Source organism: Dermacentor andersoni, chromosome 9, assembly GCF_023375885.2.
Source record: "Dermacentor andersoni chromosome 9, qqDerAnde1_hic_scaffold, whole genome shotgun sequence".
NCBI lineage: Eukaryota > Metazoa > Arthropoda > Arachnida > Ixodida > Ixodidae > Dermacentor > Dermacentor andersoni.
In genome coordinates, this window is record NC_092822.1 from 75,426,954 (window position 1) to 75,499,042 (window position 72,089).

General features: G+C 46.8%; 2 protein-coding genes across 2 annotated transcripts; both read left to right on the plus strand.

Moving 5' to 3' along the window:
• Positions 1-20,509: 20,509 nt before the first annotated feature.
• On the plus strand, positions 20,510-39,834 carry LOC129380177 (uncharacterized). The gene is made up of 6 exons (XM_055068935.2): positions 20,510-20,550; positions 25,814-26,005; positions 30,854-31,081; positions 36,034-36,171; positions 39,061-39,234; positions 39,811-39,834. The coding sequence occupies exons 2-6, from the start codon at positions 25,847-25,849 to the stop codon at positions 39,832-39,834; spliced, it is 723 nt and encodes a 240-aa protein (XP_054924910.1). The 5' UTR covers positions 20,510-20,550; positions 25,814-25,846.
• A 10,911-nt stretch (positions 39,835-50,745) lies between these two features.
• On the plus strand, positions 50,746-59,041 carry LOC126528269 (neprilysin-11-like). The gene is made up of 3 exons (XM_050176159.3): positions 50,746-51,024; positions 55,224-55,421; positions 58,704-59,041. The coding sequence occupies exons 1-3, from the start codon at positions 50,754-50,756 to the stop codon at positions 59,039-59,041; spliced, it is 807 nt and encodes a 268-aa protein (XP_050032116.3). The 5' UTR covers positions 50,746-50,753.
• The last annotated feature ends 13,048 nt before the right edge of the window (positions 59,042-72,089 follow it).

The window sequence follows — 72,089 nt, forward strand, 5'->3', positions numbered from 1 at the left end:
ATTATGACCGTTTTTTTTTTTTGTGTATAGTGTATGCATAATGAGAGCCTGTAGGCTTCTATGCACCGCTTGGAGACACTACTGAAGACGCGCAGCTGTGATCTTTACTATGTAGTCGTTAAAAAGTAAAGAATCGCAATACTGCGTAGTGATATCCGATGAGTTTGGGCACTGGGCACGGTCTTAATTTATCTCTCGTTTATTATCGCTTTCCTGGTTCATCCATAAATCGCACCTCGTCCAAGGTGAGTGTTTTTCTATTTCGAGAGCTTCGCTTGGAGCCACTAATCAGGGAACAGAGCAGGGATCGTTAATGAATTTTCATGTCCTTTACGAAATTATACTTAAATGCTTTAGAGCTGCATACCTGCACGTCAGTGACTAGTAGAGCATTACGTATTTCGTCGTATTAAGAACGCCTGGAGACATTCATAAAGCTATAGAGATTAATAGATAAGAAAAAAACTGAAAAAAACTGAAAAGAAAACTGAGAAAGAAAACTAAATGCGTTACAATTGCCTTCGCAGACATTCGTAACTGTATACGCCACTATTTCCTCGTTACGATGTTTTGCAAGCTTGTCTATTTATCACGCGATATGAGTAGAAATTTCCTAGTAAAACGAATTACGAATATGAGTAGAAACAAGTAGACAGTAGAATCTTGCGACACGTCCAGAACTAATACCATGCTTACCTGCCTAGGATAATGATCACGAGAAATTCGGCCTATCTATAGCAAATTATTAGGAGCTTAAATCTATAAGGCATGCGTTACATTGCATTGCCGTTGTAAAAGCAAGTTAACACGCGGTAGGACAACGTCATATTGTAGCATACCGCAAACGATTATAAGGCTATTGTGCTTACGTGATTATGTGCTTTTTGTTTATTGTACACAGATCTGATTTTGCTTTCTCTCGCTTTCTTCTTGCTTTGCAGACGCTTGTCACTCTGTAAACGATATTTCGTGAAATTCACCTTAATTGCAAACGCTTCCCGGCAGTGTCAGATTCTTCTAAACGGATCCGAATATACGATATGTTTTTCGTGCGGTGCACCTAACGTAACTGTCTGCTGCTTTCTGCTTTGCCGAATTTAGTGCTTTTTCATATCGCACACATGACGATTCCTGACAGAAAAGAGGGTTCATAGAATCTGACAAAAAATATGCAAATCCAGCGCAGACTTTTGGAACCGATGGGAATCGAAGCTTTCGGGAATGGGTAATTAACTGCTATAAATTTTCCCATTTTATTCCTGCGTCCTGGGCGTCAAGGAAGCTGGTGCCTGGTCATATTCTCCCGCTCACCTGTGCGACGCAATGTGACAACTCTTATTGTCTTGTATTTCTTTACAGTTAAACGCCGCTAGAACGAAGTTACCTCTATAACGAAGGATTGATTATGTCCCTGTAGAACTCCTGTCTTTCATACGTATTTTGAACGCTTCTACGAGGAACATTATTAAAAGGAATTAATTCGCTTTGTACAACTCAGAAATTTACGCGGCTGCAACAGCTGATTTGTCGCTTCACAACGAACGTCACGTAGCGGAGCCGCGGCCAACATTCGCAGCATCCAACGAGCTGCGCTACGCGCTATGTTGCTAACGGCAGCGCTAGCGACGAACTTTACGAGCACGCCGACGTCTCTGAGTGTTGCTGTCCTGCTGCACTGCTCCACAGATTCAGCTATCGCAAAACTCGTGCGCTTCTTGCTGCGAGATAGCAGCGGGGTGCGACGGCTCACGGATACGTCTCTGTTGAAGACAACGTGACGACGGGATGGTAATGGACCACCAACGACGCCTTCAAAGCCATCTAGGGCGGAAAGGATGCGAATGTCAACAACGGCAGCAGTGATGAGGAGCCTGTGAACGGACCGATAATTTTGACAGCAAGGGAGGCGATAGCGGTATTGGATCACCTGCAGCTTTACCTTGCACCGCCCTCGCGTTTCATCTCTGAGTTTGTCGTCAACCTCGGTACAATAATATCAGCTGCAATCACACCTTCAGTTGGAGGTGTGCAAATGATAGAACAAACAATGACATATTGCCCCGTGTCTCTCCTTAATTTATGCAAAACAAATGTTTTTTTGTTGAACCTGCTTGGCCTGCTTTATTGCGAGTGGTACGGTACGAGATTTTTGGAACAAAGTGATGTGTATAAGGAATAATTGTTACGTCCCAGTAAATTCGCTATAAAGGCGTTCGATTGCATTTTTCAATGCGCTGGCCGCTTCTCGGTCGATCCTCCGTGGTGAGTATGTGCCGTAGTATGGAAATCATCATCGTAATCAACACGGGGCGATCATCTGAAAGAGCTAGCTGGCAAGGTGGCAGCGCACCTGTGATTCTGGTCGGGCTGTTGTGCTAGGTGGCTAAAGTTCAAGTCCCGCCAGCGGCCGCTCTTCCTTCCTTCTTTTTTTTTTTTTAGGAGTGAGGAGAGAACTCAGCGAGAACTTTACCAGTGACCGGCCGACCGTCCCGTGCGATACCAACTGATGGTAGGCAAAGGAAACTTCGCTTTAATATACAGTATAATTGAACAAAGCATGTAATACGCGGGGAAACGCGAGAGAGCAATTGACAATTTCTATAGGGTGTCCTAACTATTGTGCACCGAGATGTAAAAAATATACATATGCCACGTAGCAGGACAGAACCACGGTAATGCTGTTTGGTGTCGCTTGGATATGCTCAGATTATTTTGCATTCCGCTTAAATACATAATTAGCCTTAATTAACTAATGAACTTTCAAATATAATAGTTAGATGAAAAGTGTAAATGAGAAAATTGTAGGGTGACGTGAAAAACTCTCGACACAGCTTTCTGCTGCTCCATGCGTGCTACATAAAAGTTGTATTTTTTTTAGCGTAAAAGAAGCCCGCGAATACACGCAGGTGGCCAGTCAGATCACATATGTGATCCACATGACGTTAGAACACAAGACGCATCCTACATTAATACAATTGGAATCACGCGGCGTTGAAGCATATACTATTGAGGCACACGTTTTGCGACATATTGTGCTGCAAACTCCGGACGAACACGATGCTTACCATAGAATTTGCACACTGGTGCAACAAGTCATTTATTATGCTTTAGCGAGTCTGAAAGTTGTGCGTGTTCATTATAATAATATTGAGAGCAACAAAATGACAAAGTGTCCCTGTTTTATACCACGCCATAGAAAACAACACAGGCATTCTTTTTTGTCCACGCGGACATGCACGTCAGAGACGTGACAGGGCTGCACGTGCGACAAATCGATTATTAACCGCTACAGGTCATGATTATTCCCAATAGCGGTTGTAATAATTGCGACACTGCAGGAGTCTGCGCTACAGCGTGATGCCTTTCGCTGATGCTGCGTAGCTGTCACTAGAAGAAAACGGGTCTTATACGTAGCATGAAAAACGCTGCCAAAGTATTTTAAACGTCCCGACCCCTTAGTCAGGCATCTAGTTTTACGTTGCACACAAACACGCACAGTTCCTGCAGGAGTGATCCACGTCGGACACACGTGAGTACTTTGCGCGCATTGAGTTCCAGATCTGCGTCGCTAGATTAGAATGCGGCATAGCCACCCACGGCCGCTGCTAGGCCGTCGACGACCGCAGACGGCATAGAAGAGTGAGCGTCACACTGTGGTCTTGCAGAGACCTTTACATTGATCCTTGCTGCTCAACGAGTTCTTGCTGTCGTGGCACCGGTGGTTGTTGTACGTTATATCGAGGATCTCGATGCAATTTTCCCTTTGCTGCAACTCACTGGTGTAGATGTTGGGGTGCGGCATCTCAGTGGCGTTGCAGGCCCTTTCTTCGGTTTGCCGCCTGCAGTCAGGTCCCTGCCCAGTACCGGAGGCGTGGCACCCTGCCTCGCACTCGTTCTACGTATAGACGACATAGAGTGGCCTTTTCATTTCCAGCTAAGCTTGAATGCGCGCATATCAGACGGGCATCCTAGGGTGACTAATGGAATTGGTCAGTAACTTCTCAACACAAATAAAATAGAGGTTTCACACGAAGATGGAGACTTGCAGCCTTCGACAATGTGGACTAAGGAGAGAAGTCAACAAGGACTCTTCAATGAGAACCCTTGCTGAAACCTCGGCTCCAGCCACACACCTCTCTCGTTAGCCCGCTGTCACAACAAGCGTTAAATGTTGCAAGTTTAAACAGCACGGGGAGGGCGATGACAGAGGCACGTGTAAACATGTGATCTGCGTCCGTCCCTCCGTCCGTCTCTCCGTCCGTCCGTCCTGGCACGCTATTTAAGCTTGCGTTATGTCGCGCGCCAACTTGCCGATCAGAATTCTACTCAGCCAAAAGGGTTATGTGAAATAGATCAACTTGCTAAACCATTTATGAAACGGTGTCATTGTGCATTTTTCTATGTGCTGAAGAAAGAGCACAAGTGTACCCGCGTACAACTTTCTGGGGCAAGGAAGTGAAATTTACAGGGGCGGAGTTTCTGAACATACATTACTGCGCAAAGTACACCGGCAGTGCAGTCATCGTTTTCATTTGGCGGGAACAGATACTGAATCATCGTAGCTTCCTCCTGCGACGGTTTCCCTTTTGCCCCAACGCTGAGGAGAGAAGCGATCGTCTAACTCCAATTAAGCCTTGAGTGGTATATCTTGTGTATTATCAAAATGAAATTAAACGGTTTCTGTTCGTCAGCCTAAATTATCGCGAATGAAACTTTGGAACTGTTCTCAGAACTGCTGTTAGTTGCGCGCCATTTGATTCCGTAGCTCTCCCTTCACTGCCATAGCAAGCTGGACGCGATTATAGTCTATCTTTCACCGTGGATGAGTTCATGCGCTATTCATTTGTGTACACATGTCCTTAATCTCGCTCTTGGATATACCATTACTTGCACACTCTGGTAAAGCAGTTAAGCAGTATGTTAATGAATAATGGAGAAAAATTAAGTAACTCATAACAAATAGCTAACACATATTGTTCTACAATTTAATGATAATATTAACGATGGCAGAGTGGACTGCAGTATCAATTGTGTGGATGCGTATAAGTTCACCTCAGAGAAACTAATGTGGTCAGAATTAATTAGGAGACATCTATACAAAAGGGCTCTCCTATAGCCCAAATGTTTTTTGCAAGCGATTAAGCCAAATTGAGCACTCGAAATCGCTTTGCTAGCATGGTATAAACTGAAAAGCGTCATCTGTAAATCTTGTTATTCCATGGTCCACCACTAACGGCCTCTGTCACAGTTAGCCTGTTGCATTGAGAAGTTACACCCAACCGTCCCGGAAGATTCTGGTTCCCTCTTCACAGCGAAATGAAATGAACATACAGTTGGGGAAAGATCCCCTACAAAGCAACAGCAGGGATCAAAACCAATTTAAGATAAATGAAAAAGGAAAGATAGATGGAGGAGACATACTGCTTGAAAAAGTGGCGGACCTCTATACGAACTGTCTATCGATTTCAAGGGTCCTAGAGAACTGGAAGACTGCCAACATTATACTAATCGACAAAAGGAGAGATGTTAAAGAATTGAAAAAATTAGGCGTCCTTCCAGTATTATATAAAATATTCACCAAGATAATCTCTAATAGAATAAGAGCAACACTTGACTTCAGTCAACCAAGGAAACAGGCTGGTTTCACGAAGGGGTACTCTACAATTGACCACATCCATGTCATCCATCAGGTAATCTAGAAATCTGCAGAGTACAATCCACCTTTCTATATGGTTTTCATAGATAGACAAAGAAGTTTAAGTACCATCCAAGACGCAGATATAGGAGTATATGGGGGCAACGGTAAGTGGGGCATCCTAAGACCTTGAGCTCAGGTGGAAGGTCTTCGCATTGAACGTTTATTGAATTTAACAGTCTTTGAGAACTCCGCTGAGTGCAATCAGCCTCTCTATATGGCTGTCACAGATTACGAAAAGGCATCTGATTCACTAGAGATACCAGCAGTAATAGAGGCATTGCGTAATCACGGAGTATAGGAAGCTTACGTAAATATCTTCGAAAATATCTACAGAGATTCCACAGCTACCTTAATTCTCCGCAAGAAAAGTAGGAAGATACCCGTAAGAAAAAGGATCAGACAATGGAGACACAATCTATCCAATGCTATTCACTGCGTGCTTTGAAGAAGTATTCATACTGGGAAGGCTCAGGAGTGAGGATCAACAGCGAATATCTGAGCAACCTGCGATTTGCAGATGTAATTGTCCTCTTGAGCAACACTGGGGACGAGTTACAACAAATGATTGAGGGCCTTAACAGAGAGAGTGTAAAAGTGGGGTTGGGAGATTAATATGTAGAAGACAAAGATAATGATCAATAGCCGGGCAAGGGAACAAGAGTTCAGGATCGCCAGTAAGCCTCCATAGTCGGGTACAACTTTAGAAAAAAGTGGCATTTGCTCTTCAAAGGCGGATGCACACGAGCATCCACCAATGGGAACGCACTCTCGGCTGACGTCATGGGCGGGACGGCCGGTGACTTCGCCGATGGAGAAGGTGGCCGCCCGAGCTTCGAACAGGGCCAAGTGGCGTGAGCCGTGTACGTCAACCCCTCGTCACAGTGAATTCCCAATCCGTTTGTGATTGTCTGTCATGACGGAAGTATTACTGCGAGGTTACGACGCACCATTTGTGCCGCGTGCGTTTATTCTGAGCCGTGATACGGTGAACAAACATTGCAGCGAGCATTGCTGACGCTGCGCTACGGTTAATTCGCCTGAAAACGGGATCCCACGGCAACACACCGCTACAAACAAACATTCTGCGCGTTTGTTCTATGTTGTTTTGTTTCGCTTCAGAGTCAAGCTACGACGAGGAAAGTTTGCCAAAGTCTGGTGCCTACTGTTAGCGGCAAGTGTGTTCGTGTACTCTGTCGCTATGTTTCCCGTCGGACGGAGTGAATTGAGAGAGCAAAGCCATTCTCAGTAGAAATGAGAAAAGCGTGCACGCATGAAACAAACCTCCGAGTGCCTCAACAGAGAATATTTGCGAAAGCAGCCTCCAACGCAAACATTTGTTGCCGCTAGCTCAGCGTGAACGATCGTTGTCAGCAATGAGATAGCAGAGCGTCTAGCGGGGCTGTTCGAGCGTCGTGTAGCAACGTCGATTGATTGCTGTCCACCTGTGCTCACTGCACGCGCAAGCTGTACAATCACGCATAAGGTGTGCTGCCAGCGCTCGATATGCTTTCCCACAACGCAGCTCCGCGCTGCTTTTCAATTCTCGTGATATGTTGCTATTAAAAATTCCTAAGACAGTGTTAAGAGAACGGTAAAAAAACGAAAAAAAAAAACACGACAAGGTAGGTACAGCAGCTTGTGAATCCGCTCCTAATAATCCGTTCCTACCCGCGTCTGTTTGTAAATGGGTACGCGTGTTTTCTTGCGTTCATCCAATTTTTTGTTTCCCCCATTTCTTTATATTTAAAATTTTCTTAGTTTTCGCGTTTGTGTCTGAATTATGCCTGCTTCCATGCGTATTTGTGCTTACTCTTATTTCTGTCCTTTTATTTTATATTAGCATTTGTTTTTGCAAGTTTTCTTTCAGCTAAGTCGTTTTACTCATTTTCATTAACTCATCTCATTCAAAGCACCAACTCCCGTGAACAGCAGGGCGTGCTTCTTCCATATCATGAAAGCCTTCCTCACTGGTCTACCTCGTCGCCTCAATCTGCCTACTTGCTGTGTTTTCTGTCCTTGCTTCTTGTGTTCTTGCCGCAGTGTGATTAACCAATATGCACAAAACAAAGTTCTCTCAGCTATGACAACAGAAAGATTTACAGGCACATTTTCTTAAAAGCGTCACGTAAGTTGCACAGTAACTTTGCTTCTTATCCCTGTTCCCGTTTATGTATCAGTGCGTGCGGCAGCTTGCTAGAAGTGCACACAAAAGGGTACCATATTGCGAAGCAGCACCTTGCTATGTTGTTGCATTTTTCACGCTTCCAGTCTTATAAACAGACGGTTTCGCTGCCCATCACATATGGTAGTACAAGTTTTCAACACGAATAAAATTTTGCAGTGGGGCGTCATTTCCTATCTGACGCTTTCATCGTTACATTTTTCGGTGAATGGGGCCCAGAAAAGCAGTGCACTTAGAGCTTTTGCAACTTTCACCGTTTATCACTTCACCAATTTCATTGTCTGAATCTGGTCGTCTCTATGCCTACGGCTTGTGAATTAAAAAAAAAATGCCTCAATAAAACACATTCAAGATTACTCAGCATTTTTTTAGTACAAACAATGCTAGCAGAGTTATTAAGCGTAAGTAATTGTGCTTGCATTCGCGTTACTTGCCCGGTCAGTTAAAGAAATTAAGCAATGGCTACGACATGACTGCGATTTGAAGTGCAAAACGCTAGCGGAGCCTATCAAGCGTGCCCCCGACTACTGCTGTTTTACCAAGGTGTCCATCAAGCTCGAGGTTGGCTGCCCAAATGAGTTTTCTGGGCCTCATTAAGCTAATGATGTTTGATAATTGTTCGCTTATTCGCATTACTTGCCTGAGCCAGACTACCAAAATAAGCAATGCGACCACATGAATGTGCTTTTGCATGCAAGCTTCTAACAGTGGCTGTCAATTTCGCGTTGACTACTGCTCTTTAACCTACAATGGCTACGACATGACTACGCTTTGAAGTGCAGACTGCTAAAGGTGCCTTTCAAGCGTGCCCCGACTACTTTTATTTCATCACAGAGCTCGTCAAGCTCGATGATGGCTGCCCAATAGAGTATTTTGGGACTTCTCATATTGCCATTGTTCTTCTCAACAGGCTGGAAAGAACATTAGGGGGAGCACAACTACCTGGAAGCAGGCCGCCTAACAGGGGCATGTCACTTTGCTTGCATTGTTCTTATTAGTTCAAGTGGCTCAATGAAATTAACAGTGAGTATGCGGTGGAGAAAACCGAGCCGACGGTGTGTTTTTGTTATTGCTTGGCTGCATGTATTGGCCTTTAAGGGCATGTAAACCTCCACGATGACTACAATATGGCTGTTTTTGCTTTCCTTTCGACATGCAGGCTGCCAACGTTGGCGGTCAATTTCGCCTCGGCTGCTGCTACTTCACCATAGGGCCCGTCAACTCGAGAATGGCAGCTCTAATGAGCCTGTTGGGCCTCACTAAGCTAATGAGGCTTTATAATTGTTTTCTTATTTGTATTACTTGCCTGAGCCAGATAACCAAAATAAGCAATGCACCCACATGAATGTGCTTTGGCGAGCAGGCTGCTTACAATGGCGCTCAATTTAACGTTGACTACTAATTTTTCACGATAGGGAGTGTCAACCTGGACAGTGGCTGCCCGAATGAGGATTTTGGGCCCCATTGCTAGCATTTAGGCATGTTTCCATGCCAGTACCTAAATTGAGCACGATCTGTGCAGGGCGTTGTTTGTTCAAAATTGAGCTTCCATTAAAAAAAAAAAGATATGCCACCAAATGAACTGCTTATTTATTTGAGAGGTCACTGCAGGATGGTTGGCTGCTGCGAACCCACCGGCAAAATTTCGGTAGCCCTAATAAACGCTGTTCTTTCGTTAATATGAAGCTGTTACGTTTCGTCGAGTGACTCAATGCCGGACAGCTTGCAGTCGGAGCCGCTTTCTTCAGTGTCATCTTGACCCACTTGGATGACGATGGGTTGGATGTGGCACTCCCAGACGTGTCAAGTCTGAACTTTGCCTCCAGGTCCATCACGTGGTGAATGTTCTTCCTCCAGTCTTCCGCCGTTACGTACTTGATTTTTTCCCCTCAAAACGTCTTCGACCGTGGACAGCTTGAAGCCTCTGTTGTCCGCAGTAATGCAATCTTCATCTTTGCTCACACGAGCTCGATAGGATTAAATTCGCAGTGGTACGGCGGTAGCCTGAGTACAATGCAACCGGCCCTTTCAGCTGCGTTGTCTACGATATAGCACAGAAAGCGGTACTTCACACATGCCACCAATTCAAGCAGCTGCTTTTTCACCATCCCTTCGCTGTAGGCGATGTTCTTGCTTTTGAGCCACTCCTGTATTTCTTCTTTCTTCCAATCCGTCGTAGGCAATTTCTCTTCTCGCCGGGTATGGCAAGGTGCATTGTCCAAAACAATGACGCTATTAGCTGGCAACTTCTGCAGACCGCCCTTAAACCATCCCTCGAAGCGATTGCCGTCCATTTATTCCTGGTAGTCGCCTGTTTTTAGGCCTCAGAATACACCCAAGCAGCCGTCGACGAAGTCATCCTCGTTGCCGATGTGCGTCCCAATAAGGTGCTGGCTTTTTCCAGAAGGTTGTTTCAGACCCGCCGACAGGCCATTTGCTCGACCATACAGGCGTTCGCACTTCTGCACCACGGTGTCTGTCCACACGATCGACCTAGTGTGTCCCGCCGTCACCCATGTCTCGTCCAGGAAAAAGTTTTTTCGGCCTTCCGCCCGATAGCGCTCCACGTCACGAAGGTAGCGATTCCGCCATTCAGCGATGTCATCCCGGTCGATAAGCAGCGAATTGCGGCTCCTCTTCTCGTGCTTGAATCCAATCTGGACCCGCTTCAGTGATGGGAGATGCATGCGCTTCGAGAACTCGTTAGTTATCTTCTCGACCGTCGGTATCTGGTTGCGGTGAAAGAAATCGTGCACACATGACCTCAGCGGTCACACAACGTTAATTTGTCGTACTTCGTGCTGTGTTTTCATTTCTCCGCATTTCATGGGCGCTTTCGCGAAGGCGTTGACAGTTTGCCACCCGAAACATCCGACGCCTTGACCTCCTCCTGACCTTGAACACTGCACTTTCGCTTACACCGAGCATCTCGGCGACAAACTTGGTCGTGTCCTCCACGCTGCGTTCAGGCTCTCTGCTGCGTCAATACATGTAGCAGCGAATGACTATGTTGCGTAAATCGGTATTCAGGATGTGATCACTCTTACTCTCGTCGCGGCTCCTTGGGAGTGTGGACATCGAGGCGACACAAGGCTCGTTCCGAAGAAAAGGATTGCATTACGATGTCACCGCGCTGGGCTCCATGGCTGAAAACTCGCAGTAATGCTTTGCGCGAACTGGCGAGATTGCAGGCTTGCAAAAAATAATAATAATAACGTGAAAAGAAAAAAAGCCTATCACATTCTTGAAAATAAGTTTGTGAAAACACAAAACAAAAAAATATACATTTTGTGCTATTTAAAACCAAGAGTATTTATTTAAAACGATAAATGAAGCATTTTTGTACCATTCCTGCCTCAACCGTCTTCTTGCCAAAGGTTTGTAGCGGTTTCGATAAATGCATTGTTTTTTCAAGTACTTGCTAAATAACAACTAATTCATTGTATGCTCGGCAAACGAGTAGTAAATGAGCTGTGTACATGTAAACCAGCGCAAAAGCCATGCCGAGCAGCTCTTTCAACTTTTGTCCCTTGCAATGAATCTAAAAAGCAGACGTGGCGAAGCGTTGTAGAGGGCACGGGGTTATTTTTCCCTCGTGATCCTGCATGTGCTGTAGCATTACAATGAAGATAGCTCTACCAAACCAGTCACCAAAATACAAAAGTCTTTATTTATACCGAGAATTACGCGTTTTAGAAGCCCGATTTTTTGACCGGGACTATTTTAGTCGCGGAAGCAAAACGGCTGTGGCGCTTCGGTCATTTGGGCGGGCCCTCCCCCTTTTTCTAAATTTGTACGCAGCTATAGAGTCAGAGAAGTTTACCTAGGCCAATTACTCACAGCAGACCCTGAATGAGGAGGAAATTTACAGAAGAATAAAAATGGATTGGAGCGCATACGGCAGACATTGTCAGATGCCGGCTGGAAGCTGACCATTATCATTAAAAAGAAAGGTGTAAAATCATTGCATTCTAGCGGTGCTAACATATCAGGCGGAAACTTGGAGACTGACAAAGAAGCTCGAAAACAAGTTAAGGACCGCGCGAAGGGAGGTGGAACGAAGAATGGTAGACGTAAAGTTAAGAGACCGGAAGAGAGCGCTGTGGATCAGAGAAGAAACGGGGATAGCCGATATTCTAATTGACGTTAAGAGAAAAAAATGGAGCTGAGCAGATCATTTACTGCGCAGGTTATATAACCGGTGGACCATCAGGGTAACAAAATCGGTGCCAAGAGAAGGCACGCGCAGTCTAGCACGGCAGAAGACTAAGTGGGATGATGAAATTAAGAAATACGGAGGCGCTAGTTGGAATCGGTTGGTGCAGGACAGGGATAATTGGAGATCGCAGGGAGAGGCCTTCGTCCTGCAGTGTACATATAATAGGCTGATGGTGATGATGCACACTTTGTCTAAAAAAATTTTTTTGCTATGTTCTATTGTCACTATAGCTTTAATGACGTTTCATGTACGGTATAAGCACCATTTCATTTATAATCTGGTGTGTTACGTGCCAAAACCACGATACGATTGCGAGGCACGCCGTAGTGGGGACCGGATTAACCTCAACCACCTGGAATTCTTTAACGTGCACATAAATCAAAGTGCACGGATGTTTTTGCCCCGATCGCGTCACGGATCCTGTGGCCGGGAGTCGAACCCGCGTCCCAGAGCTTAGCAGCTCAACAACTTAACGGCTAAGCTGCCGCCGTGGGTGACGCAAAGTTTCAATGCACGTACACACCGGAATTTCTCCAGCGTGCTTGGGCCGGGCTTGGTCACGCATGCGCGGGCCCTGGCTAACCTTAGTTAGCCAGGGCCCTATTACAAAGTGATACCGCACTTGGTATCATGGGCCCGGGCCGAAAAATGAGGCCCGTGCAGTCTTCTAGGCTGGGATATACGCGTCCCGTAACATTCATTCCCTATAACTTACGCAATCTATACGTCTCTGCAACAGGAACGTGTAAGCGATTTCCCATGTAAATTCTTAAATTTTACAAAACGGATGCAATAATAATTTTTACTATTTTTTTCTCAACGTAGATAGCTTATAATATCATTGGCTAACACAGCACCGCCTTAAGTACCCGTCCATATGATACATTCCTTTCCTCGTAGCAGGTAGCGCCACGTCGAGGCTGTGTGACATTGTAAAACCTTCGAAATGCTCTGAGGTGTTAAAAGAACGGGTTGTAATATTCACCCGCCGGTGCAAGAAAATCAGTCATCGTGCCATCACCTTCCTGATATCGGTGCTCTTGCCACCAGCACTGTCTCGCATGCCGTCTTCATGTATACGTTCACCTCACACACAGAACCGGGCCGCTATACCTTGTACGCGTTCGAAAAGCCGACGTTCGGTTTCGCCTTACGCGATTTGCCTAAACTGGGCCGGGCCAATTGGATTTCGGGGTATGTTCTACTGGGTACATGCAGCCGTTCAACAAACCTCTTTGACGCCAACCGGGGTCCCTGCTTATGTGCTGCAGGGTATGCGTCCCTCTTCAACGAACCTCTTCGACGCAAGCATAGGTCAATGGGCATGTGCGGCTCTTCAATGGAACTCTCTGATGCCAACTCTGATCGATGAGTCAGTGCCTTTGGAAATGTGGGGCTCTCCAATCGCAAAAAACAATCCTTTAAAACTTTTCTGCTGCTAGGCGGAATTGAAGCCGTGACATTTAGGATGAGACAATCTAGTCCGAACATAAATATTTACACAGGCGCCACGCGCGCGAATTTCGCGATGCCGTTAGACAGCACACCATGTTCAGTAGGAAATGCAAGACATGAATACGGTTGCATACACACCTCGTACACTGCAGGATGCATTTCGGTGGTGGCAATGTGGCGCATAGCTAGCTACGATGTTTAAGCTCTAACCGCAATAGCACTGATTCTTTCGTAATTTTGTTTCTTACAAAAATACTTCGTCTTGCAAGCAATTAACTATTTCTGCTTGTGTAATACTAGTGCGCTCAGTTCCATCGGATCTGGCGTCAAGTACGCGATGCAGCGAGTACAGGTCACTAAAACACCATGTCCTATACAGCGACCACGTGCGAGAACGTTAATATGGGTCCGATTAACCCCTGAACTGAGCGAGGTATGTCCTGTTTAATGTTTGCGCGGAATACGCAGGGCAGGGGAAAAGTCGCAGTTTCGCTCGAAAGGCGAATCATCTATTGCGATTGCATATCAGTGGACAGCTATACGAAGTAGGGTTAGTAGCTTTATCGGCCGTACAAACTTGTAAACAGAAGCACACTAAGCAAATTAACAAGCATGGTGTCACGCGCGGACAAGTAAACATGAACACATCTGACTCGATGACTGCGGAAACTCGCTGTCGGAACGCTGGCGTGAGGAAACGAGGCAGCAGCAGCGAGCGAAGTGACATTCGTGCTGTCTGTCACTTCAACGAAATTTGAGTGCCGAGAACACACAGCACGCACAAAGCTACGAGCCGCCGACGCACCTAGACTCTGCCTCCAACGTAGATCGCTCTCAAGATACGGTCTGGCTACGGCGCGCAGCCTCCACATGCGCATTTGCAGCCAGAGTACAACGTCGCCCACTCTCTCTCTCCCCTCCCCCGGTGCCTCGCAACGTTGGTTCCCTCGCGCACGACGGGCGGCGGCGTGTGTCCTGCCCGCTTTCGTCTGTCGCACGGGCGAGGTTGAGCCGCGATCGTCGGCTGCCTTCGTACGCCTTCGATCGCACATACATAAAGCGTAGGGCGCGCGCCGACGGTGTTCTCGCCCTTGAATTTATACGGAAGCTCACGGCGACGGCGACGCCGGAAATGCGGTTGGAGTGTCCATATAATCACTATCGCAATAATAAACGCAACGACACCCGCGTATTGTGTGACAGCTCATTCGTACGAATACAACCTCGGTAATATACTTGGACGACGATTTCATTGCAATTTACATTACACCGCTGACGCATTATGCACAAATCAGACTAAGTGTAATATGGAAAATTCTGACCAAAAGATAGAACAAGTGTGACGACTATCAGTCACTCCATCGCCGTTCGCGGTGACCAGAGTGTTCTGCAGACGTGTTCTGCGGCAGCACCAATTGCTTTACGCTCGGGCGGCTGCGACGTCACTTGAGAGGCTATCTTAGGAACAGGCGGTAGACTAGGAACAAACCGGTGATCACCACGATGCAGACAGCGCAAGGGTCTGCATTGCACTGCATTGTCTGCATTGAGTCGTCGACTTCCCGCTGGTCAGCTAGGCGCATGGCGACGGCAGCGGCCGCTGCAGCTGCCGTGGCGGCAGTCCCAGCTTTACTCATGTCTTCCGCTGTCATGGCGCTCACGTAGTCCGTCGCCGGAGGACGCGTGGCGGTGTGCCCGGCTGCCCTCACGTCGTGTGCTGTAACGACGTCCGTATCGCTTCTCGCTTGGCGACGCCCATTGGTCTTCGCGTCGTCTACGTTAGCGTCGTCCGAATCGCTGTTCGATCGCCGACGCGCAGCTGTCTTCACGTCGTCTGCCACAGCGCCGTCCTCGTCGCTCGTATTTGAAGGACTCGTGGTAGAGCCACCGGCTGCCTTCGCGTCCTGTGCCGTGACGACGTTCGTATCGCTTCCGGTCTGGCGACGCGCAGCTCTCTTGTTGTCGTCTACCGTATCGTTGTCCGAATCGCTTGATGATTGCCGACGCCTCTGTGCGTTCACGTTGTCTGCCAGAGCGTTGTCCGAATCGTTGGCTTTTCGACGACGCCTAACGCCGTCCTGATGGCTTGTAGGCGGAGCACTCGTGGTACAGCCATCGTCTGTCATCACGTTGCGTGTTTGAACGTCGTCCTTGTCTAAGTCGCCAGAGGGGGGAGGGGGAGGCTTGGAGTGCTTCAGATAGTTGATGTCCTTGATGGGCCCTTGATGATCGGGCCAGATGCTCTAGATCTCGTCCCTTGCGGCTGAATTTTGTTGCTTCTGTTCTTCGTCTTCTTTCTTCCTTACCTTGCCACGTTTTCTATCATACATTGAGGTGCCGAATGTAGCATTTGAGAACGAGAATGCGCTAAATAAAAGAGGTTCACGTTTTAAAGCGAAGCTTTCTTTTTTGGCCGCATGTTCAGAATATACGAGTACTACAATTAAGATGCAATTAGGCGCATAAATATTTTTATTGCGATAGCTATTATACGGACACCCGAGGCGCTTTCTCACCGTTGGCGTCCCCAACGTCGCACCTAAGGTCGCTAGATTTTCAAAAGGACATTTTCAGCTTTCCCAGTCATTTTTTGCTTTTTTTTTTAAAGTAGCGAAAAGCTTTGAAGTGCCGCCGATGAATCTCATTGGACGGTGCTCATTTCCGGTATAGAAAGGTGCTTCCGGCAGCCATGTTCTTCCGAACGCTGTTCCTTATGCATACCGCACCGTGGTGCATACACTGGTTTGAGTAAAACGAATAGCGTACAAACGTAAAGCTAAATTTAGCCACACTAGATAGCGCGGCGCTCGCGTTCCAGAGCAACCGCATCCATACCTATTTCCTCTATCGGGCGCCGACGAAATGCGAACGGTATTCGGTTGGTCTCATCCCGTGCAGCACCGAGGTGAGAGATGAGACGATGCTGCTGCTAGCCCTCCTCACTCAGCGACGCCCTGACCGAATTATCGCTGGTACCTAGCGGGTTGTGAATGGTGGACGATGAGTGGCATGGAATCGATCGGAAGGCATCGCTACAAAGTCGCGGCTCAGGTATGTGCGTACGACACACACAAACACATACACACACGGTGTGTATGTGTGGATAGCTTCAACGTTCCAGCACGAGCATCAGTTGGCCTTTGGTCTTGTTTTTTTTCTTTAGAACGCCGTCCGAGGAATCCAAGCCCAACCGGGGCGAAGAAGAAGAAGCAACTTTATTAAAGAGTGGTCCGGCAATTTGGAATAATTCATCCATATCTTGGCCAATCCCCCGTCGTGGGTAGGAGTCACACGTGTGCCAGGCTACAACAACAGTTTTTGTTGTGGTGGCGTCAGGTGGCGGCTCGAAGTCCTTGGACTAGGACGGCATCTTCAGCTTGCCGGATGGCCCAGAGCTGGTCTGCCAACTCTGAACTTTTGAAAGTGCCAAATTTTGTTTTCGCACGTTCTACGAGCTCATGCACCTGACAGTTTTTCGCATTAGGCAGCGTCAACGTTTCGGATGTGTCACCCTGTCGCGTCCGCGCTTTCGTACCTACCTTGACGCCCCCCCCCCCCCCCCCCCCCCCCCCCCCCCCCCGCACGGCCCGCCTCGGTTCGCGCTTTATTGGGTGCGAGTTTGCCCGGTAGAGACCAATCGTGCAATACAGCAACCCGCCCCCACTGGGTGGTGATACAAGGCAAAAGAAAGTTTCGCTCTAAAAACGCCCCAGATATACGCACGCCGCCCTGCGTGATTCAAGTATAGTGTTTAGAAAAAAGTTTATTTTCACTGTGTGTACCAGAAATAACGACAGTGAACGCATATGCAAGACTGCATGTGCCCAGATAATAGGGAACTATTAAACATGCACTATGCAGGTGGGCACGAATATCAAGAACATGACATATAATACAGCAACAGGACATTGAAAAAAAGACCAGAAAGATTACCCGAAATTAGCCTTTATCGAAACGCTTGGCGAAAGGATAGATGAACTTGCCCGTTTCGCACCCAAAGAAAACGGCACCACCTGGGCCAGGGAAACTCATGCTCTCCTCGCAAAAGAGCACGTCCGAGAGGAAGATGAGCATCTCTCGCCTCAGGCGGCCCAGCACAGGCCACATCGCACGACGGTGACAGTTGCCTGCCACAGCTATGCAACGGTTGTGCCAAAGGCTAAACTGGGCCGCCACCGTCAGTAAGCCTGCAACACGCCCACGCGGAAGCTTTCCGCTCGATACAAAGTCGCTTGCGCCCTGGTCCCGAAACCCTGCATGGGGGGCACGAAAAACGCACGCGCGACGGCACTCCTCGATTGTCGCGTTTGTGTTTGTCTCCACCGACATGCAGTTGGAACATGTGAGAACAGGCACCACGCCCCAGTGTTCCAGCCTGTCCCGAGTTGGCAGCAGTTCCCCAGCCGAGTCTCCAAATAATATCACGGACGTGGCCAGGTATAGCCGTGGCGATTCCGCTTCCGTTGAAATGCGTGTGTTATGAGACGCCGGTCAAGGCTCACCAAGGGTAACAGGAGAGCACCCCCCCCCATTATTTCGACGACGTTATCAGAGGTGATGTCGACGTCCGGGCACGTAGCTGAGAGATAACTATGAAATGCTACGCTCACCCTGTGTACACTGCAGGTGTACATCCGTCTGGTGAGGTCCCCGATTCGCGAGGCTCATCGGAAGCAAGACCCGTAAAGACGTTCTCGGGAAATACATTGCGAGGTTAATAGACACTGATGGGCTAGACGGTAAGCCATGTTATGTGAAGAGGCACACTTAAAACTGACACATGAAAACGTACGTACACAGGCGCTGTGTATGGCTCAGCAGCGCCTGTGTGTGTCCTTTTTCATGTGTGCGCGAACGTGTCAATTTTAGGTGTGCTGCTTCATTAACATAGCAAGGGTCAGTGCGGAAGTTTCATTATTTAGCACGGTCCACGTAAGAGTGCTCAGTAACAGTGCGTAAGCTGCGACCGAGACATTAGGCAAAGAGAAGCCGCCGCGGTCGCGGGGCTGCCTCAAAGCCGGTCGAGCCAACAGTTCAGTGCTACTCACCCAGAAAAAAATGAATTAGCACTGCTTCGCACAAACCTCAAGACACAATAGGAGTGGCTTAGCTACACGGCACACGTAGAACAGTGGACCGAGTTAAATAAGATTGTTCGAGAAGGGGAAATTCAAAATCACGAGCTGACTGAACGTCGCTCTTTAGTGAATCTCTAATAATTCAAACGACAACATAACACAATCAATACATCATCTGGCACTCTAAACCACATGCACTCCCGAACTTTGCGTCATGTGCTGAACGCTATTTAAGAACCTCGTGCTTAGCCGGCATTCCATTGTGAACAAGGGATCCGTACGGATCTCGAAACGTGATTTTATTTTTATTTCGACCTTGGTCAGCCACCTGCTTCATTTTCTAACAAATATTTTACCTGACCAGACGGTATTCCGTCGAACTCTTGACTATAAGTAAGGCTTACAGTAGACGCTGATAGGCTCCGTAATAGAAAGGGAAGCTGGGAAATCGGTCTGGTTTCATAGTACGGAATCAACGCATGGATTACACAAAGAAAAGAAGACACGGGGAAGTATTCTGTCTTCTTCGTCTGTGATCTTCCAAAAGTAGGCACAGCTGGGCAACTCGGTGTGGTGACATGATGAAGCAGCACCAAAGACGAACACGTAGAAAAGAAACAACAAGACGGTGCACTGACTTGCAACTGAAGTTTGTCAGAAAAGAAAAACACATATGCAAAACCTTTCATACAAATCACCTTGCAGCATGACAGAAGAAAACTAAAACTGTAAGCAAAACATACGTAAAGCCAAAGAAAAGTGTTCGTATAGTAACATGCCTTGAAGATGGGAGGCCGAATAAATGCAAAAGGCAGTCTACATCTTAATTTGTTAGTGCAATGGATGGTTGGCTTACACAGTAATATTTAGGCGATAAATGTGAAATGCTTCAATAATCTCCCGGTTATTCAATAATCTTACGACGCGGCTGAGTGGATTATAATTCAGGGTCGGACAATGTTAGAATGCTAGAAAAGAGGAGCACGAGAGCGCATTTCACAATGCTCCGCTAAGCGGAAGTATGGTGAGCTGGACAGAGCATACTTATGTTCTCTTAATGTCACATTAACACATCCACCACTCCAACCGACATACATTTTGCCACAAGATAACGGCAGCTGGTACACAACATGGAACTTAGCGTGCGATAAATAAGTGTGCATGCTTTACCCCACATCCGCCAACGCCGCAATTATCACCCTTTAGATTACATGTATCAAGATTTCAAACTCTAGACAGCTTAATCGGTACAAAACGCTGTGTCATCGTTCTATCTGTTTGCAAATATTCTTTAAGCTGTGTGACAACTTGTGCATGAACGGAATCGACAGAATTACAATCGGCTCACTGTCATTGCATTTTTAATGCGTTAGCATTCTTAGGGTACCTCACGCACTTTCCGGGAGCTTAATATGCTTGTATACCTTACCGTTTTCCCGCCTTGCTTGGTCACGTGGTAGTCCGTGGTCCAATGGGTAGCTCATCGGGCTGCTGCGCTGAGGGAACAGGGTTCGGAAATAACCGTAGGTCCAGCTAGGGTGGCTGAGTATGCGGCAATGTGTACATATGTGCCTATTTCCCGCCCATGTGCACTTGGGTCACTGTAGGTTGCCGGACTGCGTATGCACCGCTCTTCAGTGAAACTCTTTGACAGCGACTTGGAGGACTGGGTATGCGCGCCATCCGGTCTGTGCTAGTCTTTAATGGATAGGATAGGAATAAAGTTTATTTGTCCAACGGGGATTGCTGTCGGTGCCCAGGGCTAGGCTTCCAGGGGTCCATCGCCCAAGGAAAATCTTCCGAGATCCTCGGCAATGACCCTGGCCCGCTGGACGGCCCACTCCTGGTCTTCGGATGCCTCGCTGAGGAGGGCGGCTTGAATGAATTTCTTTGATGGCAACACGACACGCATTACTGGGTATGTGCTAGTAGGTGTGTGCCGCTCTACAATGGCAGGAAAATGTTATTTTCTTTCATTGAAATACAAATGCACCCTCTATGTGCCGCATTTCAATGAACCCCTCCCCAACGTGTGTCACTGAGTATGTGTCACAGGATGTGCGGTAAGCGAGGGAGCAATTCTCAGTGTTCGCACACACCAGCGCACCACGCTTCTCGTCTCGGGGACCACGTGCGGACTTCTCGGCCGCGCCGCTAGGTGACGCAGCGTGTCCAGAATGTTGCGCAAGAGCGGAGCCCGGCTGCCGCACGACGCGTTTCTCAGCTTTCGCACGCACCGGCGCGAAATGCATTTTGGACGTATGCGCAGACTACACGATGGCACCGCTGGATGGCGCCTAGTGTTCTTAAGGATTAAGCAAATATTAAAGGTGAAAGTGAACGTTGGTTGCAATAAATACATGAGAAGAAGAAGGCCGCACCTAGAATATTATGGAACCACGTTAACTTATTAGGTAGGAATTCGGGAACAATACAATAACGTATCCTAGACGAAGATGGAAACAAACTGGAAGCGGACGCGACATTAAAGTACACTAAAAAAATAATAGCCGAATCATTTCAAGGCAATGACGAGGCAGTTTCTGAGGAACAAAAGAGCATGAACGAGAACCAGACGATAAAGGAAATGGTGTTGAGAAATTTTAAATTGAAGAAAGCTGAAGAGAAAAAGTCTAAACGCGCAGCCACAGGTTTAGGCGAGGTTCCCGTTAGGCTTATCAATGAACCATGACCAAAAGGTCAGGAGGCAATGTTGAAAGCAGTATAAAAAGGCTTACAAGATGGGCAAATACCAGACAATTGGCGACGAAGTAGAATGAATTTAATTTGTAAAGAAAAGGGGAAGAAAGATAGGATTCATTCATATAGACCATTGACCATTACATGGGTAATATGGAGGTTAGCAATGCAGGCGATTAAATTAAAACTGCAAGCATTGGCAGTACAAAATGGCATATTGGGAGAACTTCAGAACAGCTTTAGAATAGGTAGGCGTCTGCTTGATAACTTATTTGTTCTCACTCAGGCTTTAGACATATACAGAGATGAAAGGAGACCATTACATGTGGCTTTTTTAGACATTACCGGAGCGTATGACAACGTAGACCGCAACATTTTGCGGGATATTCTGCAACGCGAAAGTGTAGGCAACGACTGTGTACAGTTTATGAAGGAGATTTACGGGGAAAATACGGTTTGCGTTAAGTGGGAAGGGATGAGGAGCGAGGAAAAAGTTTATATTACCACAAAACCGAGACAGGGGTGCCCTCTATCTCCACTGCTATTTATGATTTACATGGTGAGGATGGAAAGGGCGCTAGATGAAAGTAATATCTGGTTTAATCTCTCATACAAACAGGCGGGTACAGAAGTAGAAAAGCAGCTTCCAGGCTTGTTTTATGCGGACGACATTCTGTTGCTTGCTAACATGCAACGTGATATGCAATGTCTGGCTGATATCGGTGGGCAAGGCGACAGACATTTGGAGATACAGTAAAAAAACAGTAATATGAAAATGGAAGAGGTATGCGACCGTAATGAAACACAGTGCGCTATGGGGATACAATAGATACGAGGTGCTAAGGGGTATGTGGGAATGTACAATGCTTCCAGAACTTACATTTGGAAATGCGGTTGTTTGCTTGAAGTCAGGGGTACAATCAGGACACGATGGCAAGCAAAGGTCAGTGGGACGCCTCGCATTGGGCGCTCACGGGGAGACTACAAATGAAGCTGTGCAAAGTTTTAAAGTGAGGGCCGGAACCTCAGAGTAACATTGATTTTGAAGAACGTCTGAGGAATATGAAAGTAAATGGGTTTCGACAGTGTTCAGATATTTGTACACGAAAAACATTGAATCACAGCGGAGGAAAAGAACTAGGAAGCTTACAAGCAAGCATGCGACCGGTAAGGTCAGTAACTTGGCAACAGAGAACGTCAAACGCAAAGTGAGAGAGGCTTAGACAATCTTATGGGTGGCGGCAATGGAAAACAAAACTGCTATGAGTAACTACCTCATAGGGAAAGAAAGGAAATCGCGAAAGACAATTTATGAGCGACAATTTGTTCTATAAAAGTGGAAGAAGCTGCGCGAGCTCCAAGAGCTCCAATATAGCACGATGGCTCCGATGCGAGAACTTCACTGCTGCTGGGAAGGAGGTGCAAGAGTAGTGGCGCACCGAGCAAGAGTCATACCATCGGGGTCGCAGTGGTCGTCATGCCATCGCTGCCATCGTTGCCGTCGTTATCGTGCCGTCGTTTTTTTTATCTTGACAACCTATTGTTTCAATTGCACGCACGATTGCTTGGACAGTTGCTCGCGTGACGCAGACACGTTGTGTCATCTGACAACATTTTGAGCAAATTGAGTGACATCACCTCACGAACTTCGGGGCCGAATTCCCGATGATATTTTATTCGTAAGCGCTCTTTGCCAACCACCGGCCGCTTTCACTAATATTGTGTACAGTGATTGATTGACGGACATTTGCTCTTACAAACACTTCTAGCGTCAAAGAATTTTGTAAACACAGACCGAAATCATCTTCCTTCCTTGAATGAACGCATGAATGACGAACGAGGTGTCTTGATTCGATAAAACATAACCAGTCCTAATATTACCTCACAGCTTCAATTCGAACGCTCTTTTTTTTAAAGTAAACATTTGTTCATCATCGTCCCTGATTTTGGGCTTTAAAGTGTGTTCAGGCACGCGCAATACCGCTGGCCTCTTATTTGGACGATTGCTCGCAATTGTGCATTTGCACTTGGCACGAGGATTCTGAGAAGTGAAGAAGAAAATAATTGGTAATGACGCCTGCTGTTCAGTTGCCGTATTTCGTCCCTTATAATGTGGTGAGTCCGAAGCAACAGATTTATCCTTCAATATATGTGCCACAGATACCACGCATGCTTGCATAAGGATAGAGGGAGAGAACGAAAAGCGAAAGTCACTGTCGTCAATATCCAAAAGCAGGACGTTTGAGTTGCGAGATACTGGTGCGTGGTATCTGACCGCTCGTCTCCGCTGTCACAATGCGAATTCATGTGCTGTGACTGTCATGTGTTTGAAGGGCAGTTGAAAACTTGTTCTTGGCCTAGTTGCTGATCACGAAGAGGCATGTTTACCGCTGAAAAGGCGACACTTAGACCGGAGCGAAAACACCCACGTAGTCATTTTCTCTCCGGTGTTTTTGCCTCATACGTGTTGGTTTGTCCATTGTACGAGTTGCTTTTCAATATTAGCTGAGACACCTTCTTTGTTGTTCGTGTGCTGCGTCGAACGTTAAGCAATCTTTATCAAAGTGAGTATGGGCAAGCTTTAAATAGAATTCCTTGCTACCTACCTCCCCCTTCCTTCCCTATATGTCTTGTGAGTGGGATATTACGATCTTTAAAGCCCGCAGGTTGGCGGATATGCTTTACACCATATGTTTGCAGGGTAGCCGTCGCATGGCTAATTAATACAGTCCGTTTCTTTCGCGATCTAACTTGTATATAAGCTGCACAGCATTCTGAACAAAATATGCTTTAGAAAGTAAAACTTAGAATCTACATGTATTTTGTTAGACTATGTTTTAGGCACATCTAAACGCTTTTCTCTTGCCGGCAAAGTAGCAGAGAATCGCGGCTAGGATGGGGTTACGAAGTTCAGCCACTCAAACCGCCGACGATGTGTTACGTCATTTACGTGGCTATCTTAATCTACAGCGGCTTGCACCAAATGTTGTAAATTAGTAGAAGTGTTTGTTGAATGAGTCGTTAGCTTTGGTTACTGAAAAGAGAAGCGATACTGATACACATATCATTCACGTGCATTTCACACGTCGTTGATAAAGATTCCTGGAGTCACTAAAGTCTACAGGTCTTTCTCTTTCAGGGTCAAAAAAGCATGCAACACAAAACCTTTTGAAGCGAGGTGAACATACAGCAACATATTCATTCTCTAGGCATAATCTACCCATACCTTTAGAAATAATTGTTAATTGGCTACCTCCTCCTCTTAAAAATATATAGTAAGCTTTCTCCTGTGTGTATGTCTTAATATATTGCGTATGTGCATGGTGTTTACAGTGGAAATTTCTAGCGATGTTGAAGTGAGAAAATACGGATGAGAAAGCCGCCACTGGTACTTCTAATGCGCTCGTTGTGCTGTTGTAAAGATTTGCAGAAATAAAGCATGAATCAAAATCCGCGTGCGTCTGCGCTGACAATGATGCATTAAGCTATTAGCCACAATAAAATTTTAAGTGAAAAGATCTAGGCAAGTCAAAAGAAACCTCAAATGATGCGTGTGACAAAACTGAAAATGACACGTTAGGTGAGAGGGGGGGCTCAGCCCCCCCTCCCCGGAAAACACTGGATGGGGCTCGGGCCCCGCAACCCTCCTCCCCCACACACCCCCCGTAGTCGGTGCCTATGCACGCCAGCTTCTGGCGTCACTGAGCTTCACAGAGTTACGTCATGGCCTCTCCTTAGTTTTTCGTCCTCCATACATGTTTGCCATGCCCAAACACAAAGTTGAAAATTTCAAATAACAACTTACTAAATTTAACCGTTAGAGATTAGACAAAATAATTTATGGACGCCCGCAATGTCTCTATAAACGTCTTTGTACTTCAATACGAAAATTAACGCCGTTAGACCTATTTGCCATTATTTCCGACTATAGAAGTACTTCGCCCCATAGAGTTTCCTACAATACTAGATTTAATAACGCTTACTTTGTTATTTGTTGCACAATACTTTGTTGAGAGTGACAAGTTCACGAAGTCATTTGAAACCATAAGGACGAAGTTTAAGCAAATCCACGCGCTACGCATAATTCCCATGCTGGCTGAACCACCCAGATTGCAGCTCCCGTAGACAGCTAGCGCCAGAATTATCTCTAGCAATCATTGCATGAAACTCTATGGCTCAATCGGGCCTATCAGCGAAGATGTGGCGCCCTCTGTGTGCAAGCTACTGACTTAAAACAGGCAGCACGCAGCACCCGACAAAGCATTGTCCTTATTGTCACACCTGTGTTGACAGCGAGAAGGGATTCTTTGTTGCCGGAGATTTGATGTATCGCATAAATTTGGGGCCGCGACTTTCGCTTCAGCAAGTTTTATTTTAGCTGGCACAGGAACCAGTGCTGAGAATGTTCTGAAGTGTACAGTGTAGCGATCTCGTCGGACCTAACGTTCCGTCCTAATCGAGTGACATTGCACGGCGAACAGTCGCAGGGTCAGTTGCTCCTGGAACCCACTCACATGGGAGTCGAAGACACCGCGTCTAGCCACAGATGGCGAGAGTTGGACAAGACCGAAAGATATTCCACTGGGCTGGTCATTTTCTGCTTGCTCGGAATGCTGCCACTGCTCTTCACCATCGCCGTATTGGGTTTCTTCTTGTTCACCCAAGAACCGGCGGTAAGTGGCATCGGTGTTAGACGCAAACAGTCCTGATCGCAGTGTACGGCTGTACGGTGAAAGTTATAAAACTCCGTCTCTTTTTTGCAAGTGTATTGTAGGAAACTATCTGGGTGCAGAAGAGAGATGAAAAGTAGCACGAAGGAAAAGAAATGAGATAGATTGAGAGAGATGAACATTTTATTTTAAAAAATCAGTGAAGCTGGTGGATGCCACGAGTCCAAGGCTTCGCTGGTGCAATCCTGCGATGCAATCCTCGGAGATGAGAGAAATAATTGGGATATTGTTAAAGAAAGTGTGTGAAAAGGACGCGAGTTTGGTTGCAATAATGCAAAGGAGAGAGGTTAATTCGTCTACCGCCAAAGCTTCCTGGGAGACGACCAGTCACCCAGCGTTTATTTTCTCTTCGGTAAACGGCCTATGGTCCTTTATTGGAAACTAAATCTAGCTTCGACGGCAGAGGGTCTGGAGAACAAATTGATCTATGTAGTGGTCATTCTGAAATTTCAGCTCACGTGTAATGCTATGTGGAATTGCAAACAGATAAATGTCATTCTACCCAGTGGGCAAGCAATTTGTCGTACAAAGCATTCGGCATAGTATATCGGTGTGAAGCCGGTTTCTCCACACTGATATCAGTGCACTGCGTACTGATGCCGAACCAGTATAGGAGCACTGCCGAAGGAAAGATATACAGAACCGAACTTGTTACTTGACAAAACGTGTGCCTAAAAAGGAAAGCAACACTTCAGTGACAATGATATCGGCGACCGCAGTCGGCAGTCACGTCGAATCTGATCTAACGGTTCGGCACTGATTACCCGTTGCTCTTCATTCCGGAGATGATGCTCACGTAGATTCGACGAAATACAACACTGTTCCCGTCACGTCAGTAATCTGATTAGGCATTGCTGTCCCGCTGTCGACGTGGTGCGACGTTCGCGAAGAAATTTTGAATACACCAAGCATGTATTGCGCAATAGCGACAACCTGACAACAGTGTCAAGCTGATTCAAAGATATCAACGGTAACAAGTAAAACAATGCTAAGAATGCCGCTACACATTGAAAAGTATCGTCGTCGTTGTTATTCTGCAGTTCTCACGTTTTCAATTGTTTCATGGGGCGCCCAAAAAGTCGTCTGCTCTTCAAATCAAATCAATGTTTACGTTGCAGCGAAACTGTATCTGGCTAGGATCCCGGAACTTTTTCGCGTCCGTCGACAGAAAACTATCATCGGCAATGGCTCATACCCCCGTAAGCAAGCAAAAAATGCAATGGCTCATAGCCCCGTAAGGCAGAGGCTACAAGCACTCAGCTAAGTGAAGCGAACAGCGCTTACATTCTTTGGAATCATGCGCAGAACCTACAGAACAGCACACGTTTCACTAAAGATCAAACTCAAAACATGCATCCGAACCAGATAATTGGTGATAAGGCGCTCGCGATGGCAAAAGAAGCACGTAACGCTCACCGCATATGTTTCCCGGTAAAGATTACTGTTGCGCAAGCTGCCATGGCGACGCCAGCTTGCGACGTGACGTCCCTAGCCTGTCGTATATAAAATAACCAGCCTAACAACCAATTTCAATGTTGTTGCAACAATGCTATGGGTGCCGGCGTGCTGTCAAAATTACTCCCATTACTCTAACATAGCACTACTATCATTACCCTAATAAAGGGAAAATTAGACATCCACCTGCTCGTAGCAATTGAGACAAAGGAAACCTATACGGCTTCCTCGAAAGAAAAGCCTCAGAGTTGCAGGAAAATTCGTCCTGATCTGGGGCTCGAACCCGGGACCACCGCCTTTCCGGGGCAGCCGTTCTACCATCTGAGCTAACCAGGCGGCTAGCAGATGGTAGGGCGAAGTCAAATTTGTCAACAAGACGAAACAAAGGCAAGCGTTTTGACGTAGTACTTCTGCGGAAACACGCAAGGTGGAGAGAAGTAATTAATAAAGGGAAAATTTGACATCCACCTGTTCGTAGCAATTGCTACAAAAGAAACCCATACGGGTTCCTCGAAAGAAAAGCCTGCCCCGGTAAGGCGGTGGTCCCGGGTTCGAGTCCCGGATCAGGACGAATTTTTCTGCAACTCTGAGGCTTTTCTTTCGAGGAACCCGTATGGGTTTGCTTTGTAGCAATTGCTACGAAGAGGTGAATATCTAATTTTCCCTTAATTAATTACTTCTATCCACCTTGCGGGTTTCCACAGAAGTACTATATCATTATCCTAAAGCCATAAAGCATTGCATACCTCCCTCAGCAGTTGTAGTGGTGGTTTTCAACAGCTTCGCTGGACATACACATTCGCAAGGCCAGGATGGCGAGTTTTCTTTTGAGTAAAAAGAAACTGGATCTTTATTTATAGCTGTTCTTGAGCTTCATTGCTGAGGTTTCGAAGTTCTTGCCAAGTCACTTCATCGTGGCCGGGAGCTGACTCCGTTTTGCCTTGTGCAAGAGCCGCTACGAGTTCACTCAGCGTAAAGGGCGTGTCTAGCTCCTCTTTCGCGTTGTATATCGTGGCAGAAGGCAGCGGTTCCAGGCGCCTCGGCAGCATTTGGGAAGAAAGTGTGGATGACGCGGTCCTCAAGCACGGCAGGCTCTTCTCGCAAAAGGAGCTCCGCGAGAGGAGGCGCGCCTTTTTTGCTCCCAAGCAGGCTCCTTAAAATCTGCTATAGCCTTTTTAGGCCGGGTTCCCAGCCAAGCTTCGCTCACGTATTGTGCCACGTGTCTGCTTTCAGTTGTTGTTGGTATTCCTTGATGAGTCGGCATTGATGTTTCAGGAGCATTAGAACTTTGTGACGCTTTCCTTTATACCGGCATTGCTGTGTGAGGTGGTTAACCTTCCGCCATAGATTTGCAAGGTGCATATCCATGTGAGTTGTAGCGTCATCGCATGAGATAGCTTCTCTGGCCTCCGGCCGTGCCTCCGCTATCATAGAGCTGGATTGTTCAAAGTCCACAAAAAAGTCCCTGGTGGCCATTCGAAATTCTTTCCAGTCAGAAAACACCGTTTCTCTCCTCTCTCTGATCTTTTTGCGATTGAGCTTGATAATTGTTGGTAAATGGTCGCTTCCCCATGTCGTTGATTCTACGTTCCATTGCCTTATCAGCCCTGTAGTGGCTAGTGTCAGATCGGGCGTTGTGTCCTGTTGTCGCGCGTGTAGCCCTATGTGGGTTGGTGTTTCTAGTGTGTTGCATATTTCCAGAGTTGACATTTCTATTGCATCGTGCAGTATGCGTCCTCTCGGGTCAGCTTTGGCGTAGCCCCATGTTTCATGAGTGGCGTTAAAGTCTCCCCCCACTAGAAAGGGAAGGCCTCCGGCTTGTGTATACACCTTGCCGAGCCATTGGTAGGAATCATTCCGGTGCTTGCTCGTTAGGGATCTGTAGTACGCGGAGACTGCAACCCTTGTTACCTAGTACGTGGAGACTGCAACCATTGGCTGGTGGCTACGCGGACATAGCTTTACTGTCACACTTTCTCTGAAATCATTATACAAATCTGGTATTTGCATTTCGGTTGCGGTGCAATCATGTCTAACTAAAACAGCAGCTTGGCCTTGCGCTTGTTGGTATCCTTTGCCCTGGTGTAGTATCATAGCCTGCTGAAAGGTTCGGTAACCTAGAATAGTGCACGGTCCCCTTGTCTCCTGTAGAAGCACGACAAGGGGTTTGAATTTTTAATTTGCTGTCTTAGTGTGGATACATTCTGCGTAAACCTTCGACAGTTTCATTGGATGCATATGGGCCGTGCCGTCATCTTTCATCTGCTGGCTTACAACTTTTAGGTTCATCATGTTGCCTCTAAATATTTCTCAGAATTTCCGTGAATATCGCCTGCATCTGAGCTTGTATTGCATTCGTTACTGTCTAAAATTCCTCCCGTAGGTTCTTTTCGAGGTGCTGGGTCTCAGTGTGTCTTTCCTGCCTTTCTAGTCTCTCCATTCGGGCTCCTCCACATCCACTTTCGGCTATCCCGTTTGCGGAAGAAGGTACTCATTATCCGCATATTATTCCGTTCTGCAAACTCTACTAATAACTCTCCCCTGCTATTCCTAGAGCCTATGCCATATTTCCCCACTGACTTGTCTCCGGCCTGCTTCTTGCCTACCCTGGCATTGAAGTCGCCCATCAGTATACTGTATTTTGTTTTGACTTTACCCATCGCCGATTGCACGTCTTCATAGAAGCTTTCGACTTCCTGGTCATCATGACTAGATGTAGGGGCGTAGACCTGTACAACCTTCATTTTGTAGCTCTTATTAAGTTTCACAACAAGACATGCCACCCTCTCGTTAATTCTATAGAATTCCTGTATGTTACCAGCTATGTTCTTATTAATCAGGAATCAGACTCCTAGTTCTCGTCTCTCTGCTAAGCCCCGGTAGCACAGAACGTGCCCGCTTTTTAGCACTGCATATAACGGCGTGTCCGGCCTGTCCATATATATATATATATATATATATATATATATATATATATATGTATATGTATGTATGAGAAAGGGGGTTTTCACCTATTTATCATTTCTTTAATTCAATTAGTAACTGAAAGTAATTTCCCCTATGTTTTGCTTAGTGTCATTGTTTGTTGGCTTCATATGATATGATTCTATATATATACATTTATATATATATATATATATATATATATATATATATATATATATATATATATATATATATATATATATATATATAGAGAGAGAGAGAGAGAGAGAGAGAGAGAGAGCTGTCACTTAAAACGGTAAAAGTCGTCTCCATCTTTCTTGCTCTGGCCTCTAACTTAAGTTGAGCTGCTCAGTCTATCGCCCTTTCAATTTTCTTTGTTGTTCCCGACAGCCCAACATACCACCGCCCGCCACTGCGTCGAAGGTGCCGTCGATCACCGCCGGACCCTTGCTTTGGGAGCAAGCGGCGAGAAACGAGTTCCCGTGCGGCACGAACGAGTGCCGTTCGTTGAGCGAGCGGCTCAGACTGCAGGTGAAATTCACCGCCGACCCGTGCGACGACTTCTACGACTACGTGTGCGGCAGATACTGGGGCGACGTGAACGGCGCCCTCTCGGAGGTGAGCGTTCTCGGAGGTCTACTGAGCTCTGCGTCGCAAAAAAGGGCACCTCTAGAAGTTTGAGCATCGCAAGCAAGCTGGGCCCCGGAGCGTGCATAGATCGCGCGGTGACCATCCTGTCGGCAAAATATCGCGTCTTTGCAAAGAACAGAATACTTTGCATCGGAAGGTTTCTCTCTCTTTCTTTCTTTCTTTCCTTCTTTCTTTCTTTTTTTAGTCAATCAATCATTCAATCAACTTTATTTCCTTTGGATAGGAGGAGTACGGGACTAAAAGCTTGAGCAGCTTGACGAGGTCCCGACCCCGGTACAGTTGGCAAAACAGCAGGATGATGGTCAGTCATGCACAAAGAGTTCAAATAAATCGACGAATATTACATAACATCGAGTAACACAAAATTTTGTAACAAGGCGCGAAACAATAGAAGCAATTTGAATAGGCTTGAAATGACATTAACATGAAAAGCAGCGATCGACAAGAGGGACAAAAAAAATTCGATAGGATGTACTATTCCTGAAAATAAATGGACTGGACGAAGCGTTTAATAAGGCAATTTTGATTACACGAAGGATCAAAATCTTCATGGTTTAATAAGTTTAGAAGGGAAGGTAGCTTGTAGGACAAAGATTGTTCATTATAAGTAGTTCTAGGGGTGGGTACAGTCCACATTTCTTTGTGCCTGGTTGGATGAACACTTGTGTTTGCTTTTAACTTAGCAAGATAAATTATGCTATCGGTACCATACTTAACAAAAGCTTTATAACACAACATCAGCTTATAGTTATATAAACAGAACACGAAGAATTTTGTACTTTGCAAAAAGAAGTTTTGTAGAAGAAGCATAATGTACAGCAGCAATATGTCGTATGGCTCTTTTCTGCAGCAAATACAGCTTGTGCAAATTTGTTACGCCAGTAGTACACCACACTATGCTGCAGTACTGCAACATAGGGGACACTAACGCATTGTAGATCATAATCTTCACTTTTGTAGGAAGAATAGATCTCATACGTGCAAGGACACCAATGGCAGATGACATCTTAGAATGGAGGTTTTCAACATGTACATTCCATGCAAGGTGCTTGGAAAAATATACTCCGGGGGTTTTAACAGAATCCACCAAGTCTAACTGCTCAGAGCCCAGAAATAAATTCAACTTTTTTGTCAGCGTTTTTCCTTTATGCGTGTACAAAATAACTTGTGTTTTTGAAGGGTTTATTTTTAAAGAATTCACCGAGGCCCAGGCATCTAGGTCAGACAGCGTTTTGTTAGCCATCACTTCTATCTCTATTCCCAAATTCCCTGTAATAAAAAAATATCGTGTGATCAGCATACGAGACAAATGTTGCGTTGTCTGTGCAGTGTACGATGTCATTTATATAAATAAAAAATAATAGTGGCCCTAGAATTCTTCCCTGTGGCACACCAACAACGACCGGCTTCTTTGCAGATGTTTCACTGTTTGTATCTACAAATTGTGTCCTGTTTGAAAGATAGGATTCTAAGAGCGCATGCGCTGCTCCACGCACACCATAGTTTTATAATTTACTAAGAAGGATGGTATGATCAATTAAGTCAAATGCCTTAGAAAATTCGACGTATATGCCTAATGCCATTTGATTACGACTGAATGCACCTATAATTGTTTCTTTTTGAGTCGAGAGGGCTGTTTCGGTAGAGCGATGCTTCCTAAACCCGTGTTGAAAATCTTGAAACAGATTGTGATGTTTAAAAAATGATAGCAATCTGATATGCAATAATTTCACAATACCTTTCGAAAACACTGTAAATATTGAAATAGGTCGATAGTTGTTTAGTGCCCCCTTATCGCCGTGCTTGAAGACTGGAACAACGCGTGAAGTCTGCATTTGTTTAGGGAATACGCCTGTAGATAATATGAAGTTATAAATATGGGTAAGAACAGGGCATATGATATCAAGCACATACTTTACGGGGCGAATCTGGATACCATCAGCGTCCAGGGACCGGCTGTTACCTATATCGCTGAAGCAAGAAAAGACTTCTAAGGGGCTAGTTGAGGGAAGAAATAGAGTGTTACTAAACGCACTTACAGGCAGGAACTAAGTATAGCTCTTGAGGCCATCAACGTCATTTAACTGAAGCTTTAATCAGAAGATTTCATTAAACGTGTTTGGTATAGCATTTCCGGAAAGTTTCTGCCCGTTATGACACAAAACCTCTGGAATAGCTGAAATTGAATTAGGCTTTAACAAAGCATTCAATTTGCGCCAGATTACTTTTCTGATTGGCTGGGTCACTAAAAATTCCCACGATATAAGCATCCTTAGCAGCTCTAAGCTGATTTGTAAGATTATCTCCATATTTCTTAAACTCCCTGAGCAGGGCCGGATCTCTAGATATCACAAATCGAGCGTACAGGTGCAGAGCATATAGTGTAGCACTCTCAATACACGGACGAGTCGACTAGGAACAAGACACAGAAACACCTGCGCTAACTTCCAAAAACCGCTTTAGTTCCGGGAAAGAACGACGCTTTCTTTATGCCCCGTGCTTTACGTCACACGCACGTGTCCACTCGCAGGGCTAACAAAATTAACGCTTATAGTTATGCATGCCAAACAAAGCAGTCGTTATTAGAGTTGACGCGCGCGTAGAAATTCATTTCTTTCCCTGAAAGACGATTTGATCACGTATGCTTCACGAGATGCCTCAATGTGAGCGTATTCAGTGATTAGGCGGATCAGTTCACATTTATTGTTTCCAATGACGTGTGTCCCTTTGAACGCGGGTAACGCAAACCACACTCGCGCCAATGAAGGGCAAGAAAGTCATCTGGCGAGGATTTGTTTCCACTACTAGCGTGCTCTCTTATACGCTCATTCGCTCAACTGCCGGTTTTGGCCAATTTAGGCATTCCCGGAAAATAACAGTGTTAGATATATGGCACATATGCTACAATCAGCATACTTATTCCGACGGCGTTCTTTAAAAAAACAAAAAAGACATTGTCTTTATTTACCGGAAGTAAACTCGTCGTTGGTAGTTAGCGTTGTCTGTGCTGTTCCTTCTCGGTGTCCCTGTACTGCTTGGGTAACACTTTAAAAAAATACCATCAAGGTGTCTTGCCAGCAGACCCAAATTTCAACACTGTTGTTTTTTACCAGAGCCAATTCGCTCTTACTTTAGGACCACCCTGGGTCACGGGTATACTGCCAACCACGTCACGCGAACCATTTGTAGCCCGCGAATAGCCACCGGCAACTGGTCGAGGTGTAGGGAAAAAAAGTGTGTGCTGCGCGCTGTCATTGTAATCTAAGTGGCGTTAACAAAGTCTAGCTTACCTCGTAGCATTATGGAATCGGAACATTTATTTTTCTTCTATACGTCAGCTAATTGCGAGACCTTTCTGAAAATTTCTTGCCCTAAAACACTCCCTTAATGTCGATTTGCAGTGCTTGCTAAGCTTATAAAAAAAGTCCGGTGTGCCTTAAGGTGTCGTTCAGATATATAGACCGATCAAAAGGAAACGACTAATCAGTTCATCTATACTGGTCAATAACTCTCCTGGAAGTTGGTTCAGCGGACGTAACAAAAATAAAAATAAACAGGGTAGCGACGCCCATCTTGAAGTTCTTGCCCTAGGTTACCAATGTGCCAGAGGATTGTGACAGAGTCAAGGTGTGGTTAGTTAAGGGATAATATATGTCGCTTAATCTTACATCGCACGATTTCAGCCGACCGAATCAAGGATTTATATATCTAGCATTCGTGTGTATGTTCTTCTTTACGGTTGTACTCCATTCGATATTTGGCTGAGATTCGCTCGCCTCAACCGCCGGTTACGGAGAAATGCGAGAAATTTCGCTTCCGCACGATAACGATTATCGGCGTGTGCTTAGTTCTGAATGCTACTCCGTTGTCAGAGACAAGAAACACTAGAGAAATACTCGAAGCAGCTGAAAATCTCTCGCGTGAAGTATTGCATCGTATTGTTGGCCTGTCTGGATAAGCAATTAGAAATGGATTTTGTTAACTTGACATGTGACTGTTCGGGACCTGTAGCCAGGGGCTTCACGCCTATGTTTGACTGTTTCATATGTCATTGGTTTTGTAGAGTTTATATGAGCGGTGCTTTTCGTTACCTGCATTCCACTTTTCAGGCGTCCCACATTCTGATTCTATTTCGAGAAGCAACCTGTTGAAAGACGGTGCGATTTTCGTCCTTTCCGAAGTCTAGCCTTCGCGCTTCTAATTTATTATGCCACCGACTTACACAGATCTCGATGATCCTCACATTATCTGCAGTTCAACGACCGACGCGAATTTGAAAGCGTTGTCATTTGACAGGCTTGATGTGGAAGTAGGCTTTTGCGCTGACACAGTAACGCTTGCCACAAGCATTGTGTCAACTCTGCCGACGCAAATCGTGAGAAATGCGACACCACAAAACGCAGCTCTTGTCACCGCCTTCGTCGGCAAGCTTCTCCCGTTTGAATTGTAGACTCCAGCATCATTTAACCCTGCTTAATCCAAATATGAGAATGGCTAATTATGTTGCCCGATAGTCACTACTGACTCAGCCACCTGTCAAGTGAACATGTGCAGATATTGACACCGAATGAATTCATAACTGGCATAATAGAGCAACTAGAATTATAATTCCACTGTTTAATTGTCGCATATAATGTTCAAATGCTGCAGTTCATTGCTTAAACACATGAATAGTAAGAGAGCAGGTGTAACACTAAGAATATTGTACCAATGAAATATGTAGTTTTAACAAATAATGCTGCTGATTCCTCTTTTACCGGGCCACTTCTAAGCTCGCCGCAAGTAATATATATATATATATATATATATATATATATATATATATATATATATATATATATATATATATATATATATATATGCCGCATGCTCTTAGAGTAGTCCGCGTGGACATGCAGGAGTTTCATGTTCATTCGCAGGTGAATGCAGTCATGCGAAGTTACACCATTGCGTCCATTGGCGAGACGACGGTGCCGGCTACGGGGCAGAAGGCCTGGCATAAGGCTGCGGGACTCTTCAAGGCTTGCGTGGCGCTGGCCTCGTCGCACCGCAGCGAGGTCAGTACGCGAGAATACAAACAGGTTGTGAGCTCTAAGCGCGCATTTCCTTACCTAACGAAAAATATTAATTCGAGCTCGATTGGAAGATTGTGCTTTTGTAATATTTGCCATATTCATCACTCGGAATGAAAACAGAGCTTCCGTAAGCGAGAAACTGACAAAAATAGAAAATCGGGAGTGGCGCCATCTGGTGTGGACTGTGTGGTGCACATCACATGTGTGACGTCAGCAGTTCTGATTCGCAGGGAACTGTTTAGAAGGGGGTCGCGTGAAGATTACGCCGACTCCTCCGTCTTGGCACGGGCAGTTCAATCTGAGAAGCAGCAGCGGGAACTCCGGAGGAAATTTTCTACGCAGCGAAGTCTATTGGCCCACATAAATACGATGATATACTTCTGGACAAATACTCTGTCGATCTAGCTCGGTTTAATATTGTGCTTTTGGTGTCCCTTTAAGAGTGTCCCCGAGGCACTCCATGCTCACTAGCGGTTTTTCACTCGCCTTCGCTACCCTCCGCATGGGCGCTCCCTCCTCCTCGTATATTTCTTATATTTCTCTATGTGGTTCGTATACACTACGTCAGTACTAATTGTCACGTTTGTTTTTGTTTTCTTGTTTGAAAGCACCGTCACTTTCCTCTTACGAGGGATATTGTTTCGGGCATCGTTGGTTTCGGCCGCATTGTCAAATCCTGTTATGGCGGAATTTTGAGCCAATCAAAGAGGTCGTACTTCTGTAGTCCTTGGGGCCAATCGGAGCTGTCAGGAAGTCGAATTATACAACCTAGTGCAATTCGCCGATGTCTAAGAATAGCATCTCAGGACATTCCACCTTTTGGCTACATGGAATTACTGCTGCACACGTGCTCAAAACGATAACAAACAGGTACATATGCCCTGCGTCTGCCTTTTGAATGCCGCTATTGGAAATGACAAATAAATGTTCAGCCTTCTAGAAGTTATAGCTTGAGTGATGCTCTGGATAAACGTTCGGAAGAACTCGAAAGCGATATTTTTCTGTAACTTGTTTGGGAAGTGACTTGCGTATGTAATGCGGTCTTGACTGGTTGCCCGTGTGTTCTCGGTTGAGTGCCCTGATAACGGCTCTGGCTTCTGGCTCAAGGTCACTTGAAGGTCGCCGACAACGGGAGCTGAAAGCATTTGATGCTTAAAACACGCTATGCATGGTGTGAAATCAGTTTATTATGCACTAGAGGCAAGGGAGATGACAAGGACTTAGAGCGGGCATGCGATTGCATTGCAAAGGCATGCTAGCAGATCGTATACATGGAACAATCGAGAGCTTTTCTCTTTGGTGACGCCACGTGAACGACCCCATTGGTTTCTCGGGAGTTCGCAGAAGAGACAGGAAAATTCTGACTGAAAAAATGCGATCGTTTTCTTTTTATTATTTAATTGGTGGCTTCCCTGCACTGCGTAGCGCTGCCATTACTTCGGAAAGGTCACCGTAGTGGTGCCTATTCTATATGAGATATACACATTTACCTTAAAAAGATGTATTCAAAAATGTTTCAGCTGGTTGAGGAGACTTCTAATTATGTCACAAATCGTTGAACTTACTGCATTACGAGCTTTTATATGCCTACTTATAACGTTTCCTGGTGAGAAGCTGCGACAGTTGGTGCGTTTCGGTCGAAGCAGGTAAGTAAAGGACTGAGGCTGACGGGCGAGGGCTTGCACGAGTTTTTCCTTTCAACCGTGATGCTTGGAGGTGATACGATCGAGCACGCGTAGGACTCGATAGACTGTCTCGAACATGCGTTTGTATGGCATTAATGGCACTACCGTTGGTTTAGAGGTGAAAGCCCAGGATGCATGGTTGTTCGGCTTCGGGGTGGTCTGGCAGGTAGAGGTGAGTCTGTGGTTCAGAAACTTGCATGGCGCGTCTCTTGTCTGATGACAGGTATTTTCGGCTTCTCAAGAGAGGCAGTGGGGCAATGAAAGAAAAACGAGAAAAGGAAAGCCCGAGCAAGTTGTTTATAACGTCCAAATCTATACATTAGGTAAAAAAAAAATGGCCCCAGTTCACGCTGTGAAAGCGGTTGGTAAGCGAAGCTGTGGTATATATATCACCTGATTCGATAGACCAATGTGACGTAGCTTTGAATTCGCTTCTGCAGAGCTTGAGAACAACGCCATTGCGCATACTGACCCTGCTGTTCCTTTCGTAGCTTATCGTATTCGTGCTGCTCTTCAGACGTCCTTAATGGGCATAGCTTGCTTTGGCCAGGAACCGCTGCGTCCTGCCCAGCCTGAGCACGGCGCCGTTGTGCTTGCTGGCGTTGCTGTTCCCGCCTGCTCTGGTCGGGTCTTCATGCGGCTATACGGAGTCCTAACTATGCGTGGCCTTTCCATAGCGCAGTCGCAGCACAAATGAAGTCAGTTTCTAGGCGGCTTCTTTTAAGCATGAAAGTGTAGTGACGTCACTCCTTGCTTCGTAACTGCAGCTTATGCAACCGTTACCTTTCCGGGAAACGCTTGCGGCGAACGCTGTGCGCGAAGGCGAGCTTTCTAGTTCTGTATTTTTTTCTTGTGCCCGCACGGCCAGGGCCGCGGATGCGCGGAGACGAGCGCCATCTGGTGGTGCTTCAAAGAATCCAGAGTCGCGCGGAGCGCGCGCCTTCGGTTGTGATTGGTTGAATTGTCTGATGACGGAGACGAAGAAATCCCGGTATCCTAGTCTTATACAGCTTCGCTGTAACATAACCTGACACACTACTCTCTTCGTGAGGGCTTCAAGAGCGCACGATGCATTTCAATAAACTGTGCGCCGAGTAACGTCCCATGCAGTACTGTTTTGGTCTATTTTGGTGTATGTAGCCTGTCGTGCGAGGGAAACTCTTGAATAGGCACTGACTATTCGCAGGTGGGTGACTTGACTGCGTGGCTAGCGACCCTGGGCTTGAACCTGAGCAACTTGAACCCTTCGGTCGACCCCGTGGACATGATAGTGCGCTCCTCACTTGATTTTGGCATCGAGGCTGTCTTCGCTGTCAGGGCCTCTGAGCGCTCGTTCATCGAAAGGAAACGGTCTATCGAGGTGCGCATATGGTCCGTCTTCTTTCATCAGTTTTTTTTTTCTAATTTTACTGCACCATTTGGTTTTTCATTTATTCTTGAAGAGAATAGTCACAATTATTAACCTACAATTTTGCAGATTACACTAGGAGCACTCAGTAGCTTGATCCGCAATGGTCCTTCTGGGAGGGCTTTTGAACAACTGAAAGTGCCTCTCCGCAACAAATCGTGTACAGAAATACTACGGATGTTGCAGCATACTTGCGTATGAGGAGGGCCGTGCATGCTTTCAGATGCTGGCCGCTAAAGACGTTCCCTCTCAAAGCCACACGAACCCGGTAGCTTATTTGTCCAGCTGTGTCAGCCTTATCCGTTGCAAGTGTCAGCGATCATATTGCTACGCAATCTACGCTTTTACTGAACTATCAAAATTTTTTTCATACTTCAAGCACGCTAACAAAAGTGTTCCATGTGTTTCATTAGTTTAAGCTACTTTGAGCGATTAGACATTTAAAGGGGCCTGTAAAACGCCAAGGAAAGCTTGTTGAGGGGCACCCTATTGTATCACCTCAATTCATTGATTTTGTGTACTTCGTAGACAGGACGTGACGTCAAGGAGTGACGCTATAATTATTGGTTAAAAATGTACTGTGCAATTTACGTTCGCACGATACTGCAAGTACTGCGAAAAGAAAGCAAGGTCATTACGCTTTGAAACCATTTTGATTATCGCATAGCACTTTGGTGCGCCAGCGGCCCCCAGTCGGAAGCTGTCGTAACCTGTCGTAACCATGAAAGGGACTCCATGGCCTCCGATATTGGGCCGTGCATCGCCCGATCTCAGGGGCCAATAGACTGAGCAGGCTTGGCAACAGTGGCGCGCCGACTTCCAAGCTATCGGTGTCATCACGTGATGTCATGGGAAACAAATGTGGCATCTAGGACAGCGAAGATTCGAGTGGAGTGTAACTCTCGTTTTGCTAGTAAGTTGATTTTTCTCTGACCAATAACATGGGTTTGTCTGGGTCAATTTTTCATTCGTTTGCTCTGTGTTCTATTATACGCTGAGACTATAGATTTAGAGCAAATATGGTCACCCGGAAAACGCGCTGCAGGGTCCTCTCAAAGGCCCTCGTGGAGGATATGTGTGCACCACTATGCCTCAGCTGTTCGTCGACAGCACTCCGGTATGATCCAGTCGAAGGAAATTATTTGTTTTCCTTTGTTTTGTTTTTTCGTGTTTCTCATTCTACTCCTTTGCAATGAACCTGTTTTTGGGAAAGGAACTCCAAGACTTCGCTGGAGGCGCGGAAGCTAAACGTAAAAAAGCGACACTTGAACGCGGACGATTAAGCCCAAACATGCACCTCTCTGAAGAAGCAAACGTGTCAGTGTGCAAGAAGTTGGGGACAGTGTGCACGGTGATCAGGGTGATCGCTGTACGAGTTTGCGCTGGGAATCCCACAGTACTTAAACTTTACGAGCCCATAATTCGTGTCATGGCCCATCATGATAAAGTGAACCTAGCGCGAAACAACAAGTGCAGACACGTAGAATGGCGATCACAACTTGCGAAGAATGATGGCCCATCAGTTCCTGCACGTTTGGTTCTCGGTTTGGTTCTCTCCGGGGTATGGCGGAAAAACATAGGCATAGAACTTGTGTAACGCTTTTTAGTGCTGCGATAAGTAGTTGACTGCGAGGGCCCTAATTAAACCACGCATTTTAAGCTTTTCACGCACATCACTGGGGCGAATTGCAATAACGACCGTGTGCCGCGCGTTGAAAACGCACTAAAGATCTCCAGGTGGTCAAAATATCCGGTCTCCTACTACGGCTTGCCTCATAATCATATCATGATTTCGGCACGTAAGACCCAAGGCCGGCAGGATTCATAAGGAGATTCTGGGCTATAATGTGCGCTGCGTTGCCGTTTTTCCATTGTTAAAAATGAGGCACACTGGCTAAGCTCAAAATAAAAATAAAATGACGTTTCGGGATCCACATGCCATATTATTTCATTTTTTTTATTTTGACCTCGATCAGTGACACCTATACTCCATTTCATACATCAGCTGCAACGCCATGCAGATCAGAGATACTTGTTTCAGCTGCTGCGTTCACACTTATAAATAGTTCGGTGTTTCTTGGCCCGATTTTTGCAAAAATGTTCTTTATATAAGCTCAGTTCCGAATGAAAAAGAAAAGCATTTGACCTTAAAAACAATCGACGTACTTATGCGGCTGCTAACACGTTGTTTTAAATCGATTTGCTTTTCTTTATATTTTAATTGCAGCCCGTCGCGCCAACCTCACGTGCATACTCGCGCGAACAAACGCCGCTGGCGCGTTGCGAAGCATAAACGGAAACGCGCGGAGTGATACATTTTGGTGACCGAACTTCTTGCGTAGCTTCCACAGCGTTGCACATGATGTTTGAACCAGAGTGTAACTGCTTCATTTTTTTTAGCGATGACTTTGCCTGTCCAGACGGTATTCTGTAGAACTCCTGACAACACTGTACCTGCTTTGAGTTGATACAGAGAACACCGCCGCGCGCGACCTTCGGACGAAAATGATCGTGGAAGTGTCCTTAACAGTTCATTGATAGCCAGCGTTGCCTTGTCTGTACTTTCTTCATGTACCATCTACCCGTGATGTTTTTTCTGCAATGATCCAATGCCAACACGCCCGAGTTTCAATACTACTCTTCTTATCAACACTGCTGTATATAGTGCAATGCTACAACAAAGGCAAAAGTAATAAGAGACATTTACTCATAAGTAAGCTTTATATCGCCATTATACATACATACATACATACATACATACATACATACATACATACATACATACATACATACATACATACATACATACATACATACATACATACATACATATATACATACATACACACATACATACATACATACATACATACATACATACATACATACATACATACATACATACATACATACATACATACATACATACATACATTGAAGGAAACGCGCGTTCATGCAATTTACTAACATTTCGGCTGGAGTCCAGCCTTCATCCTTGATCCGAATACATACAATCCATGGCGCCAGTGCAGTTAATACGTATACATGCGCATATCAACCGACTACAGATGTATTTACACGAAGAACGAAGAAAATCGTTCTAAGGAACAGCTAACACATTTATACACGGATGGCGCTTACAAAACATGATCTCAAAATGCGAAGCGCGAAGAATAAACGCACAAATGAGTTAGAAAGGCAAACGCACGTTGACCACAAAAGCCGTCACCGGAAAGGTACCAAGCTATTAGAAAGTTATTAGACAGCTATAAGAAGTAAGGATAGTAGTTTTATCGACCGTATAAACTAGCAGACATTGGTTAACTGAAGTAGCAAGCACGGTGTCAAAAGCGCACAGGCAAGCACGAACACATCTGACTCGATGACTGCAGGCACTCACTGTCAAAACTCTGACGTCAGAAAGAGCGGCATCGAGCGAATGGCCCTTCGTGCTGCCTCTCGCTTCAACGCGAGCAGCGAAAGCAACGCACACAACGCCGTGAGCCCTCGGCGCGCATATACTCTGTAGCTACTGCAGATCGCGTTCGAGATAAGGCCCGCACTGCCGCACTGAGCACACTGGCAGACGCAGCCGCCGCCGGAGTAGAACGCCCCCTTTCCTTCCCCCTGTGCTACCTTGCGGGCGCGAGATCGAACCACCAGGTTTCTCGGCTCACCCTCGCAAGCTTTCACCCTCACCCACATCATACAGCGCGCGGCCGCGATGTTATGGCACTTATTACGCCGACGACGACGGCATAAATTTACCTGGAGTGTCTATGTATACTTGCTGCCGCAATAAAAAGAAGAAAAAAAGAACGAGGGAAGAAATGACGGGCTACACGTGCAAGCAGATCAGTCTTCTCACTGTTTCATTTAGACCAGACGCGACGGCATCAATCTTATACCGTAAATAAGAAAGGATTCGCCGTGCTTCTCTAAAACATAATTTTAACGGAACCCAGAATAAAGTAACATGACATTGAGCATATCAGATGAGTGGTAAGGGAGGTGGCCGAGTTTAAGAGATCGGCAGATTCGGCAACGTGTTGGCGAGGGATTTGTGATTGTTAAAGAGCAATGGCCTTCTTTTTGTCCAATGTACTTTTTTTTGCATAGCATACATTCAAGCGTACATACAGGGTGTCCCAGCTAACTTTGGCCAGAGTTTGAAAATATGCGAATACCACGTATAGCTAGACAGAACCATGGTAATGTTGTTTGCCGTCACTTGGAGATACTCAGATTATTTTTCATTCTACTTAACTACATAAATAGTCTTAATTAATTAAGCAACTTAATTAACCAATTAATAAGCACACCCACACGCAGACTCACACACACCCGCACCCCCAGACACGCACGCACGCACACCCACATCATTACCATTCAAACGCATTCCCTCACCACAGTTCCCGTTCAAGAAGGCACCGCTAATTTTTTTTCTTTTTAATTTCGGTATTCGAAACGCTTACGTTGGCAAGCCTTTCGTCGCGCATCGTTTCGAGAATAAAATTTTGCGTCGAGGGTGGTCTATATTTACACTATCTGAAAGTAGGCCTTCTTTCGCGGTCCAAAATTTTGTTCCTTTTGGCCTTTAAGCCAGTCGACGTCTTAGATCTCTGGTGAATTTGTTTTCACCGACCCTTTGCTTCACATGAATTTCTAAAAAAAAGATAACATTCAGAGGGCTGTTTGTTTTCGGTTTCGCCGAGGAGACTGAACAGCCTTGACCACCGAGGCATTTGTGTTCACTTGTTGTGCAGTTCATGCTTAGCCACGCTGAAGAAATGTGGCACCAATACCGCTACTCGCTGCTGACGAAGTCGGCCCAACATGGCCTGGACTTCTACGTAGACGCGCTGGCTCCGTACGGCGTCAGTGCGGAGAACACGACGATGGTGTACAAGATAATGGACTTGGAGAATGAGCGTAAGCTTCGCCGCGTTTTTGTAATTCATCCGTACACACACACGTATATATGAACCCTGTCGGAACACTTTCTGTGTGCGCCAATGTTCGAATATTTTAATGCATATTACGAACTCCTCATTTTTCATTTATTTACTTTCTCCTTAAGGCCCGAAGGCATTGCGTAAGTTAAGGAGGCACTGACATGTTTGCAAAAGCTCGGAAAATTATACCGGGACAATAAAAACAATAGGAAACAAGAAAATGCAATTAGTCAGCAGTTATGCATTGCTAGTCAGAAAGTCTTGTTGCATTGTGACAATAACTATACTTTCCGAGAGCCGGGGTAATCTGCAGAAACCGGTATTAGACTAACAATTTTGATATCATATTTTTTTTTTTTTGGTGATAAATAGGATTGCAACATAGTCCGCCTGCGAGATAAACGGCACTTGCTCTAAAGCCCACCAGCTGCTTGAACAGCTCCATCTAAGCCGGGTGACGAGAGCGTCATTTCCAGTTGATAATCTTTCGGAAAGTATGGTGTATGTGGTACGAAATAGCTCATCTTTTTAATCCGAAGCATCGTTTTTCTTGCTGTTCTGGCTTTCTTCCGACGTTTCTAGGCCAAACAAACGTTGGTCCAGGCAGCCTCCGCGCCTGACCCGCAAAGTCTGTTGGAAGCGTGACGTCAAGCGTTCTCTCTCTCTCTCTCTCTCTCTCTCTTCGAACGTGATTTCGCAGGCTATGTCTCTACGCAGGTGTATCATACTCAGCGGCTTTAGGTGTTACCTCAACCGCAGCCTCCGCGTAGCGGCAGGCGAACCAGTTGTAAGCAGGCGTCTCATAGTGACATCAGGCGTTCTCCACCTGCTTCTTATGCTCACGCAGCAGATTATGCGAGTTCAAGAACGCGTGTGCGCGCGTGCGTACGTGTGTGCTTGAGAGAGAAGGAAGTGTGTTTCGTTGTGAAGGCGCTTATCTGTCGTGCGTTCTATTCGAGATGATTGCACGTTTACTACACATAGTATTGTGGTGGTTTTCGTGACAATTGTGGTGTGTAAAAGCGGGCGCTTAGAAAGTGCGAGTCAGTCTGCTTTTGTTGGCGACGAAACGATTCCCAATGGCCGAGTCGAAGTACACACGAACGTAAATGCCATTCAATCACGTCTTGCGGGGCAAATGCTTTCCGTTAACGTATATTCCCACAACGCGCGGGATAAGTGTAATTTAGTCTACCGTCTTTTGTCTTCTTTAATTTTCCGCTTATTGAACCTACAAAATATTTGATATCGATTCAATGTGTTCACGTGGAAATTTCTCATATGGGGAAAATTCCCATATGTTTGGAGTATTAGCATTCGATTGAAAGATCACTATTCTAAAAACGCTACTTTCTCGGTCGGATATATACTATCCGGCTATTTCACAAGCATTCGTGGTTTTCTGGGCTGACATATTCAATCACAGATAAGTGAATGGCAGAGCACGTTTTACATTGTGTAGTCCCTTAGGCCTCGTCGCGCACTTTCATTTTTCTTTTTTTTTTTTGTTCAGCAGCACACTGAAAAATGAAATTCCGATCTCGACAGACATTTAAGCCTTGAGCTGCCACGAGGGCAACGAGCACACCACCGTGAACCTCACTTGGGGCCTTGTGCAATGCCGCACACCGCAGCAAAAAATTCCGCCTTGGCTGATTGCTTCAGGCTACAAATTTTGGAAGCTTATGCCTGCTAGAGTGTTGGTCACCGGCATGCTCACTAAAAAAAATCATCCTGCAAAACTCATCCACTGTCCAGCAGGCCAGGGAATCCGCCGAGAGGCAAGAACTCTTGGCCGTAACCTCGGCGGCTGCCCCAGCCCACTAACTGACCGGACGCGAATCGTTCTGATCCGAAATAAACTTTTCTCGCTCGCTCGCTCGCTCGCTCGCTCGCTCACTCACTCACTCGCTCGCTCGCTCGCTCGCTCACTCACTCACTCACTCACTCACTCACTCACTCACTCACTCACTCACTCACTCACTCACTCACTCACTCACTCACTCACTCACTCACTCACTCACTCACTCACTCACTCACTCACTCACTCACTCACTCACTAACTCACTCACTCACTCACTCATCCACAATGGCTATCCAAGTCGGCCAATAGCAAACCGCGTCATGTATCATGCGTGCACTGCACCCGGGTTCCTCCCGCGCTTCACGGCTGCGCCTTCTGTCGGCGCAACCGTGAAGTTCGCTTAAGCCTTGTGCCGTACACGCAGAGACCCAAGTTGGCGTCAGCGAAGTTCGTTGAAGAGCGGCACATGCCCAGTGTCCCATAGAAGTGGCACATACTTACTCAAATAGTCCACATTTTCACACTGTACAACCTTAAGGGTGGACGCACGTTTCTTTAAGACTGCTCTGTTTCCGGAATGGGGCCCTTTTATTTTTGGTGGGATATCTGCACAGCCGGAAAGAAAGCTGGTCTGAACATGCCAGGAATGCTATGCGGAAGACTATATGGGAAACGAAATAAAACGGTGGAGACAAAGTTTGCTCCATGTGTGGCACATAAATCCGGATCGATATGGCCAAATGACGATCCTTTACTGGTTCGGAGTCCTGGTGTCAGAAGAGAACGTTGCAATTTGATGATGTTTAGTGTTTCCTTCGGTGTGTGTGTGTGTGTGTGTGTGTGTGTGTGTGTGTAACTTCCCCTCACCTGCCTTTCTTTTAAAGGCAAACACAATAATATTAATTTGCATGGGCGCAGGATATTTCGCGGCGAAATTAGGCATATTGAAACCATGGCGATGATCTGCTTTTATTACCTATCCAATATTGGTAGCAGTACTCAGCGAAAAAAAATATACGTGAACAACAACACTAAGTTTTCACACATTCGCGAAGATTTTCAACCTTTATTTTATAGAAATTAACGAATTTTTTCACGACCAAGTCAGTGTCTACACGCTCCCCGAATTGCCTAAATAATGGTGTTTATTTCGGTACTCATTCAGTGCCATTTCGCTCGGCAGGCAGTTTTTTTTTTTTTGCGGGCCGATAGGCTGTAATTTGAAAGCTGATAAGATGACAAACATAGATTATTTTCGGAGGGCCGCTTTCCTGGGAATCAAGGTATCGAATCGTCATGCTAACGAAGAGGGCTGACAAGGCTGCTAGACAACAAGTGACAGGGGGATGGGGCTTATGACAAAAGACGAAAGGGTTGGTCCTCAGCGCCGATATTTTGATTTTGCCTTTTATAACCGAGATATCGTAAATACAAGAAATACGGATGTTTGCGGAGCATTCGGATTCGTAGCATCCTGCTGGTATAAGTCTAATAAAAAGACAACAATATAAAATACGTGTATAGACAAAATGCATTATAATATTCCTTTTTAATTCAATCAGCAAGACACAGTTTGTATTATAATTACACTTCAGCATAATAATACGACCTTTCAGCATATATTACAGTTCTTTTAATAATGCTTAAGCGTAACAAGCAACGGTTGACCAAGGAATGCCTCAGCTGATTCAACGTTTCAACCAGAGGACGGGTCTTCGTCGAGGCCCTGACAAAGACGAACCCATTTGCCTAAATGTTGCCTCAGCTGCTCAACGCTTCCAGCCCCTGTCTTCCTGTAAACTTCTGTCTTATTTGGATTAAGCACAACGAGAAGGACCTTACTTTGTTTTGCCTGAACAGGAAGGAAAGTGCAGAGAACACGAGATTGTAGCCTTTTCGTATACACATATACACTGCGGCTCAAAAACATTGCCAGCTTCAAAGCCGAACCTCTGAAAACATAAAAAGGGAATGGTGGAGGGGATGATTATGCAGTTATGCAGTCGTACGCCATCGTTGTTGTTTTGTAGGTTTTTAGAAGTTTGGAGGCATGATTTCACATTTCTTAAATATAGAATGACCGAGAAGGATAGAGAGGGGTCTCGAGTGCGAGCACTTGTTGAGCGACTGGAGAGAGCCTCTCTGTCGTGAGCGTAGCTCGCCTACTCCTATTCACAACATTGAGGCATATATATATATATATGTACAGTTCGCTTCTACCTTAGCCTAACGCTGCCATGAACGGCCATTTACAACTCCTGGTGCACTACAATACATTTGGACGAGGCCAGGGGCCTTTCAAGCGCTCAGTACTCGCACTGGAAGAGTATGCCTAGTCAAGGGGCCAGATGAAGGCTCGTCTTGCCGAGTGGCTTACTGAAAAAAAAAAAAGTGTACAATTAGTGTACACTTAAGGTCACAGACAAAGTCAAAATTATTTTACCATCCGGAATTCATACGAGTTCCGTCAGAGCAGCAGACACTGCTGGCTGTATCCGCTACGTTTTGAACAAGGAACTAGCATGCGTTCCGAAATGTCAAATCTAAACAAGACCTCGTGAGCGACGTTACTTTTTCACTATCCTGAGCAGTATGTCTGATATTGTGAATTAGGCACGTATCTAATAACAAAAAAAAAATAATTCAGAGGGTATTGAAGTAGAATTCGAGCTGCTGTCAGCACTCAAACAATAACAATGAGGTGTGCATTCCTACACAGGTTCCTGATGCACAAAGAACGCTCCTTTGTTTCTTTTCCTTTTTTTTTTTCAGTCATCATATCTCTGAACAAGCACATGAGTGTAGGGTCCTTGCTCGTTATTGGAACGATTGAAGACATGGGACTGACAACAACACCCCTTGTCACGTCAGGTGAGTGTTACGGTGTCGTTTCATTTTAACACGAGAGTACCACGTTATTACGATAAAGAAAGAAACTGCTCGTAAAAATATCAATCGCACTGCTAGTCGAGAGGGACGCCAGTGAAATATTTATCTATTATGGTACAGTCGGCCACAAATGTTTACGGAACAAGAGTTCCGCTAAAGAAAAATTTCTAGGCCAACGGCAACGAAATAATAGACCGCATAAAAATTCTTGTTTCGCATAGCGTAGATACCGTGCAAAGCTTTAAATTTTAAATACAAGTGGAGGGGTCACGGAGAGCTCATTATGCGAGATAGATGTCTTTCATATCGAAACGGAAAATGCACAGCCGATTTAGCGGTAAATGCGAGAAAATGTGGTTGCATTACGTCGCACCTCTTTGAAGTCCCGGATTCATGATTCAAGCTGCGTTCACGGCATTACAAAGAGCTGTTCAATAGCTTACTCATCGCACGACCGACCTCTTCGAGGAGCAAAGGGCGGCGGACGGTGACCGGGGCAGACCACCCTCAGTTGCGCGCGCACACGCACACACGCACACCACACACAGGCACACACACGCGCACACACAGACACGCTCTTCTATGTTCTCCTGTCCCCTCTCTACCAGGTATCGCGCTTCGCACACTTAACACACCCATACATTTTTCTTCCGTTTTGACACTTCTAATGTTAACGCGTTAAAAAAAACGTCGCAGACTAGTTGGTAGCGGTGTGATTCCTTGCCGTTCTGCCACGTCACGGCTGACTGCAGACTGAATATCATAACATATACCACATTTTCCTTGGTGTCAATGTTTGTCGGCTCCTTATGATATGACTAATAAAAATCGGGCCCCTCGGTCAACCCCCTTCTTCTCGTTTATTACATAACGAGGGTCTCGAGTCTGGCAACATTGATGCTTTCCGGTAGCATGTGTGGGTTTACTGACCGGTTGCCTTCACGCAAAAAGGTCATGTACTTGTGACATCTGCGGCAGAAAGGATATTTCACATATGCCGCCAAGGTCCGTGAGTGGTGGCGCTGGTTAACACTCGCAGGGCTTTACTAGGAAAGATAAATACTCAAGAAAATGGAAGGTGAAACGGCGCCGCGGTAGCTCAATTGGCAGAGCATCGCACGCGTAACGCGAAGGTTGTGGGATCGTTCCCCACCTGCGGCAAGTTGTTTTTTCGTCCACTTTCATTTCCATTAATTTATCGTTTCTCTATTTCATTTATTAAGCACAAGTAATTTCCCCTAAATTCTCATTTGTGTCAGTGTTTGTTGACTACTTATGATATGACTAATAAACATCGGGCCCCTGGGTTAACCCCCTTCTTATCGTTTCTCACATGTTGATTGTTTTGTTTATTTCTCGTGAGCTCTTTTTGCTGTATTGTTGCCGTTAGTAGTACGTTTTTTTTTTTACGTTCGTTCTGTATCCGAGATGTCTAGACCAATACGTTGAAATCGTCAGTAGTAAAGACGCGTCCAATCAAATTGCAGCTGCGGCGCGAGTGCTGTTGGGCTATCTCGAACCAACACCAACACCGAAGCCGTATTCTCTGGAAAGTATGGCGATATATCACGTCTATATAAATCTATACACTATACAACAACCGCTGATGCACACTCACTGCTACTGTTCACACTTAAATGTCGCTTCCGCTTTAGGGGCACAAGCATTCGCCCAGTAAGAAGCTCGATTATTTATTCTATTACCTGCTTTTATTTCTGTTTCTCCACTGTCACTAGTATTCATCGCGACAATGTGATAAACAGTCTGTCCATTTCGAGTCTTGCGCACCACGGCGACCGTGGTTTGCAGCCCAATGGGAGGCGATGTTCTCCAAATACACCAACGGTATCTACGGTGGCCGCGACAAGATCGCTTACCTGAAAGAGTTGCTCTCGGTTCTTGCGGAGCTGCTTGGCTCGCCGGCCACGGGTCCCGCTGGGCTGCGTTGTCTCGTCGCCTGGAGCCTGTTTCGACAGCTGCTCGCATACGCACAGCTTCCACGGGGTGCCGGCGATAAGGAAACGCTGTACGTCTGCTACCAACGAGTCAGCGATGTCATGGACTTGGCACTAAACAGCCACTACCTTCAATCAGGTGAGCTGTCGTTGACACACATGATCAACCACTTTCCGCCGTCCGGCTGATAGCTTTAGAAGTACAGAAGGGGGTTGTGAGTAGGTTAGCAAAATTAGACGTCCGGTGTCGGAGGGCCCCTGGGTGGCATAGTAGTAGTAAGGCAGTAGTAGTAGTAGCAGCAGTAGCAGTAGTAGTAGTAAGGCAGTGAGGTAGTCCAGGACGTGGACAGACCCAGTGGCCTTGTTGTGGCTTGGAGGGCGTAGTGGTGAACTGTGAGTGCGCTCAGTGAAGATTCCGATGAATATGAACGTTGCCGAGCAGGCGATACGGTCGAACTGAAAAGGGGCGTCCGCGTCGCTCTGCTTGCGGCCGGAGTGGTGGACGACGCAGATGTCGAATTTATGAAGGCGCAAAGCCCGACGGTCGATCCGAAACGTCGGCCCCACGAAAGGAGAGGACAGCCAACACATAGCGTGAATATCAGTGATGACGTAGAATGAACGGCTGTTGAGGGACAAATTTTGTTAGGCCATAGACTGTCGGACATCACGTTCCAGTGACCTAGAAATTGACCCCCGCCTAACAAGCATGACTTGCGTACGCCAAATAAGTAGCCTTTTCAGAAACGGCAGGCTCGGCTTGGGCAAGGGCAGCACCGAGGCGGGCGGTGCTTCGCGTATGTGTGCACTCCGGTCGAAGCAGCAGAATTGCACGGCGCAGGAAAGGCGGCGAAATGAGAGCGCAGCGCAGCGTAGTACAAGAGTCGTCACAAGCCGGTGCACCCGCGGAGAGGCTACTCGGGTTGCTCTCAAGCTTTGTCAGCTGTCCGATGATGGAATCGATGTCCCGTGCGAAGCAACGGAAATAGGAAGAACGTCCTAAGTGGTTTATAAGCGCTTTGACGGAATTCGAATTGGTAAAGTCGGTTAAAGCACGAAGCTTTTTTTTGGATCAGCGAGGACGCCTTCTTTGGAGGCAGCTTGAGCAAGTGTTAATTTGTGCGTCGTCTAGCGGGCAGAATGACACCTCTTAAGGTTTAGCTGAAAACCAGCCCTTGGGAGGCAGCGCAAGAACTGCTCAAGGGAGATCTTACGGCAACTTATATCTGCTCAAGGCACTAATAGGGGTAAAAGGGAATCCGTAAAAAAGACCACGACCTTGCTATTCAGCGAAGGCAAATGCTTCACCTGAGGCAAATGAGGCGAGATGTCCACTTCGTTAACATGTGCGTTCCTTTCGTTTTCCCTCCCGCGATGTGTCTTCGATATTTTGTTGCGATAGCAATCATACGGACATTCCAGACGAACTTTCAACGTTGCCGTGATGTTTCGTATTAAGTTCAAGCGAACAACATCATCATCATTATCATCATCAGCCTGGTTATGCCCACTGCAGGGCAAAGGCCTCTCCCATACTTCTCCAACTACCCCGGTCATGCACTAATTGTGGCCATGTTGTCCCTGCAAACTTCTTAATCTCATCCGCCCACCTAACTTTCTGCCGCCCTCTGCTCCGCTTTCCTTCCCTTGGAATCCATTCCGTAACTCTTAATGACCATCGGTTATCTTCCCTCCTCATTACGTGTCCTGCCCATGCCCATTTCTTTTTCTTGATTTCAACTAAGATATCATTAACTCGCGTTTGTTCCCTCACCCAATCTGCTCTTTTCTTATCCCTTAACGTTACACCTATCATTCTTCTTTCCATAGCTCGTTGCGTCGTCCTCAATTTAAGTAGAACCCTTTTCGTAAGCCTCCAGGTTTCTGCCCCGTACGTGAGTACTGGTAAGACACAGCTGTTATAAACTTTTCTCTTGAGGGATAATGGCAACCTGCTGTTCATGATCTGAGAATGCCTGCCAAACGCACCCCAGCCCATTCTTATTCTTCTGATTATTTCAGTCTCATGATCCGGATCCGCAGTACCACGACCTGTCCGAAGTAGATGTATTCCCTTACCACTTCCAGTGCCTCACTACCTATTGTAAACTGCTGTTCCCTTCCGAGACTGTTAAACATTGCTTTATTTTTCTGCAGATTAATTTTTAGACCCACCCTTCGGCTTTGCCTCTCCAGGACAGTGAGAGGCAAAGCCGAACAACATCGTGCGCCCTATACTGCGGGAGCGAGATAAAATGTGAGGGTGAGCTGAGAAGGGCTTGGATGCGCGCTGTCTTCCGGCGCACACACTTTTGAATGTCCCGTGATCAAGCGCGCGCTAGAGCAGACGAACGCGCGTCTCCACCTCTAGCCTGGCCATAGCCGCGCATGGCTGTCCGCGCGGATGAGCACATACGCGGGCAACGCGCCGTGTCTTGGAGGCAAACCGTACTTGAAGGCAATCTACAGGGGGCAAGCCAAGATGGCTGGTGGCTTCATAGGCGCTGTTTTCCCGCACCTATATTGGAGGTTCCGTAATATCACGTTTCGGAAACGCGATGAAGCGAGAAGGAGCATAAAATGTTCGCTCTCCCGGTGCTCTCTATCACGCCGGCGTTGTCACAGCGAGCGCTCGCAACCTTCGAGTTAGATCAGTTCGTGCGTTTCTGTGTGCACGGGACAGTTAATTGGTGATCGAATATTTGCTCCAACTTATACGGCCGATAAAAATGTGATTCAAGTAGTCGTCTAATAGTCTGCTAATGTTACCAATTCTTAGAGTTTCGTGCGGGACGGCGACTTTTTGTGACCTCGTATGGGTCGCGGCACATGTTGCATTATTTATCTGTTTCGCAGTCGAGGTTTCACTTACCCTGATGTTTCTATTTTGCTTTATTCTTTTTCTCAGTTGATGTTCTAATTTGCATCGGTGTTCATCAACGTCGTTTGTTTTCATCTGTTCGCACTGACAGATCTTTTCTAGACATAAGTGATATTTTGCTTGATATCCTAGTCATCCTCCAGAGCTCTCCCATCTCCTCCTGCGTAGTGTCCCTCGGAGACTTAGCATAAAGCTTCCTACAAAAACTACTGGAGGGAACTCTGGCGCTATAGTTTCTACGAGAGCCACAAGCATAATGGCTCAGCCAGCATGGGAATGATAGTTAGTACTTTTATTTGCCACAAATTTGTGCTTCTATCTTCAAAGAGCTTTGTGACTTTGCAGCTTGATCATTTTCAACACAGTGCTGCATTAATAATACAACTCGTAATCATTTTTCATGTGAAGAGAGTCTTCTTGTCTCACGCATTTAGAAAAAAAAAATCAGCAAGGACCCTTAAGACTGCTTACGTGATGGAATGCGAAAGCGTTATTTATTACCGCTTAGGTGAAATGTTTTCGACATGTATTAAAGTTCTCTCTGCTGAATCGGTGTGTGTGTGTGTGTGTTTACGTATACGTTATCCACAAACCGGAAACGTTGAGACATTTTTGCTGCAGAACGATGAATATTTTTTTGTGTTCCCTTGCTTAATTTTCTGGGGCGTGCTTCCGTGGACGACCACGTTTCACGGCCGCCTTTTAGGTAGACACTTCGGACATCATCCCAGTACACGCAGCACCGATTAAATCCGAAGGCAGCGACGTGGCGGGCGCGATGACACATGCACTAGGCACATCTCGTTCCTTACAATCATAATTTGGCGCCGAGGGTGCATCGCAGTAGATACAGTAGACGCAGCACTGATGAAATCCTAAGAGCGAGTGACACATGGGATGCAGTGACGTAAGCAGTGACGTGACGTGACGTGTGCAGTGACGCACGCACTAGGCACAACTTTAGTGAACCATTACCGTGGAGCCACCGCGGCGTAGGGCAGGCGCGCTAGTCTCGCACCCCGGAAGCTCGGGTTCGATTCCCACCCACACCGAAATGTACCAACCTTTATTTTAAATTCGATTGATTAACTTTGTTTACAGAAACCTGCCTGACAAATTTGACGTCAATTGGCCATCGGCCATTTTTGTCACCATCTTTCAATCGCGCCGCCGCCGACATGCCGGGCTTTCGCGCAGTAGGGCATATAATGCCTTAGCACTAAAATGAGATCGCTTTAGGACAATGAACGCAGAGAAAAGACACAGTTAACGAAGTTGCAAGAACCTACGAAGCCACAAGAACGAAGGACACAGAAATCGACATCGGAACTGTCATGCCCATCGTAGCTGAAAAATTGCAGGTCCCGAGTTCCCTCTAGCAGTTCAATAGGAAACTCTATGCCTTGTAGTAACTAAATCAGTAAATAAATAGTCTCCCACCACCATGCACCACGCAGTGGTGAACTACCATGCAGTGTACAGAGCCTTGGACATGTTTGCCAGAATCCGCGAGGCCTTTGGTGCAGCAATACGGAACTCGAGCTGGCTCGTCGGCCATGAGCGGCACGTAGCCCTGCGGAAGCTGGCCAACATGAAAGCCCTTGTTGGCGGCCCCGAGCATAGGTGGGACGAGCACTACGTGGAGGAGTACTACGGTCAGTATTCTCCCGATATATACTTTGTGTTTTGCAAAACAAGTTCGCCTATGTGTAACTGCTGAGGCGTCATTTCGTTGGGAAATCGCTGCGGGCTACGTTTTCAAAGAAAAGCCGCGCATGTGTGGTACGGAAGGCGACGATTACGACGAAAACTGAGAGCGCGAACACTCTCACGCTGAAGCTATGCGAAGGGGTGCCAGTGGTATTCAGATGTTTGTTGTGCCGGAATATATCCCAACAAACGCCAACGCTGTGCAAGTTTTAGGCAGAGTTAAAATGTATTTGATGTGCTTAGGCTGGCGAACTATTTGACAACTGTTTTTCCTAACAGAACGAGATCAAGATTAGGAACAATATTATGATCAATATATAGAAAGCGTTTGCTTGAAGTATGACCGTAAATCTACTGAACTTTGGCGTCTAATCAAGACACTTGAGTGGGATAGTTCGGCATGCCGCCCAAGGGAGCCCCAACGCGGTGCAGCATGGTTAAAGGGCTATAGTTATTTGTTGGAGACGGCAAACCCGTGCGGATATATGTGCAAGTGGTGCAGTGTTTCTTCACGGGCATTGCAATAGGTATTGCTTGATTCGCATCAGTGTGGCTTTAGAGAATTGCAGCCAACAACCGACCGTCTCGTGCTTACTGAGGTAAATATTTGTAACGCTTTTGTCCATACATAGTCTTGCTTGCACGCATATATACCACAAAAAGCGGTGCGCTCTATACACATACGATGACATGCTACGCGCTTCCTTGAATTTAGTAGCTCTTGAAGAAGGCTAAATGCAGGGATCTTGCTTCTAGTAATACTTCCAGTAACTAGACATGTTTGCAACGGGCTCCTCAGTTACAGACGCCCTCGCCAAAAGCGCAGATGTACGAATGAGAAAACTTGATATGGGCTCAGACTCTTACAAGTAGGCTAGCACCTCACTTTGTTTTCTTCCTGCTACAAAATTCTGGCAAGGAATCGGTTTCTTCCTTTTGTTTTTCCTTGCCCGGCACCCTAGTGTCGGTCACACAACACGGAGAGGAGAGTATTAATGCATCGGAGTGTAGCATAGAAGTTAATGCTTACGAAATTGAATAACCAGTATAGATCTAGCATGGGAGTGAGGGGTATGTACAATTATCATCCTTCTTTATCCGTACACACCATTTTAAGCGCATTTTCGCTACTTCTATGCAGTGCTGCATATTACTCGTTGGGTTGTGTCTTATGGTGCTGGATCAATGCGTCTTCTATCCAAAGCATATCTTTGCTCATTATATTGGCCGTGTTAAGTTAAGCATTTATATTTCAGCCTTCGTTGTGCCGGTTAAGTCTGACGGTGGCTGTCCCGTCGTGAGGAAAAGCAAAACTCCCAGCATTTCCCGAACCACGGTTAGGCATCTCATGACAAACTACTGACTATTTATTTTAGTTTAAGGCAGACTCATATGCCTGTATGACATCCTAAACAAGAAACGACGACGTCATGTTTGACAGCTGATGAAAAAGTCAAGGTCAAAACCGTAAGCAGTGGGGGACAGCAGCCTGTGGGCTCGAGAGTACGTATATATTGGTTCGAACTTTGCTATTTGGCTTTGAGCAACCGTCTCGTTGCTGTATATAACCTAGCTAATCTGTCATCATAAATTTGTCACTTGGCCATGGTAGCCTAAATTAGCCTGAGATGTCCACTGCTCCAACTGTTTTGAAAACATTAGATACAAGGAGAGCAGGTTAAGCATTAACGAGTACTAACGCAGTTCAGGTCTAGCGATGCGTGCGCTGTAAAGCGGGGACTTCTGAAGTGAATGCACTGCAAAGTATTTGGCAGAATGAATTTGTCGTGAACTTCAAGCATTGAACTTTTATTAGAGAATAGTTCTGCGGCCAACAGCCAACACAGTTGAACCACAAAGAACAACGAAAAGGGGCCGCAGCGTGCCTTCTCGACGAAGCTTTTCCAAATCGTATCCAGGTACTGTAGTCATCATTCCCAGTACGGTTGAACAATTATAGCGGCGCGTTTAATTCCTCCAGAAATAGTAGTTTGAACTGAGTGCAGTGTAGGTTTAACTAGCTGACATACCAAGCATCCACCTGTTATTTTTTCAGAGCGCAGCTCTTAATGCGCTTGTTCCTGCGTTGAGCGTCGGCATAACCGAGTAAGTGAGCACAGCGAGGGATGAAAGAGCGAACGCGGAGCACGAAGCCGGCGATAGCGAAGAGAGCGCGAGGAGGAAAGCGGAGGAGGAGGATACAGCGAAAGCATGTGGCGAAAAGCGGAGGAGGAGAGTATGTTGACAGAGGGAGGAGGAAAGCAGAGTGCCGCGCGATTCTACGAGATGGCGACGAAGTAGCGTGCGCCGTAATGCACCGGTGACGTCATTAATAGGGCACGCGGCGAGCGCTGAGCGAGTGCGTCCACCAGTACCATATATGGAGACAAAGCGCTGGCGTGTGCTTCGGACCCACATTGCATGCGCTACTTCGCCCGCGCCGACGTGCCGCTAGAGAATGCGCATGAGAATGCGCTCCGTGCGAGACACGTGCGCGTTCCCGTGTTTGCGTTTTCTTTCTGAACAAATGAGCGAGCAGCCAGTGGAATTAAACACACCTGAACAGGTGTGCTCAAATTTCGCATTAGGGAGCATCGTAATCGTCGGTGATTTTTTGTTTTTTTTTTGGCTAAGAAACGTTGACTGCGGGCGCCTTGTGCAAGACTCACGCTATGACGTCGTAGAGCGTGGCAAAATAGGGAGGGCCTCAAAAAGCGGCAGAGGAGTGCGTGCGAGCAGAGAGAGTTTTCGTAAAGCGTTCCGGTGCCCCTTTATATAGCCGCAGGTAACTGGCCAATAAACACTCGATCGTGTTCTCACAAGAGTCGTGGTTCGGGAGAGTTGGTTTTCCCTGACTTTTTCTTAGCACCAGTGAAATTTAGAATGAGTGAAGGAAACTTTTAAAAGGAAACACGGCACATCCCCTCCCCGTTTCTTGTCGAATTCTTTTTTCTGGGTTAGGATAACGACAAGAACACGTGGCTGGCTTGGTATATATATATATATATATATAAAGCTGCAGGCATCTATAAAGGCTGCCAGTGTCGAGGTCAACTCTGTGCAGTGAGCTAGAAGAATCGTGAGAACTCTTGATTCCTAAACCCCTTATCGAACCCCACTGTTCTCCTCGTACTTCCCGCCAATCCGTGCTGCGCGATTCCGTAGCTCTTGACACAATTGCTTGACGTACAGAAAATGCGGGCGGTGCCCCGCATGCGCGCACGCAGAGGGGCTCCCCGACTCGCCGAGTGACCGTTTTTTCGACGCGTGGCTCAAGGCTCGGTCGTTCTGCGCCCACCGCCGGTGGTTGGACCAGACGAAGCTGGTGTTCGACGTCGCCACGGTGAACGCCTACTACGAGCGCGAAACCAACGTCGTCATCGTGCCGGCTGCCTTGCTGCAGCCCATATTCTTCTTCCCCGACGGCAACGAGGCGTACAACTATGGAAACCTTGGAGATGTGAGCCCGCTGATTCTGCCGGACCGGTTCCTCGGCATTATAAAACTGCCTGCCGAAGAAGTCCCCCATGGACCAGCTTTGAAAAGAAAGCAAAATCGGCAGTGATTTAGCGGTAAATGGGAGAGGAAAGCGTTAGGGTTAAGTCGCACCTCTTTGAGGCCACGGATATCAATGAATTAAATCGTGTCCACCACATTGCAAAGTGTTGTTCACGAGCGCACTCGACAAACGTGTGAGGTCGATATATATATATATATATATATATATATATATATATATATATATATATATATATATATATATATATATATATATATATATATATAGGGGGTTTCTTCAAAGTGCAGCACGCAGGACCCGACGTAACATACGCAGGGATGAGACGACGAACTTTTAGGACGACTTATTTGCTGAACGTTTTCGGCTGGAGGACCAGCCTTTGTCAGAGTACAAAGGCTGGTACACCCCAGCCGAAAACGTTCTGTAAATAAGTCTTCCTAAAAGTTCGTCGTCTCATTCCTGCGTATGTTACGTCGGGTCCTGCGTGCTGCACTTTGAAGAAACCCCCTATATATACATACATATATATATATATATATATATATGTATATATATATATATATATATATATATATATATATATATATATATATATGCCGCGGGCGGGGCGCGCACACCAGATAAGCACCAGCTCTACCAGGCACTTACCCAGAAATTTTTTAACGGCCACCATTCGCCATAAAGACGCGTAAACCCGCAAAAGAGAAATAAAATAAGGCGTATCTCACAGGTACACCTGTGAGATACACCTCTCTTTCACTTGGCAAACAAGCAACCACATCAAATGGACTTGCGCAGGAAAGACGCGCAGGAAGAACACTGCCAAGAACAAGTAAAGAAGTGAAAGTGTAAAATAAAGACCTCTGTAGTAGACTACAACTTAAAAAAAAAAAACAGCAGTTGGCAACCAAGGCACACGGACCGCGCGGGGTTGTGTGACTGCGCCAGCAAATAACAGAAGCAAAAAATCGTCGTCATGCGACCTTTTCAAAATGGCGTCGTACTTGATACTTCCGGACCGTCTGCTGTTCTTGAAGAGTCTTTTCAACAACGGATGCAATGAGGTGTGCCACAGACATGGACAAAGTGTATGGAGTCTGAGCATTTTACTCTTCAGTAGTCTGCGGTACAGTTCATTTCAATGCTGAGCCCGTTTCACTCATGAAATTTCACTGCATGCCAACTGAAGTATAACTTGACAATACATAGTTGCAGCGAAGCAAGTATTTTATTTCAGTTCAATAAAGAATTAAGCTTTCGCCATTCCTCTATAATAGGCGAGGGAAAACGTATACAATTACGCGCTAATCATTTCATTTATGTGGTTACCGCCTTATTTGGGTAACAGGAAATGTTTGAAGTACGAATTACTTGCAGCCTCGCGGATGAACAGTCGCTGGTGGTTATGAGGCCTCCGCGGGGCTACACTGCAGACCTACATTGCATCCGACTATAGTAGCGTTTTTTGAATTAGCTCGGAAAGAATTATAGAGAAATGTGTATTTGCGGAACAATCCCAGTTCTTTTGGATCCCTAGTTTACTGCTCTACCAAACTGAGTGCCGAAACCGACTCGTATTGTTGTTTGGAAAGTTACGTAACGATGCGTGGCCGCCAGTCGCGTACAACCGCGTATGGCGCAGGAAGCTGTGATTCTAGACTTACTGCACCCACCGCAGGAGGTTAGAAATAAACCCACATAAGCACATCAGAGAAGTGGCTACGTCAGGCGGCTCCGCTGATAACTGTAGAAGCGTCATTCAAAACACACGGAATCGTTCTGGACTTCCGGCGGCGCTTTGTGTACTTCATTTTTAACGAAAAAGATGTTGATCGAGCCATAAATATTTTCATAAACAATGGCCAAATTTGTTAATTTTCGCTTTTCCTTCCTGCTTGCCTGTTGCCTTGGTTCTCTTTCTTAGTAGATGGCTTAATTTCTCAACTCCTAGCGACTCTTGTTTCCAGCTGCCAATTTTGCACGCAAAATGCTGTACAGTTAGGGAAAAACCAGACGATGTAACGGGTGACAGTCATTTTGCTTGGGGGTTCAAGGGTTATTGCAGGGTTTGAGGATGGACGCTGTTTTGCATTATTTTATTGTCCACCTTATCTAACCCATATCGCGGGTATATGGTTCCGAGGATCTGCCAGCGTCGCGGCGAGCCATCATTCGAGGAAATAATGAAACAAAAGGAAAAGTTAAACGCAATAGTTGTTTTCTCCTACCGCAACTCATTCCACGAGCATACAGACGAGCTGACTACGAACAGAATCGCTTTCCTGGTCTCTGGATCAGTTTAAACAAGGAAGGTTTAACTAATGAAGCAATAGCGACGCGCGTGACCATTGCATAGATGGTGACAACTGAACGCATCTCGAGTTAATCGCGCGGCCACCGAATCGATGAGAAAGCTGGCCTTCACACCCCAGGAGGTGCCGATAAATACCGTCATTCAAAAGTAGTGAAAAAGGCAGCGAAATGTTTACCGCCGAATAGTTGTCAAGTCTCAAGATTGATTTAGCGGCGGTTTAGGAATGTGTGTGAAGAGTGGTGGAATGGGGCGGGGAAAGGGAGGGGGGAGGTATGCTGCTCAACTTCGTGAGGGGAGGGGGGGGGGAGGGTTCGGGCCCCTCCCTGGGTCGCCCCTCTGGGTACGTGCCTGAGCTCTACCATTAGCAGCCATGGAGCTTGTTTGAGGGCACTGCTTTTTGACGCGGGAGGATGGTTAGATACGTGGTATCTTTCATTTTTCGCGGGCTTTCCTTATCCGCCGGAAAAAAGAAGTAAACTGGCAAAAAGTACCTGGCTGAAGACATGCCAGCTTTAAGTTTCTTTCAATTTCCTACAATTTCTTCCTCAATATAGCCTCCTAAGACATCTCTTGTACGATAAATTGCCACATTTCCTTCAACATATTTTCTTTTTTTTTTAAGTTCACTCGGAATCACCTACTCAAAACATTCACTCTGGATATCAGTCTCGGTGCATGTGCCACTGCACAGAAGTTATTTATTCGCATTGTTGTCATCCGCTTTAGATAAATTTGACTCTAAATTTATCGAGACCTCCGTGTTGTGTGTTTTTGGAGTTCTTTGACAATGCGTCAAAATCCAAGATGCAGAAGCAACATGGCAATATACTATACGCATAGTTTCATCTTCATCGCTGCGTTGGACGATGAGATGCGCAGTGCAAACATGAGGAGATGGCTAATCCTTCCATGTACGTGGACACGCAGCTTGTGGCATCTAATTAACTGTAATATTGAAATGAAAAAAACAAATTTTTCCATGTTCGTAACATACGTACTGTAGAATAAAAACCAACTTTAAAGGGAAGCTTCAGAAATCCAGAATTTTCTACCTTGGTGAGAGTAAAGCCCCTCCACACACGTTTCAGAGGCTTTAGGTGAGAGCATTTCGCACACGTGGACGGTTTGATGCTCGAGGGTTGATACGTTTTCTCAAGTATGTCAGTCACAAGCTCAGAATGTGGTGTCTCCTCTTTCAGTCGTGTTAAATTTTCGTCTTAATTTTTTCGCTGGTTTTCTCAAGTTTCAGTTCGAACCCACTGGCCCAGAAAGCAGCACATTTAAAGGGAAATTAAAGAGAAAAATTATTGATTCTGTATCACTCTGTTACCCTTCTACAATTTTAAAGGGCACCACTATTACCACGATAAGACGCTCGGTAAGCTAGAAAACTCGCAATAACAAAAGACAGGTGGCGACACCTCATTAAAGTTCCCGAATCAGCTCGCTGTGACGCCATGGGTTTGGACAGCATCTTTTATTGGGTGTAGTTAATTACTTAGCGGAAGAGAGAGACTACATTGTGTTCTAAAGGAGCTGAAGATCAAACGTGGCGACTTTTGGGAACTTTTGTTGAGCCAGCGCGGCCTCAATAAAAGAAAATATGCTTTGAAACCTGTGACGTCACAGTGACGTACAGGCGTTGGAGATTACGCGCGAAATTCAAAAACTGGAACTTTTAGCTTCATTTTCACTTTTAGTAGTCAACCTCTTGTTTCGAAATTAACGACAACAGAGCTTCAAAAGAATGCTTTATCTGTCTAAAGTGACTTAGTGTTTTGCTTTAGTGTCCCTTTAAGTGCGATTTTGCCCGCAGCTTTATTCGGGTCTCAGGAGGATAGCGCACCGACAGAGCAGCTGGATAAAAGGTATCGAAATGAGGCCTACAGGTATCCGTCGGCGTTAGTTTGCCTCTCTTGAGATATTGTGTAATGTTAACTACTCGTTTACTGCTGCTGTCTTGCCCAATAGCTGACGCTTTCAAAGGAATTGAATTAACGTGCCCCACGTTGGGATCGAGCCTCGGGGCCCCAGCACAGTAGCCCGACGCTCTGACCACTAGACCACAATAGCATGTACGCCTTTATCGTGCCAACGCCTACTAGTTCTCTTTGAGATGATCTCCGCGTGTTTCACATTGAGTAGAACGAGTGCGCGTGCGCGCGCGCCGGTTTGCTTTATGCTAAAGAAGCATGAATCAAATGGGCAAATTTATAGCATTTGATTAATCGCTTCCGGGAAGCTTCGCTTTCCATAGATTCCAAGATATATGCTTTGGATCTGCATTAAAGAAGAAAAAAATAAACGTGGTGAATTATACCATCCCCAGGTGAGCGTTTCGAGTACCGCTACTCTGCAACGAATATTGTCTGATTTCGATTCAATTTTTTTTTTTTTTTTTTGCAGATCATGGGTCACGAGATTATGCATGGTTACGACATACTAGGAGTGCAATACGACGACAACAAACAGTTCAAGCCGTGGGACACTCCGCTGTCGCGCGAGCGCTATGTCCAAAACGTCATGTGCTTGCGCGGATCCCACGCACAGGTTCGTCCGTTTGTGCTACTGCGAGTGAGCATCTGTAACACTTCTTTAGAAAAAAGAATTTATCGCTTTAGCATAGAGACGATAGTGAAGAGGCACACACCGGGTCATAATAGTTCCGTGGTAAAATTGCTGGCTGAAAATCTATTTCAAGCATATTGCAAGCATGGATTTTCGGCAAGCATGAGAAATGACCTGGAGTACGAACATTTGCGTAACTTCCGCCCTTTTGACTTCGAATGACCTTGTGGATTCTCAGCGTTTTCTCAACGTCGTTTTTCGTCGCAAGTTTTCAACAATAATCTTATTTGGCACTTCTTTTTTAACCTTCGCTGGATTGCAAACGGTACAGGTATAGTTACCGAAGATACAAAATAATTAAGTATGGTGTTTGTTAGTAGTAGTAGTTATACTTGTCATACATAATATAGATTTAGTGGCACACATTTTCGAAAGCGCCGCACCTCGTGTTCTGAATATTACGCACGAAATAAAACAAGCGAGAGCGTAAAACGCTTGACTGTTCGATAGTAAACTTCATGAAAGTGCCACGAAATGCAAGTGAACCACAAAGAAGGAAGCGGAACGCGTAATGTAGTTTGTCAAAGAAGCTAAGCCTAGTCGTGAAGAAAACTTATTATCGTTAAAAGACCCAGCGTCAGGTATTAATCACGGAGTGGCCGAACATATATTCATAAGGATAAAAGCAGAGGAGTTGGCCTGAAGGGTCGTTGCCTCTGGCCTGCTACTCTATGTATAGGTGAAAATGGGACGAGGAAAGAAATGGTGAGAGGCCGGATGGCGATAGCGTACAGTGACATGTGCTCACGTTCGATGTGCATATAGGACGTCACAAGACGCAGGGATCTGTCACGCAGCAGTACACAGAGCTGGAGGTGAGTCAGAGCATTACGCCACGCAGTGAGCCTTGGCAAGCGAGCTCTCCGGGAAACCTTTCCGTCGAAATGTCGGCCCAACACGTGACAACCGAGACTCAGAGTATTGCCTGAGAGTATCTGGTTCTCTGAAATTTTTCATCAATGCGCACTTGTTCGATTGCCCTGCCGAAGATCTGCCTCCACAAAGGCACCAATGAAACATACCGTGCGCTCTGACTTCACGATACCCTCTTGGGCCGACTCGCTCGGCTTCAATCATGTTGCGCAATGCTCCATCCTAGTTAGTTCCTTCCTTCGGCTTCTTGACCTCTCGGCTGGTCTTGTCTTGACTCCTAGAGGACCTGGCACCAGCTTTGGGCATTCCAAATGAGCAGCAACGTTCATAAGTCCTCAATGAAACGCGTTGCTGGGCTAGTTAATGACTTTTTTTTTTTTTTTTGCCAGAATTGTGGCAGCGGCAAAAGACGAGAAGCTTCAGTATACTGTTGGGGTCTCGGTGCTGGCGCCCGTTATTGCGAATGGGTCGCAAGCCCCAAGGGTAGCGTTGGCCTGGCGGCCTGGGGCACTGGAAGCATCCGAAGGTCCCGGCAAAGCAAGAGAAGACTGGTAACAGAACAACTTGTTTATTCTAACATAGCAAAAGAGCGGCCGGTCAGGTCGACCGAAGTGGAGAGACGGGAGAGCACGTAACTCAACAGAAGAAATCGGAGTCTCTCCTGGCGTCCGGGGGCAGCTGCTCTTATACTCTCGGCGTCGCGGGCCAGAAGGAAGGTCACGGGATGAGCCCACGCGACGGCGGAGCATGAGCCCACGACGGCGCGCACGGTCGAGCCGAGAGACATGTTGAGCCGAGTGTAGTGACGCATCGCCAACCCGCCGACGGACAGACCTCCTGGCACCTCACTTGGGGAGCTCCGCTCCCCGGCTACCGCGCATTGACAAGCGTGGGCACACACACACACACGCACACACGAAGACACGTGGCACTGAAACACGCCTGGACACGCTTGGCGGGGAGGCGTTGCGGCGGCGTCGAACGGGCCAAAATGTCCGCCGCTTTGAACGAAGCCCCGGCGTCCGTTGCATCCGCGCCGGCATTACCGCGCGTTGTAGGCGAAACGTAACAGACCGCCCCGCCGGGGGAAGGAGATCCCGATGGTCAGGGGACTGCATCCGCTGTCCGGAGGGATGTCGCTCGATGATGCTCATAACCGAAGTCGGGCGTCCTTTGGCGATACCTTCCTTGACAATGCAGCGTATGTTTTCTAGGCTGCCATCCTTCTTTTGCTCGGCTATCAAAGCCGACCGGCTGACTTTTAGCAACCTGTTTAGTCCGTCTGACGTAGGCGCGATGAGCAAATCTGGAGACAGCTCTTCTAACTTTCCCGTGTCGGGATTTTCCTCTCCAGTATCTGGTGCCTTTAACGCTACAGGCTCAATTTTATTCAGTTCGGGCGTGCTCTGAATACCAGCTTGCTGCGCCTCTGACCCTTTTTCATTGTTTGACAACGTCGGCCCCGCAACTACCGCCTTTGCAGCGAGCTCCCGAACCTTCGATCTGGTTAAGGCCTGAACGCTAGCCTCACCAAACAAAAGCCCCTTCTCGCGCAGGAGGTGATCGGACCTGTTCGAAAATAGGTACGGGTACTGGGGGGGGCAGCATAGATGACACTGCGGCCTCCGTCTCAAGTGCTCCGAAAGGTCCTTCAATAAGCACTTTTGCTACCGGCAGACACACGCTATGAGCTTCCACTGCTTGCTTGATCCATGCGCACTCGCCCGTGAACATATCGGGTTCTACGTAAGAGGGGTGAACTACATCCATTGTAGCTGCGGAATCGCGAAGCACTCGGCACTCTTTCCCGTTCACGAGGAGGTCTCGCATGTAAGGCTCGAGAAGCTTCATGTTCTCGTCAGTGCTGCATAAAGACAAAAACACGACTTTTGTTTTTGTTTCTGGACACTGCGCCGAAAAGTGACCCGGCTTCTGGCACGTATAACAAACGCGCGCTTGCCTCGTCTCGAACCGCTTTCTGCGTTCGGCTTCGGTTGCCGCCGTCTCCGTACGTTCGGTCGGACTGCTTTCACTTGCATCCGAATGAATGAAAAACTTTATTTTCACAAAGAAGGTATACCGGCGAAGGTGGAGCCCTCAGTCCAGGGCCCCAGTGGCCTTTGCCATCTTGCTAGCTCTGTCGATCAGCTTGAGCTGTTCTTCAGGCTTCGAGCAGGATAGCGCAGCCTCCCACTGCTCCGGTGTTGGTGTTTTGTGTACTGGCGCTATCTTTGGCTTTTGGCAGGCCCATGTAACGTGGTAAAGCGTTGCGTGTTCACCGCATAGCGGGCATTTATTGTCGTATGTTGACGGATAGATTTTGCTGAGCAGACTCAGATTGGGGTATGTATTAGTCTGCAGTTGTCTCCAGGCAACCGACTGCTCTCTACTAAGGTCTTTGTGGGGAGGGGGGTAGATCCTCCTTAGGGCTCTTTGGTTTTCTAAAATTGCTCCATAGCGTCTGGTGACTGTGTCCGGTTCCCCGTCGTGGTGCGCCCCCCGGTTGGCGTATGCTCGGGCGTTGGCGTCGGCACGCTGGTTCCCTGTCACAGTCTCATGACCTGGTGTCCACGTAATGAAGCATCTCGAAAAGGTTATTTTTCTCGTCTTGAGTATGCGGATGGCCGCAGTGGATATGCGTCCACTGCTGTACCTTCTGCACGCTTCTTGCGAGTCCGTAAGTATTGTTGTAGTGGCCTCTTCGCCCTTGTGGGTGATGGCGAGTGCGATTGCCGCTTCCTCAGCCTCCAGGATGTTGTTGCCTTTGATCGAAGCGCAATTGATTTCTCTAAGCTGGTGATCAACAACGCTGACTACCGCCCCGGAGTGCTCTTTGTATGTGGTCGCGTCGACGTATAACACGTCTTTTCTCGCCGAGAAATATCTGTTGTGTGCTTCTGATCTTGCCTTTCTTCTGGCCTTGTGTAATTTAGGGTGCATGTTTCTCGGTATCGGGCTAACCTCAATGATCTCTCGAATCTCTTTAGGTATGCTTTCCATGCTGTTAATTTCTCTGCAAGCATCTCTCATACCCAGTATCTTCAGCGTGTTCCTGCCCGTTGGAGTCAGCATGAGTCTCATTTTCTGCGCGAGAAGGTGAGCTTCGATGTGTTCTTGCACTGTGTTGGTTATGCCCAACTGAAGGAATTTCTCCGTCGAGGTATTGACCGGTAGTCCGAGAGCGCATTTGTAAGCTTTCCTAAGGATTGCCTCTAATTGTTCTTTTTCCTGCTCGAGCGGTGTTTGGTAGGGGACACTGTATACAATCCTACCGATCACGAGGGCCTGTATTAGCCTACATGTGTCCTCTTCTTTCATACCTCGCCGTCTGTTTGAGATTCTTGCGATCATCCTCGTGATCTGAGCTGTAGTGTTTGCCAGCTGTCTGATTGTGTGGTCCACACGACAGTTGCTTTGTATCCACATGCCAAGGATCTTAACTTGGGATACCTCCGGAATCTTCTTCCCCCCTATGAAGATGTCTATGGAGTTTTGCAGATTGTATCCTCTTCTGTAGACTCTGAGCACCTCGGATTTCTCCGGGGAGCAGACAAGCCCGCAGTGTTCAGTGTATGCATGGACTGTATCTGCTGCGCTCTGCGGAAGGTCTTGTTTTTCTCCTAAGGATCCCTTGGTCACCCAGATTGTGACGTCGTCGGCGTATATGGCATGCCTGAGCCCTTCAATTTTTTCGAGCTTCCGTGCTAACCCGATCATAACAATGTTAAAAAGCGTAGGGGATATCACAGAGCCTTGCGGTGTTCCCTTTTTGGGCATGTTGAAGGTGTCAGTCCTGATGCCTCCTATACCAATGGTGGCGGTTCTGTCACTGAGGAAAGCTCTGACGTAATTGTGTATTCTCTGCCCGCAACCAATGTTGCTGAGACCCTCCAGCACAGCCCTATGACTTACATTGTCGAAGGCCGCCTTAAGATCGAGTGCAAGCAAGATATTGTCTCCATATTTCGGGATGGTAGTAAGTACCTCCTCCTTAATCTGCAGGAGGATGTCTTGCGTTGAGAGGCATTTTCTGAATCCAAACATAGTGTGTGGCATGAGCTCGTTATCCTCCAGGTGGGTCTCCAACCTCTGAAGCACAATTCTCTCGTATACTTTTCCCAAGCAGGACGTTAGCGAAATGGGTCGCAGGTTTTCCAGGCAGGGAGTCTTTCCGGACTTCGGAATCATAACTATTTCCGCATGTCTCCAGTCGTCCGGGATAGTCCCCTGTTCCCAGTGTTTATTTACGAATTCTGTAAATCGTTTGATGGAGTTTTCGTCCAGGTTCCTTATCATGGCGTTGGTGATGCCATCCTTGCCTGGCGTGGTGTTCTTTGTGGCAGACATCACAGCGTGTCTTACTTCTTCTATGGTAATGGGTTCATCTAGAGCGGGATTTGCTTCGCCCGTGTATGCCAAGCTGCAGTCGACGTCCGTTGTATCCCCAATGTAGCGCTGCTTGATGTTCTTTAGCATTTCCCGGTCTGTGCCTTGGAATCGGTGCGCGATCCGTTGGGTCGTTTTACGATTTTCGGACTTGGTCATGGTTGGGTCTATAAGACTCCTTAGCAAGGCCCATGTCTTTTTCCAGCCCAGGGTCCCCTGTAGCTCGTTGCATTTTTGGTTCCAGTTGCGCCCTGCGAGTTCTGTCGCATACTCTTCGGCTTGTCTGGTGACCTCAACGATTTTTAGTCTGAGTTTTCTGTTGTGCTTCTGCCGCCTCCATCTTCTTAGTAGCCCCCGTCGGGCGTCCCATAGGTGTAAAAGATGCTTATCCACCTCGGGTGTGTTGGTGGTGAGGGCGACCTCTCGGGTTAGCCTTTTGCAGTCTGCCTTGATTCCTGCGACCCAGCTCGTAATGTCTGTGATCTCAGTGTCTTCGGACTCCGCCCTAGTTTTTCTATAGGCTACCCAGTCGGTGAGCCTAGCCCGGCCAAGTCTTTTCCTGATCGGGAGGGTTTCTATCTTGATGCGCAAAATGAAGTGGTCGCTGCCAAGCGTTTCCCCGTCGTTTTCCCATCGAGCGTCCCTTACCCCTCTGACAAATGCCAAGTCTGGGCACGAATCTCGGTTGATACTGTTCCCCACTCGCGTGGGTTGGGTGTGGTCTGTGATGAGACTAAGCCTTCTGCGATCCGTTTCTCTGGCTAGGTCCCTGCCTTTTTGAGTTTCCTTAACGTAGCCCCAGCTTTTGTGCCAGGCATTAAAATCCCCCAGGATGACGAGACCCTTCTTGCCTGCTGCTTGTTCTGCCTTGCGTAACAGGTAGCCAAAATTGGCTTTCCTCTGGCTGGGCGGGCTGTAAATGTTGAGGAGAAAGATGCTTTCTTGGCTTCTCTTTTGGGTAATAATTTCAATAAAGACGTGGTCAATGTCCGTTGCGTCGATGTCGTGTTTGATTACGGTGACAGCTTTGGCAACCAGCGTCGCGACCTTACTCTGGCTGAGCCCTTCATAGACTGTGTACCCCGCAAGAGTGGGTGAGCAGCCGGTTTCCTGTAGGGCGATTATGTCTGGCGGAGCTGTGCAGTTAGTGATGTATTGTTTAAGGAGACCCTGCTTTCTGCGGATCCCACGGCAGTTCCACTGCCATATATCGAGGGTTTCCAACTTGACCGGGCGTTTAGGGTTGCTCGCCATACTCAGCCGATGGCCTAGTATAGGGTTTAGTTCTGGATTTCATGCCTGTAAATTGTACTAGGCGTTCTCTGTCCTTGCGCGCCTCCTCTTGGATGTTAGAAACGAGGTTGCTAAGATTCGCTAGTGCATCATTCATGGCCACCATGGCAGTTGTGAATTCCTGCCGCCCTATGGTGGCCGACTGGGTTTCGGCTGTTTGCGGCTTTGAGTTTGTCTGCCCTGTTCTCAGTGCCTTAAGTTCATCTATGAGCTCGTTGAGCTTCTGTCTGAGCTCAGCATTTTCTGCCCTGAGAGTCTGAATAGTTTGCCTTAGCTCATTTACTTCGTCATTCTGCGTGTTCGTGTTCTTTGGAGCAGTGGGAGAGGCTGAGAAAAGATGCGCTTTCCAGCTCACCTTACTGTCTTCTTCCTTCTTGTGTATGGTCTTCTTCTGCTGCTTCTTTTTCGTTTCTGGAGCCTGCCTGGTCTTGGACGCGGATCTCGACCTTGATCTAGACTTGGATGTCGAGCTGGTGTCCCTACTGAACCAGCGTTTCCTGGGCCGGCCACGTCCGCCGGCGTCCTTGGCTTCGGCGTCCGGTTCCTCTTTTTTTCTCCCCCGTGGGCTTCTCGGTTTCCAGAGGCGTTCTTTGCACTCCTTTGCCCGTGTCGGGTGCGCTTCCTTGCACAGCGCACACCTGGGCTCGCAGGTGTGTCCGTCTTCGATTACTGGCTCGACGCAGTTCGAGCAGACAACGGCGTCAGGTGTCGGGCATACATCCGCCCTATGCCCAGGCTTGAAGCATATATAGCAAACTTGCCGCGATGACCGATAGAGGTAGCAACGCGTCTCGCCGCCGTAGTAGTAAACGTAGCGGGGGACGATCTTGCCCTCGAAGGTAATTACCGCGGTTTGGGAGTTTCCAAGCATTCTTGCGTAAAGTATTTTGACTCCATGGGTACGTACCCGAAGGTGGGCCAGTAATTCGGTCGGCGTTGTACCGGCGTCCAGTCCGTGAATCACTCCTTTACACGAATTGTCCGGCGCTGCCACGTACGCCGTCACTGCATAGTCTTTCGCACCAAAACGTAGACTTGGAATGCTCTGCACTACATTGGCAGTCTCCATGCTTGGCGTGCTGATTATGGCGATGTTCGATCCGTTGCGCAACCGTATAAGCAAGTTGCCTTCGTTGCACATGTCTGGGTTTCCACATGCTTTGGTTATAGCCCGGGCCATCTGATGCGTGCTCAGTTGACTGATGTTGAGCCCATTCTTCGGTCTAATGATGACTTTGAAATCGGTCTTCGGCAGTGGAGGTAGCTTCTCTTGGCGAATGGGATTCTCCTTTAGTTTGGGCTGGCTCGGTGCTGATTTGTCGACCGCTTCGGTCCCGGTTTCCGGAACGGCGATGAGCCTTGAGTTGTGGTATCTTGCAGTAAACCATCCCCCGTTGTCAAGGGTTTTCTTTTGCGATAGGTCGGTAGCGTTGTCGTCGCGTTGGGGGTTCTTTTCGGTCGGCGTCGTGGCTCCGATCGTAGCAGACGCGTCGTCGTCAGCCATCCTGGCGCGTCCCGCACGAGCTGCAGGAGCAGCGTTCCGTCGGGCCGTCGGCCCGACGCCCCTTAGGCTTAGAGCAGCGTTCTTCTCCGCGGATC

Bases quoted from the DNA above. Each gene is read 5' to 3' on its own strand.
- LOC126528269 (XM_050176159.3), top strand. From the start codon at position 50,754: ATGTTCTCCAAATACACCAACGGTATCTACGGTGGCCGCGACAAGATC. The intron at 51,025-55,223 runs GTGAGCTGTCGT...TGCACCACGCAG, and splicing joins CAGCCACTACCTTCAATCAG to TGGTGAACTACCATGCAGTG. The intron at 55,422-58,703 runs GTCAGTATTCTC...GCGCGCACGCAG, and splicing joins CTACGTGGAGGAGTACTACG to AGGGGCTCCCCGACTCGCCG.
- LOC129380177 (XM_055068935.2), top strand. From the start codon at position 25,847: ATGGGAGTCGAAGACACCGCGTCTAGCCACAGATGGCGAGAGTTGGAC. The intron at 26,006-30,853 runs GTAAGTGGCATC...TGTTCCCGACAG, and splicing joins TGTTCACCCAAGAACCGGCG to CCCAACATACCACCGCCCGC. The intron at 31,082-36,033 runs GTGAGCGTTCTC...GTTCATTCGCAG, and splicing joins TGAACGGCGCCCTCTCGGAG to GTGAATGCAGTCATGCGAAG.